This window comes from Primulina huaijiensis, chromosome 10 (assembly GCF_012295235.1).
Source record: "Primulina huaijiensis isolate GDHJ02 chromosome 10, ASM1229523v2, whole genome shotgun sequence".
NCBI lineage: Eukaryota > Viridiplantae > Streptophyta > Magnoliopsida > Lamiales > Gesneriaceae > Primulina > Primulina huaijiensis.
Window position 1 is genome coordinate 15,054,279 of NC_133315.1, and position 61,233 is coordinate 15,115,511.

The 61,233-nt window shown below is 35.5% G+C and overlaps 3 protein-coding genes and 1 long non-coding RNA gene across 5 annotated transcripts; 1 reads left to right on the plus strand and 3 right to left on the minus strand.

Annotated features, from left to right (window-relative positions):
* Window positions 1–4,815: 4,815 nt before the first annotated feature.
* On the minus strand, window positions 4,816–9,325 carry LOC140986385 (probable protein S-acyltransferase 7). The gene is made up of 5 exons (XM_073454606.1): window positions 8,971–9,325; window positions 7,929–8,111; window positions 6,836–7,126; window positions 5,661–5,894; window positions 4,816–5,547 (listed from the first exon to the last, which is right to left on the minus strand). The coding sequence occupies exons 1-5, from the start codon at window positions 9,067–9,069 to the stop codon at window positions 5,035–5,037; spliced, it is 1,320 nt and encodes a 439-aa protein (XP_073310707.1). The 5' UTR covers window positions 9,070–9,325; the 3' UTR covers window positions 4,816–5,034.
* Window positions 9,326–25,265: 15,940 nt separating this feature from the next.
* Window positions 25,266–29,080, minus strand: LOC140986880 (probable serine/threonine-protein kinase PBL7). The gene is made up of 5 exons (XM_073455270.1): window positions 28,965–29,080; window positions 28,181–28,371; window positions 27,658–27,847; window positions 26,096–26,487; window positions 25,266–25,954 (listed from the first exon to the last, which is right to left on the minus strand). Exons 1-5 carry the CDS (start codon window positions 29,053–29,055, stop codon window positions 25,565–25,567), a joined length of 1,254 nt encoding a protein of 417 aa, XP_073311371.1. The 5' UTR covers window positions 29,056–29,080; the 3' UTR covers window positions 25,266–25,564.
* Window positions 29,081–29,821: 741 nt separating this feature from the next.
* Window positions 29,822–32,634, plus strand: LOC140986063 (cation/H(+) antiporter 15-like). 2 transcript variants are annotated; one of them, XM_073454025.1, is made up of 4 exons: window positions 29,822–30,172; window positions 30,266–30,300; window positions 30,366–31,261; window positions 31,353–32,634. In XM_073454025.1, exons 1-4 carry the CDS (start codon window positions 29,961–29,963, stop codon window positions 32,544–32,546), a joined length of 2,337 nt encoding a protein of 778 aa, XP_073310126.1. In that variant the 5' UTR covers window positions 29,822–29,960; the 3' UTR covers window positions 32,547–32,634. The 2 variants fall into 2 exon arrangements, with proteins under 2 accessions (XP_073310126.1, XP_073310125.1); XM_073454024.1 differs by having other exon boundaries at window positions 29,823–30,172; window positions 30,266–31,261.
* A 3,161-nt stretch (window positions 32,635–35,795) lies between these two features.
* On the minus strand, window positions 35,796–47,057 carry LOC140985783 (uncharacterized). The gene is made up of 3 exons (XR_012176848.1): window positions 46,800–47,057; window positions 46,694–46,717; window positions 35,796–36,636 (listed from the first exon to the last, which is right to left on the minus strand). It is a non-coding gene; the product is annotated as an uncharacterized lncRNA (long non-coding RNA).
* Window positions 47,058–61,233: the final 14,176 nt, after the last annotated feature.

Consider the following 61,233-nt stretch of genomic DNA (forward strand, 5'->3'; position numbering starts at 1 on the left):
AATAACAAACAAATTCAGAGATCTCTTTAAGATTATATATAACTGGGTATAAATAATACATATATTGTAAAATTGTACTTACTTTCTCTTTCAAATGATCATGACTTCAATTTTTTTTTCTTTTAGAAGAATAGAGAAACATTGGGATTTGAGAGAACGAGGTTGTTGAGGGTTGGTAAGCCAATAATTTTTTTTAAAAAAAAATCAAAAATTATTAGCTAACTTAGTTAATGTTTTAATAAGTCAAATCCCTTTCACCAAATAAAAAAATTAAACTCCCATCATTTTAATTATATTTGAAAGGAATCATATATTTTTTATTGACCCGATTTGTTTCTGTTTCACAACACATTAGTTTTAAAAATTACATACATCTCTACTAGGATCGAGTTAGAGTTTAGAGGAGGTAAATAAACTCTTTAAAAAATATTTGAACTTTAAAACGTTCTTAAAAGTTTTTAAGATGTTAAGAATTATTCTTAAATGACCAAATTTACCGAACCACTTTAAAATATATTAAGTGTGAAAATGATCAGGTTTGGTTAGAGATAAATTAACAGTTGACAGTTTAACACAAAATTGTTGAAAAAACTGAATGTGGAGAAATGTGGAGTGTGAGTAAATGACACAATTTTTTTTAATGATGTTCGGAGATAAAATTCATATGTCACCTCTTATTTCACTTAAGAAGGTTTCTACTAAAAGACTTCGGCTTTACAATGTCATGTAATAGCCCGCTTATGTAATGCCTGGTTACTCTTACAAATGATTAATAATGCGTTTATGTCATTTATTATGTGGTTATTTGGCTCATTATGTTTCACTTGTTGATTGATGTATCGATAGTGAGATTGAATATGATGAATATATTGAATAGTGACAGTAAGATGTGTGAATGAAATGATGTCATGAACATTGATATTGAAATGCACGAAACGAGAATGAAAACTATGACACTTCTTACGGTTTTTAGTATAACTATTTGAATATGAATCATATTGATATGAGGCCAATTTCATTAGAAATCAAAAAAGTAGGACTACAACATTTATGTTTTGAGTTTTGTCCAAATCCATTGGAAAACAAGGCCAAAATCGTCCCGAAATGTGTAGTGTGTATCGTCGTTCTTGCACTGACACATGATGGGAGAATGAGCACAACTTTTTACTCAAACCTGTAAATGACATGAAACCAATGGGAGATGTAAGCCAATAATAAGGCTACAAATTTCATGTTTACCACTTTTTCAAATTATGAGGGGAAGAGACGTTTTTGGAGCGTTCTTTGATGAAACTGCGTGCAGGGACAGAATGTTCGGCGCCCGAACGGTAAAATATTACCGCCCGAGCGTCCATGTACCAAAAGTTCAGTATTTTTACAGAAAATTCCACGCCCGAGTGGTAGAATATTACCGCTTGAGCGCCACTGCACAACATTTTCAGTATTTTGGCAGAATGTTTCCCGCTCGAGCGGTAAGACATTACCGCCCGAGCGCCGGTGGGTATTTGAAAGGATAAGTTTCGAATTTTCTAGTCATCTACACCATTGCACCAACTCAATTCATAGCAAACACACGGGAGAAAACAAGAACTCTTCCTCCAAGTGATCTTTTTCTTCTTCTTCTTTCTCATCTTGAAGCTAGAATTGAATTCTCCATCACAAGAGCATCCCAAGGTTGTAAGTGTTCATCTCTTTAATGGTTGTTATATATATGTAGAGAACCATAAAGGGGTGACTTTCACCTAATATAGACATAGTGATTGAATTATTGATATATTTGACAGTATAAGAGCGAGAAACATCGTGTCAAACCAGTATTCTTATGCTAGGACTATAAGTTGGCATGTTCTTGAAGTAATACATGAGTAATATTATGAATTTCAAATGCTTTCCATTGATTATTGTTATATGTACATTGTTAGTATGTTTATTGATGAAAATATAGCACCATATTCCCTTCTTATGTATTAAATATGAAAGAAATTCATGAATATTGAAGTTAGGTGCTATGTCATGAACATAAACATGAAAGAAAAGGAAAATGACTGATTTTTATATGATATATGAGCTTGATGACATCATGGGTGGTTTTAAGTCTACCAAACCTATTGGCCAATATATGTTCATGGGGCGTGGAGTTGTCACAGGGCATCCTGACGTCCAACACAGTAGTAGATATATAATAAAGCAAGCACGGTAGTACAGGTCAACTAATGAGGCTCAAGTACAGAAATTAACATGAATATATGCTATGGTATGACATGGTTTAAAGATTTATTGTTGATCACGACTTGATATGTATAATCCTTCAATACATATTGATACATATAAGTGCCAACTTATTGAGTTTTATAAATTCAACTAACTCGTTTATTACAGGATCAGGTAACGAAGATGCATAGGATGCCGGTTCGCCAATGGATACTTGTGATGTGCCTTACCTCGACAAGAACCTGGACGTCTTATTGTATAGCTTCCACATATGTATTATAATGGATTTTATGTCAGGGTTTGAAACAAGTTTCACGACGTTCATGACTATATGTATAACGATACAGTGTATGTTTGTATACGAAAAAATGCTTATACGTATGTATAGATGTTGTTGCTTGAGTTTTTTGCTATTACAAAATGTAGGGACATAATGCCAAAATTTTTATAAACCGTCAAATTGATACACCTTGTTTGAATTACTTCATAATATATGTATATTATTCAAACCTTATTTTGATTATTAATATAGGTATATTAATCTTGTCAAGTATAGAAGAAGGGTGTTACAGCTTCTATTAGAACTTATCATCATACTATCTAAATTGAAACTTTAGTGATCATTTTACAAGGCCTGGATATTTAAGAACCATTAATTCGCCAGACAACACAACAAATAACAATAACCCAACAATCATCTTTTTAACTACTTGACTTAGCTGAGATAGCACAGGTTGATCTTTGAAGATCTGAATTGATCTAGTAAGCATGTGTTTTGGTTGGTGTTCTTCAATTTGAATGTTCTGCATATTTATAGTTGAAAAACCCCAAAGGTCATATTTTATTTTAAACGATCATATGTACTACTTTGTCGACAATATGGACAAGTTCTTTTCAATCATCGTACGTATCATTAAATTCTCTTTAATGTTCCTCTTCCTTTTGCAACTTTAAGTCCATGTTATTTGAAAAGTTGATAGGCCATAGACCAAATAGGTAATTTTCTGTCACTTCGGAGGTTGGTAGGGGACACGTGATCTTTCCATTTGCAACATTCATCTGAATGGCTTGATTTGCAGTATCCTTCTATAAATGTTCAAAACTGTCCATTAGTAATGCGGTTGGAATAAGACGATTTGAATCTTTGCACTACATTGGATTTTCAGACCGGTCAGTTTTGTTAGATGATCTTTACAGCTGAAGTTCAATAAATACAACGATTTTACTTCTTGACATAACAGTTTGGACTCCTAAACGACTTGAAATGATTGAGTTTGTCCAATGTTCTGAAATATCTGTTTTACATAAAAGAGAATAAATAGATCCTAAAACAACTCGATATTGTTTATTTTTCCAATCACCAAAGCTTTATGTTATATGTAGATCTCACAATTATTTCATTGAATATAGAGGAACTGTTGTAAGATACATAAAAACGTTAGATGATATGTATGCAATTTTTAAAATTTATGTGAATAAATGTAATATTGATATGGTATATGTAATTTTTAAATTTATTTGAGTTTTTTTTAAATGTAAACTAATAAACTTAATATGAGATTTACGTAATTAAAAATAAAAATTATTAATAACTTGTTTTTTTGTTTCTATATTGTGGCCGCTCTTTCTTTATTGTGTAACCCGCTGAATGTTCAAAACCACATTTAGATTTTCTTTTAAAGTCACAGTTAAAAACTATAGTAATTCCGTCTGAATTTAATGGAAATACAACATACCCCTAATTTCAAGTTTCTCTCTGGATAAAAACATTAGGAAAAAATAATCCAAAAATAAATGATCTTTGCTCTTTCGTCTGGAAAATTTCAATTTTGATCTATAATCTATGTTATTAAATTTCAATTTTGATCAACTATGTTTTTCTCCCTTCAAATTCAGTCATTTTCCACACCAATGTGCATAATACGTTGTGAAAAATTTACTAAAATTTGTAAAAAAAGATACTTGTCTAAGAGTAAATATTGACCAGAAGCAGAATCACAGAGTGACAAACATAAACAACCAAAATTGCAGCTTTTGCCTTTTTAAAAATTAAAACCTCTGCTTTTCAAACTTTCTGCAAATTTTAGTATTTCATATTAAAATACTTGAAATGGTTTGAAATTGCATTTAAAAATGATTTGTGTGCCCAAATTATAGATATCCAATCTCCAATATACTACAAATTAATAATGAATTGATTTGAAAATGTACAACACCCACCATTGAAGTTAACATCGTTAAATAATCATTTACAGGTTGAGGATCCAGATTTTGATACATCTATATTAGATTGTATTATTATATTATAATTTATAACAGTAACTCATTCTATACCAAACCAAACACACTTTTAAAACCAAATAGATTATCATGCTCCTTGAACAAAATCAATTATCCTGCAAACTATTGTCCAAAAAACACTAAGAGTTTACAAACAGGACAATAAACACAAGAGTTATACAAAAACTCAACGTCTGCAACGGCCGACTAATACAAAGGAAAAACTCATAAGTTCGTTCTCTTCCACCAGACTGTAAGTCACACCATTTTAAGTTCAGATGGAAACGGAATTTCTAGAAGTAATCGACAGTATGAGAAAGAGAGTAGTGGTGGTAGTACTAGACTACAAGTAGATTTGCTAAGGGATTCAACAATACGGAATTAGAGATAAGACACAAGCAAATAGCCAAAGCAACACCTTAAAAAACACACATCAAAACAACGTTCCATATAATACAAAAAACTAGTGAGTCCTTTCATAACATAGTAGTGAACGAAAAACCAGCAAATTAGTTCTCCCACATTCTGATGATGCTCAAAAACTCAGGTTTGCGTGGTGTTACTGCTACTGCTTCCACCAATTTGGTTGGGTTCACCCATTCTAGATGCCATAGCAAAAACTTCAGGCGACATTTCCCAGTTTCCACTTTTCCTACCCCAACTCGAACGCCTGGGATGTATTCCCACACGATCACGCTCGTCTACTGTATTCCTGGTGATCTCTGGGGACATTTCACCATGTCCCACGTCCTTTGTGTTTAGGCCGTCACTATCACTCAATTGACAGTCGTGATGATCTAAAACAGAGCCTACATCTCCCCAAACTGCTTTCCTTCCCATCTCAATGTCCTCAGCACCTTTCCCCATGTTTGGACTAACAAAACCACCACCCACAGATCGAGATGGTAAAGCATGTTCTTGTGGAACTTTTTTCCTAAAATCATTCTTTGATGGAGGCGTGGGACCACAAAATATCTCTTTAAAGTTCTGCACCAATCCTTTGTTGTAGGGATTGGCACGCCGATCATATCGATATCTAAAATTCTCATATGTTGTCTACAACAGCAAAGAAAGCATTTAGTTTTAACCATGGACAACAGGTTAAAAACGACAAAACACAAAGACCCTCATAAAATTTCAGATAGTAGCTTACCAAGAGAAATTCTTACCAGATTTGTACTGATCAGATAAAGATGGAATGCAGTAAGCCCACCCACAAACCAAACTGATATAAAAGTGTAGAGAATCAAAACAATGGAAGCAGGAGTCTTGATCATCGCTCTCCAGATAGATATCCCCTCAGCATCCATGATGTTTATAATATAAATCCAGCAGAAACTGAAAACATATATACAGAGTAGAGTTGTCGAGAAGACAAACACGAAGAAGAACCGATAGTTTCTCTGCGAAAAAAAATCATGATATAAGCAGGTCAGACATGCTTTTGAACAATGCAAAGAGAGTCAATTACCTAAGTTGGTGTCATTGTAGAAGTTGATTTCACCGAGAAAGAGAACAATATGTAAAATATCTAGATAGCACGAAACCTTCTTCGACTACCAACACAAAGCAAAGAGTACTACCAATCAATGTAACATGAATTTTCAGGGAGCTAAGAATACCAAAAGGCTATGAAGAAAGAAGCTTCAAAATGGTAAATCTTGATGGAGAAAATGTTCAATTCATAAAAACTTGATGTTGGTATTCTGGCAAGGCAAATGAGAAGCATAAATGGACAAATTGAAGCTGACATCTTTCTAATGCAGCAATCTACGAATGCAAGTAACCTGACTAAACTTACATGGTAAGACGAGATATTTATATCATATGAATTTTTTTTAGAAAAGACCTCTTTCAATTTTACATGTATTTTCCTTCAAATTATTAAACTACAAGGAACTAAATTTCAAATCAAAGGAATATTTTAACCATACTCTAAAAGGTATGAAAGGGGTACCACATCATTATTATGATGTAATGTATTAGCCTGCTCTCTGGGTCATAACATGGCGGTAAAGAATTTTTAAGCCAAAAGATCATGCTAATAATGACTTCTATATTTCACAGGAATTTAAAGTTTTGTTTCTGTCCATCATTGTCAAACACGATGCACACTTCACAATTAAAGAAATATTTCAAACATATGAACTGCAGAAAGAAATTTTCCATCACTTTTTACTTGCTATCAATTCTTTTTCAATTTTTGTCAACATCTTAACTCTTAAGGTCACAAAACATTGGCTGGATGATTTCAGAAAATTCTAGTCCTTTCCAATAGACAATTCACGTACTGGTATCCCTTTGCATACGCAAAAGAATGTGTCCCAGAAAAAGTGACTCTTACCAGTCCAATGCATTGACCAACCCAAGGACAGTGATGATCAAACCTCTCAACACAATTATTACATATTGAACAGTGAGAGCAACGGGGAGGTCTATAAAGCATGCAGGTGTCACAATACTTTATCTTCACCGTAACACCGTTAACTTCAACTTCCTTAACACGAGGCAAGCGTAGCTGCGGTGTTTGAGCCCCTTCTACGCTCCCATCATAGCCTTCAGGTTCTGGTGGGTGTGCATTTCGAGGAATAATACCTGGATCTCTTCCAGAAGTAAGCAGTAGAAGAATTAAATCCTGCCATATGAACCAAGGAAGCAGTTGAGAATCTGACTGAAAAAGTAATAATCAAGATATTGCTTCAAAAGATGCCATTAAATCCATTGAATGATCAACATACTTAAAAAGAACCATACCGATCTTCCATAGGAGATTAACTATATTTGAGTTCAAATACAGAACTACATCAGGCCACACACTTCAGGGATGCATAAACGGAGAAAAGGTTAAGATCAAATATGGCACAAACAAAGACTACATAATAAATTTTGATCACGAGTGTCTTCTCTTCAGCAACAAGACATCAAAACCGACCCATCAACAATAAATAATATGAAGATGATTAATAAATTATCCACAGCCTCTAAGTCAATCTTTACGTTTAGCTAAAACAATCAGCACCTCAATCCATGTCTTTGATTAATAGAGCTAAAGGTCTAATCTTACAGAACCATTCAACGACAACGTTCAAAAGCCCGACTAAATAGAATTTCCTTGGAGTTGATACGCAAAAACAATGAAATATTGTCACCGGAGATTGCATATACAAGAATCACCAAACAATGCAAAAGCCTACTGGAAGTTTTTGAAATTTAAGGAAATTGGTCAACGGCTCCATCCAGAATGGTCATTTACCTTCAAAACCTTGACCTAAAAATGACCATTATCTCAACACTTAGAAAATGCAAAACCATCACATCCAAGGTGACTGTTTTTCCAAGAAAATAGCTCCAAATACTCACTTCAAACCAGAAATCGTGCGTGCGTGAGGTTGTGTGGGTGCATGTGTGTGGAGAGAGAGACAGAGAGAGAGACATACATAAAATGTGAAGCCGGCGGCAATAACCATTATTGATACTCCCCAATGATCAGAAAAATCATTCATTAGCTTTCTAGCAACAAAAACACAAAATACAGCCACAGGAACCACAATCAGTAATATTGTGAGCGCCAATGATCTTACATCTGGTCCAAAAATAAACCTTCCTTGAAGACAAAATTTCTGCAACAAGAAAAGAAAGCTAACAATCATAAACATAACATAATATCCAGAAAGAGCCTCAAAATGTGAAAACCAAAATCAAAGTTCAGCATAACATCTAACTTCTCATACCTACAAAGTAGTACAATATATTAGAAAAACCATTACTAACATCTAACTTCCATTAACTGGAGAGACACAAAATTTAACCACATCCCAAGTTCCCAACCCCTAAAAATTAATTCTAATTAAGGTCAGGAAACGCATGACTAAAATCTCAAAAGGAATCAGATTAGATTAACAATTTCAAATGGACATACTAGCATTCGATGTTGAACAACTCAGAGATGTAAACAGCAGATTGAAGTATTTTTACACATGCGCAGGGGCGGACTGAAAAACTCATATTTTGGCTCAGCCCTTCCGCAAATGCACATGTGAATTTAAAGCAAAAATTTACACTCCTTTCCTCATCCCATTCACACATTCCACGGGCTAGTATGATTGCTTCAGAAAAAACCCACGTACATTGAACAAGATAAAAACTTTCTTAGGTATGAAAAACCCGGTGAATGCCAGACAGTAAAGAAACAGGTTACCCCAAATAAAAGTAAGAAAATATAGATCGAAACAAGCATCCAGACTCTATGCATTCAGACTTTATCAACTATTACACCATTTCCAATAGAAAAACCTTAGAAGATGGAATCGCCAGATACAAGCAGTACAACCTGATGTTCCAGTCGACATAATTTATAATAATGATCGCAAATCACTCGCGAAAAAAGAAAAAAGAACCCCGAGTATTCCCAATTTCAGCAAACACAAACTCCACACTCCAAGAAGCTAAGAAAAAAAGTAGACAAAAAGAAAGACTTACATTGCTGCCTTTCCAGGTCTGATAAACCAGCTTGGAATTCAACTCATTGGTAGATCCGGATAACGGATCGGATCTCTTCGGAGGAGGAACCACATACATCTTACTCTTTCCCTTCTCTCTGAGCGCCCCAAGTTCAAATCTTTACAGCAAATAACTGCAAAAAGAATTACCACCGGAGGTGGTTACAAAAGCTAAAAAGAGCTCATAAGCTACTGGATTCAGTGTCGGAGTCCCCTCCGGCAAGGCAATTAGAGTCGAATTGGTGGAATATTCCGGCGATGTAGAAGGGAGTGTTTGGGGGCAAACAGAGCGTGGGTACGAGTGTTTTTTTCTTTATTTTGTGCGACTGAGATTTGCGGGCTCCCTGCGGTTGTCTAATCGACGTGGCTGCCTTCCATTGCATGTCTTTTTTTTTTTTTTTTGAGAAAGTGTTTTCTTTCTTATTTCTCCTTGGACCTAATAATTTACTCTTGGATTTTTTTTAAGCAAAAACTTGTATGAAACGATTTCATGGATCGTATTTTGTGAGACTGATATCTTATTTGGGTCATTCATGAAAAAATATTACTTTTTATGCTAAAAATATTATTTTTTATCGTGAATATCGGTAGGGTTGACCCGTCTTATAGATAAAGATTCGTGAAACCGTTTCACAAGAGACCTACTATTTTTTTAAATGTTATTTTTAATAAAAAGAAAGAAATTATCAATTTATGATACAATATAAGATTTTTGTTAGTATTTTAATTATTTTGTTGGTAAAAATACAATGTCAATGGTTTATCGCATTTTTAAAGCTGATGTCACAGCACCAAAAAATATTGCTCTCATATTTCACGGCTTAATATATTATGAAGGTATCATGTTTTATGTAGGACAGACGTAGGTATAGAGATAGAAATGTTAAGATGAGTTGTAACTTTGTTAGTATGTAGTAAATATCTTTCTTCATAAAATTAGTCATGTCAATCTAGCCGAAAGTTTTTCAATTTGTCCATCTATAGTTAGGTTCATCGTGTATAATTAGAGTGCACATTTTTGCGTAAATAATGAAGAGAAATAGAATGAAAATTCTTTTAATGAAAATTCTTTGTCCGAGCCTTTTTTTCTTCATGGTATCAGAGATGTGATTCTCTTTATTTCTTTGCTGGACCTTTACGTATTCATATCAAGATGCAAGAACCTTTAAATCTCCATAGAGATGGATACATCAAAGGATAATGGGGAACGTCAACAGCATGGTAATTGATAATCACTCCACTTTGGTTGTCCTTGGATGAATGAGATCTTGGCACAAAACCTAACCAGTATTCCCCAACAACATATGATACTCCTGCGTGCTACACAGATTGGAATCAAACTTGATGAAACAAAAATTACGATTTATGATCCCAAGTTGCAGAAACAAGTTGGGATATATCAAAGGTGATCTCTGTCGGTAAAATGGTCAACAAAGTTTGGCTGGGAAAGGTAAACAAAGTTTGGCTGAGGAAGGTTGGCAGAAGTTGGTTTGAGGAAGGTAGGTAGAAGTGCACCTATTTCTTGCGTGAGGGAACTCTATAAATAGAGCTCCTCTCCCCTTATTTTATACATCCCATTCTCAAGCAACATCTTGAGTTGTCTCTCTTCTCTCCTATTAGTTCTATAACATTTGTGAGGTATTTGTTCTCCTGTATTAAGAGAGTGTGTCTTCTTTTTGGAAACACAGTGAGTGAATTGTATAAAATGAGGGGAGGGGAGCTCTATTTATAGAGCTCCCTCACGCAAGAAATAGGTGCTTCTACCTACCTTCCTCAAACCAACTTCTGCCAACCTTCTTCAGCCAAACTTTGTTGACCTTTCCCAGCCAAACTTTGTTGACCATTTTACCGACATTTCTCCCACTTGGAGATTTGATTGAGAATCAAACATATCTCCACACATCCTTTCAATCTTGTCATTCCCTGCTGCNATGTCTACTAATCACCATCCCAAAAATTGTTCCGATTCTTCTTCTTCTACCTGCTCTTCGGATTTATCTGGGAAAGGTTGTAAGGGGTGAGTATTTTGGGAATACTCAGTAAATGGGGGAAATATCGAACACCACATAAAAATTTCATATTTTCGAAAATAACATATATTTACAGCATGCTTTTCATAATTTTTAACACTGCAATTTTTCACCTTTCATGGTTTACTGACGTCAGTCCCTAAGTTTTAATCCTCTAAGGGGGCGAGGCCGTAAAACAGTTCTATCCCACTGTTAAGGGCCATATGTTGGAATTCCACCCATTTTCAGGGAATCCTCACAGTGTTNAATATCTTTCTTCATAAAATTAGTCATGTCAATCTAGCCGAAAGTTTTTCAATTTGTCCATCTATAGTTAGGTTCATCGTGTATAATTAGAGTGCACATTTTTGCGTAAATAATGAAGAGAAATAGAATGAAAATTCTTTTAATGAAAATTCTTTGTCCGAGCCTTTTTTTCTTCATGGTATCAGAGATGTGATTCTCTTTATTTCTTTGCTGGACCTTTACGTATTCATATCAAGATGCAAGAACCTTTAAATCTCCATAGAGATGGATACATCAAAGGATAATGGGGAACGTCAACAGCATGGTAATTGATAATCACTCCACTTTGGTTGTCCTTGGATGAATGAGATCTTGGCACAAAACCTAACCAGTATTCCCCAACAACATATGATACTCCTGCGTGCTACACAGATTGGAATCAAACTTGATGAAACAAAAATTACGATTTATGATCCCAAGTTGCAGAAACAAGTTGGGATATATCAAAGGTGATCTCTGTCGGTAAAATGGTCAACAAAGTTTGGCTGGGAAAGGTAAACAAAGTTTGGCTGAGGAAGGTTGGCAGAAGTTGGTTTGAGGAAGGTAGGTAGAAGTGCACCTATTTCTTGCGTGAGGGAACTCTATAAATAGAGCTCCTCTCCCCTTATTTTATACATCCCATTCTCAAGCAACATCTTGAGTTGTCTCTCTTCTCTCCTATTAGTTCTATAACATTTGTGAGGTATTTGTTCTCCTGTATTAAGAGAGTGTGTCTTCTTTTTGGAAACACAGTGAGTGAATTGTATAAAATGAGGGGAGGGGAGCTCTATTTATAGAGCTCCCTCACGCAAGAAATAGGTGCTTCTACCTACCTTCCTCAAACCAACTTCTGCCAACCTTCTTCAGCCAAACTTTGTTGACCTTTCCCAGCCAAACTTTGTTGACCATTTTACCGACATTTCTCCCACTTGGAGATTTGATTGAGAATCAAACATATCTCCACACATCCTTTCAATCTTGTCATTCCCTGCTGCTTACGTTTCTGCTAGACCACTTGAGGACCTACACCACTCAAACTTATCAGTGTTCACTGGCTTGGTCAGAAAATCAGCTATGTTATTCTTTGTATGGATCTTCTGCATATCCACGCTTCCTTCTTCTACTACTTCTTGCACAAAGTGAAATTAAACTCCAATGTGTTTAGTCCTGGAATGAAAAGCTGGATTCCTTGCGATGTGCAAGGCACTCTTACTCTCACAAAACAAAGGAACATTCTCTTATCAGGATCACCTGCATATTGGAGCTGATTCATTCGGATGTTTGGCAAGCACCGGTTGTATCCCTAGGAGGAGCGAGATATTTTGTCTCGTTCATTGATGATTTCTCTAGGAGATGTTGGGTGTANAAGTACGTCCAAAATTATATCAAATAAATTATGAACGGTGGAGATCNTGAACTTGATTCTGAGAAGAAAATCAAGTGTCTGAGGATTGAAAATGGAGGAGAATATACCAGTGATGAGTTTGATGCATATTGTCAACATGAGGGCATTAAAAGACAATTCACGACGGCTTACACACCTCAACAGAATGGAGTGACGGAGTGGATGAACATGACTTTGTTAGACAGAACAAGAGCTATGTTGAGGACTGCGGGTCTAGACAAGTCATTTTGGNTGACATAATTTTGCTGACTCGTGCAGAATTTTCGGAGAGAATTTCGAAATTAATGGGATAAATTTCGAAAATTTGATGTATAAATGAGGTGTAAATTCTGAATGAGAGCTTCTNATCTTCGAGGAAGATAAAGTGAAGGGAGACAAAGGCACACCGAATTCAGAAACTACTATATTTCAAGTGGAAAATAAGATGGACGAAGGTCAAGTTTCTTGTGAAGCAGTATCAGAGCACGAAGAACAAGAACATGTTGAGTCTGAAGTTTCCAATGTAAGGCAGTCAACTCGAGACAGAAGACCACCAGGTTGGCTTTCAGATTATGTCATTGAAAGCAACATTGCATATTGTCTATTATCGGATGATGGTGAGCCATCGAGTTTCCACGAGGCTACTCAAAGCTCGGATGTATCCTTATGGATGATAGCAATGCAAGAAGAGTTGGAGGCAATAGACAGAAATAAAACTTGAGATCTTGTTACACTACCACGAGGAAGGAAAGCCATTGGAAACAGATGAGTCGATAAGATCAAGCGTGATGGCAATAACCAAGGGGAGCGGTATCGTGCTAGAGTGGTGGTAAAAGGGTATGCTCAGAAAGAAGGCATTGACTTCAATGAGATATTTTCTCCTGTGGTTCGGCTTACAACAGTCAGAGTGGTGCTGGCATTGTGTGCGGTGTTTGACCTACATCTAGAACAGCTAGATGTGAAAACAGCGTTTTTTCATGGAGATCTTGAAGAAGAAATTTATATGCTCCAGCCAGAAGGTTTTGCGAAAAAAGGCAAAGAGAACTTGGTTTACAGGTTGAACAAATCTATGTATGGTCTCAAACAGGCGCCGAGGTGTTGGTACAAGAGATTTGATTTCTATATCATGATCATTGGATACAACAGACTGAGTGCAGACCCTTGTACATATTTCAAGAGGTCTGGTGATGATTATATCATTTTACTGTTGTATGTGGACAACATGTTGGTAGCAGGCCCCAACAAAGATCATGTCCAAGGATTGAAGGCACAGTTGGCTGGGGAATTTGATATGAAGGACTTGGGACAGCAAACAAGATTCTAGGGATGCAACTTCTCCGAGACAGAAGTAACAGAAAGATTTGGCTTTCCCAGAAAAATTATTTGAAGAAAATCTTGCAACGCTTCAACATGCAAGACAGCAAGCTAATATCTACCCCTCTTCCTGTTAACTTCAAGTTATCCTCAGAGATGTGTCCTAGCAGTGAAGCAGAAAGGATTGAGATGTCTCGAGTACCATATGCATCAGCAGTGGGATGTTTGATGTTCGTCATGATATGTACAAGACCGGACATTGCTCAAGCAGTGGGAGCAGTTAGTCGATATATGACGAATCCTGGACGAGAGCATTGGGGCACTGTTAAGAGGATTCTTAGATACATTAAGGGTACCTCGAATGCTGCATTATGTTATGGAGGATCAGATTTTACAAAATATTATAGTGGAAATTCTTTTCATCTTGCCCGTGGTTTTTACCCTAATAATTTTTAGGGGTTTTCCACGTAAATCTCGGTATCCAGTTTATTCTTTATTTTCGGGTTTTATTATCTCAAATTACCGCAAGTGGGACCAACAATCTCCCACTACCTGAACCAATTGATCCAAATTTCAGAAGATGGAGAACAAAGAATGCTATCATTGTCAAGGGATATGGCTAATTAATTATATGGATTCATCATTGATCGGTAATATTATCGCTTTCCCACTGCCAACCAAGTATGGGAGTCAATCCCCACGACTTATTTACGTGTCGCATGTTTACAGTTTAAAGAGACGGGTGACACGATTGAAACAAGCTGGAGGTTTCCACTGAATCTGACTACAACAATCTCCAAGCTGCTTGTAGAGGGAGACTGATTTCCGTCGCCCAAATCCCATGGAGTGTACAAATGATATACAAAAATATAATGCATTTCTCAATGGAACCTCCAGCTTGTTTATGGTCATGTTCGATGAGAAGACATTAGACATACAGTGATGCTATCAGAAATAGAGGCGACACCTGCTGCAGTTATATAAGGCTTCTAAAGGTTTAAGACCAAATTCTCAACGGACCCCTTCACTCAAAATAGCAAAATCTGGGTTCTTTTTCTCAAAATGGTGGAAAATCTAATTTTTCTTCTAAAGGAAAAGAACTTGCAGAAGGAGAAAGTTGTTCTCATTGTGGAAATCCAAAACATTCTCGTGATACTTTGCTTCAAACTATATGATGAACACAATGTTGCAGTACCGTTTTCTCGCACGTCATGTTAGAGTGTCGTTTTTTCGCACCGAAGTTCAAAATTTTTAGTTTTGACATTCAAAACATTCATTGGGCGCATTATTTAATACATTCATAGGGTGTTTAGATATTTTTATCTTTGCGTATTTAACGCTGGACACCAAATCAGTATGAGATTAGCGGAGTTGGTCCTTCTTATAAATCCATACGACGGATCTTCCTCCAGCTTCGATCGTCAAATAAATTCCACGATCAGATATTGGATTCCTCGTGTAGATCGCACTATAGATCTAAACAAAATTTATGTCAAGATTAGATCGCCAGAATTTCAGAAATCAAGCTGCGATGTGACTATGAAAGTGGCCAAAATTTTCTTTGTGAAAAATTGAAGTAGCCGAAATTTTTCTTGAAGGAAGAGAGGAGGAAGCCGATATTTTTGGTGCAAAATAGTCTCTTTTCATATAACCATTAATGAAATATAAATAAAATTTGATTTATCTTCACATGAAGAATCTCACTCTAATTAAGATTATTTTATTTTCATTAATTAAAATTTTTTATGTAATATATATCATGCAAAGTCAACTTTTGATTATACATATCTCCATATTATTATTTATTTTAATACATTCACACACACACAGATATATATGTAAAGACATAAATGTAAAATTAAATAATCATTATTTAATTTATTAATTAATTGTTAATTAATTAATCAATTCTAGACCTCTCCAGAATCTTCTATGAGAATCATGTACATTAAGTAGCCATCATTACTAACATTTTTTTTAATTAGTATATTTTAAATTTACTAAATAAATGATTGTGAACTCATTATAACCACGATCAATGATCAAACAGTGCAGATGTACCGAGGGTACAAATCTTATTCATATAATGAAAATTTTCACTTATCTATTTTTGGTAGCTTTCGGTTTTGTGAACTCTTTCACCAAAAAGACAGTTCAACTCTGCTCACTTAATTTGTTGTTTAGCTAACTTTCACATCTTCTATCATATAAAATTATCTTATAAACTCCTTTATAAGCAATATTTTTGACCTACATCAAACTTTAGTGTAACGTCTACCGTTTTAAAAGTGCGGAATATTTTTTTAAAAAAAAGCTCGCATTTATAAATTTATATTTAAAATAATCATATTTATTTGACCATAAAAATAGCGCAGTTTAAAATAACCAAACTCGTCCAAAATCGTACGTAAACATAAACGAATAAAAATCTTAAAATCATCTTCGTATAAAAACATTCATCTCATTTCAATTTCATAAATCGTAATGCGAAAAATATGTGGTCCTCGGGTCGTGTCGCCGCACCAAGCCTGCCTATTCAGAGTTCGGTACCTCCAATCTCCTCATCATGAAGCTCACCTGCATCACACACACCTAGTGAGTGTAAAGACGCCTCACACCTGTACCATGAATAACAAATACATATACATGCACATGGCAGTGAAAAATATCATACTCAACATATCTTTCATGAACTTAAAAACATGAACATAAACGTGTCGTGTACAATCATGTCGTGTCAAACCATGTCATCTCATATCATCATATACGTGTCAAAACAGCTCATCGTGTCATCATAAACTTAAACATTTTCTTTTAATTGAATTCAGTTCACTAGTTGTGACTTTCATATCAGCTCTATCGATGGATCCATCTATAAAACCGTGGTACCCGGCGGCGAGCGACATCAGCGACAGCATTACCCGCCCACTGAGCCGGGGCCTCAGCTCATCATATCTCATGTCATCATATACATATACATAGTAAGTCACAACCAATTCACATCCTTCAAAAATAATATCATTTTCATCACTTAATAAAAACGTTCATATGCGTAACTTTTCCTGTAAACCATTCATGCACCGTATTTATCATAATTGCGTAAAAATCATAAACATGGTGCATGAACATTTAAAATATCATGAATTTGTGCTCAGGGCGCTGTCATGATCAAAATCTCACCTCGGGTGCAAAATGACCATTTTGCCCGTGGAACCCAAAAATTATCATTTCGCCCCTAGACGTAAAATTTCATATTTTTTACATTTTCTTAATTCCATTGAATCTAACATGTCCCAAATAACTATTTAACCCTACATGAATTTTTTCATATTTTTATTTGGCTTAAATCGATGACTTTTAATTAATCTTTAAATATAACATATTAATGCGCTTTAAATCTCGAATTAAACCAAACCTTAGCATAAAATTCCCAAATTAAAAACTTAGACTTTTAATAATTATTTGAGTTTAAATATAATTTTTCATAATTTTATTAAGCTTAAATCTAGGCGTTTCAATTAATTCTTTAATTAACGTTTCGTGCAGTGACTAAATCCCGAATAAATTCAAAACTCATTATTTTAATCCAAAGCTTACCAAACTCTTAAAAATGTCCCAAAACATACATAAAATCATTCTTAGACGTAAACCCGAGCTCATTTCATAACTTAACCGATTTGTTTTAAAACTTGGACCTTAGTACCGGTTTTAACTCGAACCGACCGAAAACTCAACCAATTTTTCCCAACCTTAAACACCACTTAATAACACCAAGGTGGCCCTAAAACTCTCAAAATTCGACCCACCCAAGCCTCCTGACACTCCGCTGCACGCTGCTGAAATTCCAGCACCTATTCCTACCAAACCCATTTGCTCAACTCGGTCCTAACTTGCTAGCCACTCCAACCAGCCCCGAACCAACCTACTAGGGACCAAGACCAGACCCTAAGGGACCTACCAGACCCACACAACCAGCCCCATGCAGCCTACACAACAGAAACGAGCGCTAGAACCCGAAGGAACACTACCGCGACCGATTCTCATTAACCCACACTCGATCGCCTACGGGGCTTGTTCCAGCAGTGTTCGAGCCTTCTTAGGCCGTGGCTCAGACCCATCAAGGTCTGGTCCATGCCTTGGATTGGCCCTTGTGCCTCTGGTTCAAGCAGATCAGCCAAATCTCCTCACCAACGAGCCTATGCTTCAAGGAACGCGCTCAATTCCTTCTTGATTCGACATAGCCTAGTATCCAGCTTACATTCCCTCTATTTTATGGTGATGGCAGTCCCTCAACGCACAACACAGCAGCCTTCCTTGCATAAACTCAGAAAAAAACATGAGAAGAGAACAAAAGATGCATGTATTTAAGCCAAAAACCGAGGGATTTCCATGATATGCACCGGATCTAGAATTCCATCAACAAATAAACAGACATCAACAAATATACAGCGTAAATGATGCAGAAACGAAAGTACTTAGCATGCCTTAATGAGAGGAAGAACCAAAAATGAAGCAAATGGAGACCCGGGTGAAGATTTCTTGCAAAAACAAGCCAAACACCGAATGCTTCCAGCTGCTGGGTGTTGAAACCAAGGGGTGGGAGTCTGAAAGAGGTGGGTGTCGGCTGATATGGGATTAGGTTTAGGGCAAATGATGTTTAAGAGCCTAATTATATAGTTAATAAATTGATAATGCGCCACAATTTGCAATTTGAAAGTTTTAAAAGGGTTTTAAATCCAATAAACTTAAATGTGGGCCCATTACATCCAATCGCACTCTCGAAAAATATTTCGTGTTGAAAAGATTTTGAAAATATTAGCCGAACCATTAAAAAGTCCCCCGATTCGATAAAATTTGCGTACCGTTAAAAATTAAAATCATGCGGGTAAAATACCCAATAAAATCCCATTTTTGAAAAATACACTTAAAAACGCTTTAACGTAATTTATAAAAATAAATCGTGTAATGAAATAATTTCCTGAAAATTCTCCGGTCTCCGATCCTCGTTCGAACGTGAAATGCACCTAGAAACCCTAATGCATGAACTTTTAAAATTTCATAAATTAAATCCTATCATGCATGAATTATGCATAAAATAATTTAAATCCATAATTTAAATAAAAATCCTAGATTGTATGAACTTTAAATAAACAATGGATTAAAACACAATTAACGAAATAAACATGCGTTTAAAGCTTTAAAACAATTTATTAAAATACCAAAGAAATTTAATAACTTGCATGCATGTGGTTTACTTGAACCTTCAAATTTTCGGGACGTTACAATCTATCCCCTTTAAATTGAATTTCGTCCCCGAAATTCGCTTATTCTTGATAAACAAAAAGTTTAGATTTAGTTCTAGTATCCCAATAGTTCAAGCTTCTGCGGCGCCACTCTAATAAAACAATAAATCTTAAGATGTCCTTATGTCTCCTCGGTCCCGATTAACTCTACCTTCTAAATCCTGGTTTGCGAAACTCAACTTATAACGACTCATGGTGACCTAGTTTCATTTTTCTATAACCTCAAATTTCAACTTTTCTTAAACTTCCCAATATTAGAAATGGCAGTCCGAATTTTATTGCGTCTTACTTCCTTATTCTATACCCATAATGTTCATTGATATATTACATTTGTATTTATGAAGTTCACCCTAAGAAACCTTAGCACCAAAATTTACTGATCGATTCCTATCCTCGATAATACACTCAAAATTTAAACTTTATCTCAACCCCATAATAATATTAGCCTAAGATCCTTGAATCGAATCTTTATCTTACGGTACCAATCTTTCGTAACTTAATTATTTACAAGTACATTCCCAATATAAAATTGTTGCAAATCTTAATCCTCGAGTAACGTTAATCCATAAAACCCAAATATACAATATCGATCTTCTACCTATATTTTAAGGCCCTTCAAGTCCCAATTACATGCTTAAATTGTTTCCTTTCCAATTACAATATAGTTGAAGCCTAAGACTCTGGACTTTTCTCATTGGACAAATGTCGCATTCTTATGTATCCTTAATGCTTAATTAATTCTAGCATATAAACTTAATAAGTTAACCCATGGTAGTCTTAGACTAACTCTAATAAATCAACTACGCTTATAATTCATAGAGTTCTAGAATTCTCACATCAAGATTTTAGATTTTTTACTCGATAAAAATCTAACATTCGTCCATTAGTAACCTATGTTGAACACAACTAATTCCCTTTTGTTTTTATTTCACCCAAAATTTCCGTATTAACACATATCCCATAAATTTAAAATTCAAACTTACGCAACCCAAGTAGTTTTGGATAACACAATTCCAATACACATATCTACTTAATCCCAAGTTTTTAATGGCTTTCAAAATTCATCAAGACAAGGTGTCTACCTCATCTCTTACATGCATCTATCAATTAACCTCACCATCCATCATACTAACCCAACTTTCTAAAGAAAAAATTAAATTCCCACAAGATATAATCTTAACTGTTAAGATCATGACTAAAATTTATGACACATTAAACTTAAGTTCTCAAAAATTTGTTAACTCAATGTTTATTCTTATAACTTAACTCAAGATTGAGTCCCAATCTCAATCTCTTACTGTTCTCAATGAACGAGTTTCTCATCAGGCACCATATCTGGAGATGTTGAACAATGGAATTCTAAATTTCTTTGGACGCATTGATGATTTAATTGCTCGAGTTATGGTCGTGGATGCCAAAAAGGGGGAAGCAGAACCAGAAGGAAGACAAGCAGAAGAAAGAAGAACTGGAGACTTGGCAGAATCCTCTGTCAGAAGAGATCAAGATGCACAGAATGACGCAATTATTTTCAGGGACATTGGCACTGATGACTAAAACTTTTATCGTTTAATTATCTTAATATATAATTGTCATATGCTTTATATTGCCATTATTTATCTCTACTAACGTCTAGGTTTTGGCATCACCACAAAGGGGAAAATTGTTAGACTTAAATTGTGGCGATGAGAATCAAAACCAGCAGGTCTTTAGTTAAAATCAACATGCAATATAAAAACCAGAAGCAGAACTAATGAAACGTCTACTCGTTTTAAAATGCGGAATTTTTTTTTTTTTTATAAAGCTCTCATTTTGAAAATAACATTTAAATAAATTGTATGCATGCTATTCTATTTAAAAACACCATTTAAAAGTTATCATAATTAATTACCAATAAAATATACGGAGTAAAAGAAGTAAAAAATCCTACATCCAACAGTAAAATATAAACAGCGGATAACATCATCGTATCCTCTCCAAAACATAAAATCGTATAAGTGCGGAAAAATCATAGGTCCTCGATTCGTGTCGCCCATCAGGTCCGCTAACTCAGAATCCATCACCTCCAGTATCCTCGACATCGAACTCACCTGCATCACACACGCCTAGTGAGTCTAAAGACTCAACATACTTGTACCAAGAATAGCAAGTACATATACAGGCACACAGCAGTGAAAAATAGCATATTCAATATAACTTTCATGAACTTTAAAACATGAACATAATCGTCTCGTGTAAAATCATGTCGTGTCAAAGCATGTCATCTCATGTCATCATATACGTGTCAAAACAACTCATCGTATCAACATAAGCTTAAGCATTTTCTTTTAATTGAATTCAGTTCATTAGTTGTGACTTTCGTATCAGCTCTATCGTATCAGCTCTATCGATGGATCCATCTATAAAACCGTGATACACGGCGGCGGGGGACATCAGCGACAGCATTACCCGCCCACTGAGCCCGGGCCTCAGCTCATCATATCTCATGTCATCATATACATATACATCGTCAGTCACAACCAAATCACATCCTTCAAAAATATCGTCATTTTCATCACTTAATAAAAACATGCATATGCACAACTTTTCTTTTAAACCGAGCATGCAGCGTATTTATCATAATTGCATAAAAATCGTAAACATGATGCATAATCATTTAAAATATCCAAATTTGTGCTCAGGGTGCTGCTAGGACCAAAAGCTCACACCGGGTGCAAAATGACTATTTTGCCCCTTGAAACCCAAAACTTATCGTTTCACCCCTGGAACTCTAAAATTGACTTGAAGCTTATCAAACTCCTTAAAATATCCCAAAACATTTTTAAAGGCATTCCTAGACGTAAATTCGAGCCTAAAACCAAACTTAACCAACTCGTTTAAGAAATTGGACCGGGGTCCCGGTTTTAATCCGAAACGACTCGAAACTTACCCGAAAATTTCCCAACTTACTATTATATCTTAAAAACATTATGAAGCTCGTAATACCACAATATTAGGCTCAAAACCTTCGGATATTAATTCAGAACATGAAACAATCTCTCGGCCCTTCTTGTCACGCCACCTCATGCACTACCCTTATCCAAAACATCCCCACCTCTTCAATAATTCGGTCCACTCCTATCATCCCTCACGTGTCCAGACCTTAAGGGCCACCGATAAACCTTATAAATCTCCTAAACCATGCCTAACCGAAGCATGAATTTGCTGAGCAACCTGAACACCTACAAAGACCGAGCCTCTTCCAAGAAGAACTACTCGAGCCCTTCGATCTACCTAAGGAACAAGGCCAGCTGTGCTCAGCCTTTTCCTAGCCCTTCCACAGACCCAATAGGATTGGCTTCAAGGCTGGTGATGAGCCATGCACATCTAACACTCCAAAAGCTCCCGATCTAGTCCCCAAATACCTTCAAACGCTACAACTCGACCGGATCTGCTCCTCCTTAGGCTAGATCTCGACTCCTACTCGGCTCCAGCATTTAGATCTCGGCTCTCTCATCCTCACCAGCCCCTAAACGTCAAACGTTGGCAGCCCCTTGCACATCATAGAGCAAAACATGAGTAGCAATCAAAAGAATGCAAGAACATATGTAGGAACCGAAAACTCTTCGTGTACTAAGCTAGATTGGAATTCCCATGCATGAACATAAACATCAGCGTAATACAACATGTATGATGCGAGAAAAGATGATACAAAGCATGCCTTGATGATTGATGAACCAAACAAGAGGAGGGAGACACCGGGAGAGCTTCTAATGCAAAGAATGGAGTGGCCGATGGTTTGTTATGAGCTGCTGTTGAGAAAACCGAGAGTGACAATAGCTGGGGGAGGGTGTCAGCTGTTGGGAGAGATTAGGTTTAGGTTAAGATAAGTTTTAGGGTTAATTAGTATTATTTAAATAGCTAACAAATGACTAATGGGTCTTAATTGATAATTATTTAAACTAAATAAAAGATTTTAGGTCCAACAAGCTTAAAAGTAGGCCCATTAAATCCAAACGTACTCCCAAAAAATATTTCGTGTTGGAAAGATTTTTAAAATATTAGTCGAACCATTAAAAAGTCTCCCGATTTGATAAAATTAGCGTACCGTTAAAGATTAAAATCATGTGGGTAAAAATACCCCAAAAATTCTATTTTTGGAACTCTTAAAAACGCTTTAAATTAATTTATAAAAATAAATCGTGTAATAAAATAATTTTCCTGAAAATTTCCCCGTCTCCGTTCCTCGTTCGAACGGGAAATGCAACTTAAAAATCTTAATGCATGAACTTTTAAAATATCATGAAATAAATTCCTATCATGCAATAATTATGCATAAAATGCACAAAAATAATTAAACACAAATTAATGAAATAAATATGCATTTAAAGTTTTAAAACAATTAAATAAAATACCAAAGAAATTTAATAACTTGCATGCACGTAGTTCACGTGAACCTTCAAATTTTCGGGCGTTACAACTAAGCTTCAACGGGTTAGAAAACCAGAAGCAGAACTAAGCTTCAACGGGTTAGGAAACCAGAAGCAGAACTCAGTCTAAACTAGAGTAACTTAACATCTTTTGTGCAAAATGAACTAATCTTAAGTGTTACCGTTACTGTACCTAGTACTAGTATTAATTGCACCATTAATGTCATACGAAGTTATTTATTACGACTTACCAGTTTTAGTATGAAAACTAGACTGACTGTATCAAAGCTTTCTGCAGGACCCTTTTCAGGTATTAAAGCTGATTTTATCAGAAGTTTGAGAAGCCGTTTTGTTTATAGACGTTGGAATCAAGACTTCTATAAATACACAAGATCAACGACGTTTATACGTTACCCCATCTGAACTCAACAATGAACACATTCTCTATTATACAAACGTCGATTTGAGCACTCAGAACTACTTATCTTATTCAAGCTCAATATACAGAAAAGTAGCACACGCTTCATATCATATATCTGATCTGTTGAGATCATCTTGTGCTGCTGTTTCTCACACTCTTCAAAAGCTATTCACATTACTTATATCTTGTTGAGAGGAGTTTTTAATCTGGAAAAGAGTCTTTTCCATAAACTTGTTGCAATTATTTACATTGTGTTGAGAAGCTAAGAGTTTCAGTAGGCAAAGGGTAAGTCCTGCTGAAGTGAGGTGTACAAGTGTTGTACTATAAAATCCAAAATCTTTTAGTGATATCTTCTGGAAACAAAAGAAGGGGAGACGTAGAAGATTTTATCTTCGAACTTCCAGAAACAACCATTGTCTACTACCTACTGTTTTTATCATTTTCACCCCTCAAACCATCAGATCATTTCCGCACTATTTTGTGATTTGTTGGTTATATATTTGAACAAGATCAGCTACAATCTCTAACAGGATTTTAGCACCCTTTGAAAAAGAGATCAACGAAAGAGAGAGTTTATTCACTCCTCTCTAAACTCTATATCGATCCCCAACAAAATTTTACAAGATTTTCATTTTATGTAATGATAATTACATAAAATATTTATAATGAATGAAATATTCTATACAATAAATAATAACGATGATTGGTTTAAAGCATTCGAGATTTGTATTTGAACCTGCACAGCTCCGAATATATGGATTATATATGTGAACGAAATTTGATATTATAAAAAATCAAAGGAAAAATTCCAAAGCTTCTCATGTGAGTTAATTAGTTAAAACAAACTTTTGGTCAAAATATGATTTTCATCTAATAAATCAATCTTGTTTTTGTATTTTTTAGTCGGAGCGATGAAATTACGCCAGACATATCAACGATGTTTTGATGTTATATCAACAATGTTTCAAGTCATATTAGTACTTCGAAAAGAAAAGATAAAGATTAAAAGGGCAAAAAATAAAATTACGGCAGACATATCAACGATGTTTTGATGTTATATCAACAATGTTTGAAGTCATATTAGGACTTCGAAAAGAAAAGACAAAGATTAAAAGGGCAAAAAACATCAATTTATTATTGAAATTTTCCTAGCAAAAAAATTGAATGAGATGGCAGTTACTTGAGATGAGGCAAGAAAAGCCGTAAATGTGATGGGACGGGTAGATATTTCCTTAGACAGCCAAATTTGTTCTATCCTGGGAAAGTGAGTAAGAAAGAATAAGACAAATTGCCATGCTGCTAGTCTTACTTCTACAAATTCCTTCACAAATTATGCCTCAAACACTTATTTTTGTTCTTACTTTTATAATGGAAACAGATTTTGACTCCATTATGTTGTTAATATGTACGAAAATCAAGACTACGATAGCTGTCAGACGAGATGCAACTTGATCATCGGTTCGAATAATCCGGCCTAATATGTTCGCCTTTTTTCTCTCTACAAGTCTCACCCCACATCTTAGCCTCTGCAACGGCAAGCTCTCGGTCCTGATTTTCGATGTCCAACTGTTTGGACGTTTCCTGTTCCTTAAACTCACTTCTTTGTACACCTCCTTCGTCGGTTTTATGATCTGTATTCGAATCATACTCCAAAGATAGGGATGTCAAGTAATTCATGGCATGCGCTATGTCACTCATGCTAGGCCGAGATTGTGCATCTTCTTGGAGACACATTAGAGCCACTTCTACGGCCTTGCTTAAGATATGCTCTGAAAATCGGCCTTTTAGTAGTGGATCTGCCAGATTCACGAACTTCTTGCGCTCCTTCAACATAGGTCTTGCCTATAAAAAGATAAGTATCCGCAATCACAAACATGTATATAGCAAGAATAATGCATGACTCAAACTCTCCCCACCAATCCCCCTTCCAACGATATATATATATAGCAGTGTAAATACTACTAGTTATTTGGAAATATATACCCAATCTACAAGCATGTGCATTGTGCTTCCTTGAGTCACCTCCACCGCTCTACGTCCGGTGATCAACTCCAACAGAAAAACACCGAAATTGTATACATCAGACTTCACTGTAAGTTTTCCAGTTTGAGCATATTCTGGGGCGCAGTATCCTCGAGTACCCATTACCCTGGTGGAGACATGTGACTTATCATCATCTGGACCAAACTTGGCGAGACCGAAATCTGATAGTTTCGGGTGGAACTCTTCACTTAATAATATGTTAGATGCTTTCAGGTCCCTGTAGATTACTTGAGGCTTAGCTTGGTTATGCAGGAAATCCAATCCTTTGGCTGCACCAGCTGCTATTTGCATCCTTGTATTCCAATCTAATGGCTGCATATCAGGTGTAAGATCTGCGATGATATCTTTTTATTTATATTTGCATGATCTAAGGATCTATCTTGAATTCATGATACAACATGCAGGCAAGTACTGGGACATAAAGGAATGTAGAAGTTATATATATCTTTGATATATAGACGATTAGTGAATGGGTAATGGAAATTACGTAGGCTAGACTTTAAATTTTACTTGTTTCTTTAATCCATCTATCATATGATATTTCTGTAGGACATCATGAATAATAAGGAGAAAAATTACAGAAATGGGATAACAACACTTTGTCATATAACTTATATTTTTTTCATTTTTTATTATTTATTGGTCAATTCACGGTTTTAGTCCATTAACTTGTATTTTTTTCAATTTGGGTATTTTTTTCATCGGAATGCTGATGTGACACCAGGAAACAATGATGTGGCCCCGGACATTGTTGACGTGACTAATGTTATGTCAACATTCTGATGAAAAATTATTAAAATTGAAAAAAAAAAAGTAATTTAGTAGATTGAAATTGTGAATTGACCAGGATAAAAAATGAAAATATGTAAGTTATATATAATACAAAAAATGTTGTTTTCCCTTACCAAAATCATCATGTAAGTTGGCTTGTGTACGATTTAGTCATCAGACTATTTAAAACTAGGTATTAAAACAATAAATATTTTCTTCAACATTAGTCTTTTTTCACCAAACTACAGAATGACACTAGATATTATTAACATAAGGTTGTATATTGCTGACATGACATGCATATATTCTACTAGCAAAACAGAAACAAAAATAAGAAAAATTAACTTATTACTTGAAGACCAAATTTTGATTACTTAAAAAGACCAAACCTAATTACTTACAGTGCAATATTGGTCATTTCCCTGAATACAGATGTGGTTGTCACAAATTCATATAAACCTGTTTTCTGCTTCTACAAACTTTTACTGTTGTAGAATAATTCAATGTCAACCTACCATCACCACATGATCTTTTCACGTACTAAGTTACTCCATGAATTTTTCTTTGCTTACCAACTCTTCTAGTTATTGTTCTATTCTATTATTTTATGTTTGATGCTAGTATTGTCTAGAACATTATTCAAGAAATGGGCATCACAGTTTATCAGAAAATCGAAGAGTAATAATTATTTTACGCGATCACAGGAGAGTAATAATTAATCAAGTCCAAACCATGGAGGTGACATTCCAAAGATCCCAAAGGCATGAATTCATACACAAGAAGGCGTTGCTCCCCTTCGGCACAATATCCAATCAAGCTCACGAGGTTAGGGTGCTGCAGATTAGAAAGCATGAGAACTTCCACCAGAAACTCCTTGTCACCTTGCAAACCAGAATGATTTAACTGTTTAACAGCAACAATCTGCAAGTAAATTGAACACCCGCAAAATTACAAAATGACTTGAGTTAATACAAGAAAAACTACGTCTTTGTTCATGTAACTTGTACAGTTTTCGTTTTTATTCATGTTCACGGTCTTAGCCAACTAATTTACATTTTTTTTAATTTTTAATAATACATGACATCAATATTCAGTGTTATGTCATCATTTTCGGGTACCATATCAGCATTATGATGAAAAAACATAAAATTGAAAAAAACAATGCAAAACTTGTGGACTAAGAATGTGAATTGACTAATAACAAAGCCGAAATTGTAAAACGTGTATTTCATATAATAATGTGTGTGTAATAACCTGGCCAGTGGTTTCTATTTTGCCCTTGTATACTGGGCCAAAACCACCTTCCCCGAGAAGGGATTCTTGCCTAAAGTTGTTCGTTGCAGTAGCCAGCTCGCGGTAGCTAAATATGATCAAGCCATTACTTTTACCATGATCATTTGAGTCTGCAGTATCAAGCCTTTGCTCTATTTTCATACTCATACTCCCTGATATATATATACATATATAGTTCAGCTCGAGATTTAACGTCGATCGTCATAATATATGTGTATATATAATGTAACATATATAGATATCCGAATTCAGATCTTTATATAAACAAAAATTGCATAGCGTAGCAAGAAGCAGACAAGAAATTTGATTTACACGTGAAAAAGGAAACATCGTTAATATTGATTATACATGAATCGAAAGCATATATAGATCTACTAAATGAGGCAAAATGGTAGTCATTTAAATTAATTTGGAGACACCCTATCTGAAAACATCCATGCACATGCAAGAATCGATTCTAAATCTTAAAAAATAATCTATCTGGATTGAAGATTAATTTGAAATCGAAAAATTACAGGTTCGTGATCATCTGAATCCGTTATATTTATTTGGGTTCTCTCAATTTCCACAAATTTAATTCATTTTTCATCCTAATTTTTTCTATGGATCAATATAATAGATTTCAGATTCAGTCATTTGAAATTTATTCATCGGATCGAAACATAATCCATGCAAACGCAAACCCAAAGATGAGAAGAATAACAAGAGGACGAATTTACAAGAAAAACGGAACAATGAAACTGACCTATTGACTTTTCATTAAGATGTGGTTCGCTTTTCAACTTGATCTCCTTGTTTCTTCCAAAACATGAACAATGGCCTGGCCATTTCAACATGGAAAAAGAATTGTTTTCTTTTTTTTTTTTTTTTAAATACTTTTACCTAGCTCCAAATAATTATCAACCAAAAGTTGAGTACACAAGCTGTTTTTAGAGGTTAGTTATATTTTCTGTTTCGCAAGCTAAGTACGTGCATGGAAAAATTATATTTATAGTCATGTAATTTATATGTTTTTCATTTTTAATCTTATTGTTTGTCAATTTACAATTTTAGTCCACTAATTTACTAGTCATCATTTTCTATGACACGTCGGCACTATGATGATAATAGACTATAATTGAAAAAATTTAGAATTAGTGGAATAAGATATATTTGACAAAAAAATGCAATTTGTTATCAGTGCATGGGGTGATGGGCGGAGCTAAGCCACAACCATTTTTTTTTCACAAAGAATTTTCCACATATACATATATATGTAAATCAAGTTTTATTTAATCTTGATTTCACCCCATGCATGGAAACCGTTAGTTTGGCTACAATATATTTTTTAATTTTATGGTAAAAAAACTTCAAAAATAATAAATATATTATATTAAAAAAATTATTTAGTTCTTTTTATTTAATTTATTATAAAAAAAACGGAAGGTGTGAGGCTAGCCCGTCACCGTAACCCCAGCAGTGATTTATTTATTTTTATTTTTAAAATAAGATTACATTTTTTTTATATTTAACGTTTATTGAAAATCCTGACTATAATCTGGTTTTAATGGGCGAACTTTAGCCAATTAATGGGAGCACCTCAAATTCTTGAATTCCTCCCAACCTCACGTTGGAATTCAACTCTCTGCATGCATGCATGTGTTCATCTCTCCTTACCCCCTCCCGGACGGCCTGTTTCTTGCAGGCGTTTGATGTCTGAAAATGGGGTCTATTGCAATGGAACCCGATGACATAGTTTCATATGCACAGATATATCATCCGCAGGGGAATCTCTCATCAATCTGCATCCCGATCGGGAGGTTTTATTCGAGGGGCATCTTCGCCAATACCAATCCTCTTGATTATTCCGTTCCTCTCATTCTGGCACAGCTCTCCCTCTCCTCCGTCTTCATTCTCTTCACCTCTCGCCTGCTCAGCCCTCTCGGCCAACCCAGCATGGTTATCCACATACTGGTAATTGATTTTGTGTTGATTACGTACTCTAACTTGCCAGTGGGTCTATGGGATTGAAATGTTATATGGGTTGATGATGTTTTGTTCATGCAGGCTGGTTTGGCTTTGGGTCCATCGTTTTTGGGCAGGTTTGCTGGCTTTACAGAACTTGTGTATCCCTATGAGAGTCTGATCCTTCTTGATGCATTTGCAGTGTTTGGTTGCATGTTCTACTTCTTCCTTATTGGAGTGCAGATGGATCCCTGGATATTGAGAAAGATTGAGAGGAAAGAGATAATCATCGGGATTTCCACCGTCGTCCTGGCATTAATGTTAAGCATCTCTGCCTCATCCATCGTATCACGGCTCAGCTATAGTTTGACAACCCCCACTCTTGGTCTGGTGGCTATCACGTCGTCTGTGCTTAGTTTTCCAATCGTAGCTCGCTACCTCACGGAATTAAAAATGGCGAATACGGAGTTTGGGAGAGTGGCCTTGACATCATCCTTGGTCAGCAATGCATTTGGCTTCTGCATCATAACCATCACTATCTTGACGCATGAAAATGGTTCAAATTCCTGGATCGAGGTTATAAGAAGTATTGCAGTAGGGTCTGGCTTTGTGCTGTTGGTTGCTTTCGTGGTCCGACCCATTATTCTATGGGCATTGCAAAGAAGCCCGGAGGGAGAACCCTTGAAGCAAAGCTTCATTTACATGGTGTTTGTTGGTGTTGCGATGGCTGGATTTTGCAGTAAAGCTGTCGGGCTCAACATTTTCTTTGGCCCTCTGGTTTATGGGATGGTGATACCCGCAGGCCCTCCCTTGGGATCAGCCCTCACGCAGAAGCTAGACTTCATCACTTCTTGGATCTTTATGCCTCTCTACTTCGTGAAGAACGGGCTGGTCATCGACGTATTCAAGGTTACCATTGGAGACTATTTGACAGTGCAGTCAGTCATACTCATCGCCAGCGTCGGAAAGTTTCTTGGAGCAACGCTCTCTTCCATTTTTGGAGGAATACCACTTAGGGAATCAGTTCAGATTGGCCTTGTGATGAATGTACAAGGTGTTTTGGAACTAGGTCTGTACAAGATGTTTAAGAGAAACAAGGTTTGGAAAATTTTATACACTCTTGCTTTAACAAACACACATTGTTTTGAAACCCGTTGATGATCTTGTATTAGTTGATTTGATGGCACAGGCAATAGATGAAAATACATTCGTGGTTTTGTGCACATCAATGTTAGTTGTTACTGCTATCTGCACCAATTTGCTCAGGTATTTGTACGATCCTTTGCGGAGGCACACATTTTACAAGAGGAGAACAATGTTGGACTTGAGGCCAGACTCCGAACTCCGGGTCTTAGCTTGCGTGCACCACCAAGAAAACGTCCTCTCCATAATCGAACTTCTTGAAAGCTTCCATCCTACAAAGCGCAGCCCCGTTGATGTGTATTTGTTACACCTTGTCGAGCTTGCTGGTCGTGCTCATCCACTGCTCATTCCCCACAAATTGGAAAAAATAAACTCTGCCAAGACCCACACACCGATAAGTATCATCAATGCCTTCCAAATCTTGCAGCAAAAATACCATGGAGCCATCACCGTACATCCCTTTACTGGGATATCTCCTTATGCAAGTATGCACGATGAAGTGTGTCAGATGGCAGTGGACAGGAGGATTTCGCTCGTGATCATTCCATTTCACCGGAGATTTAACTCAACCGCTGAATCGTCATCGTTAGGTATCAAGATGATGAATGACAAAGTTCTCCAAATGGTGCCTTGTACCACAGCCATCGTGGTCGACAGAGCACCAACCATTATATCATCATCAGCCACAACAGGAGCACCGCCATCATCACACGGGGACCTATTCGGAGTGGCTGTTTTTTTCATCGGGGGCCCAGACGACCGAGAGGCACTTGCTATAGGATCAAGGATGGCGGCAGAAATCAACATCCACTTGACCATATATCGGCTGATCCTCAGGGACGAGGCAATCAGTATTGATATCGAGGATACAAACATGGAAAAGAAGTTGGACAACGAAGTTATGAGTGAGATATTGGCGAAATCACGATATGATAGTGATCAGAGGGTGAGTTATGTAGAAGAAGTGGTGAGAGATGGGACCGGGACAGTCGCGCTGATTCGATCCATAGAGAACGAGCACGAGACCATAATAGTTGGGAGACGACACGACACGAAATCCCCACTGTTGGGAGGCCTTTCAGATTGGAGTGAGGATTCGGAACTGGGAACAATAGGAGACATGTTTGCTTTGGTAGATTCAAAGGCTACTTCCACCATCCTTGTGATTAAAAACCACATCACCCATTCATTATCTAACAAGTTTACAATGGAAGAAATTGGAAGAACAGATACTATGTAACTTTATTCACTCGTTCTTTATAATACTGATATAGTTTTATACTGTAGAATACACGTTTTTGTCATTGTTTCGTTTAGATCCTCGGAAAAAAAACACACAAATTAAACGAGCGGATTTCAATGTTTTTTTTTGTCGATTTAGTTCAATTTATCTAAGCATGATCATCATTGTCAAAATATTTTTATGTAAAATAAAGAATAGACTCATATGCCTGGACCAATTTTAATAAGTTAATCTGATAATTATATACATATATATCTTGAGTTAAGAAAATGAGGTATTTAAATCTTGGAATAATAATTAATATAAGGTTCATCTATAGAACTTTTACAAAACATAAAAAGATTTAGCAAAGATATACCAAAGAAATTAAACAACAGGGGATTTTACCGAGGACCACCTCAAAAACATAAATTCATAAAAAAAATCACTCATAAACACCTTAAACGTCATCTCTCGGCTAAGCAGATGAATGGCTACAACATGAATTTATTATTTTCTGGTTCAACTCGAACCTTGTTTTTATCATTTCCTAGTTCATCTCTTATCTTATGTTTTAACCGAAAACCCTTATATTAAATAAAAATTCCAAAACTCAAATAAATCTTTTATCATCTCATTAAAATTCCAAGTTACAAATAAATATAGATAATGTCATAGTAAGGTAATGATTTAGTTTGTCATTCAGGCTAATCTATGAAATATAAAAAATAAAAACAGTAAAACGAAAATAAAAACAATAACAAGTTTGTATCAAGAGCTAATCAAGAGCTTGAAGCTTTTATTTATTTCTTAAGAAAGGTTGTCTACAGAGAGGAAATAGAGGGGAGCAAACTCGACCGTGTCCTCCTAAGAACACAATACATCCTATATATAGAAGGAAGAGTCGGGCATAATCTGGATTCCAACTAAAAATATAAATAATACAATGTTTTATAAAAGCAAATAGTGACAAGGTTATAAAATTCAAAAGTGCATAGTGATATTCCACTAACTTTGTCATTATTAAAGATATAATATATTGTGTTTAGGATGACACGGTCGAGTTTGCTCCCCTCTATTCCCTCTTTGTAAACAACCTTTCTTGATGATAAAGTTTCATAAATGAATTTTACTATTTAATGGATCATAAATCAAAAATAAATTTACGAAAAGATCTCGTTCTAGAGCGATGATCAATGCAGAATTTTATCAGCCTAAATGAGAATCTTTTAGAGAATGGTATTTTATAAGTTTATCTAAACAAAAATTTTATTATATTGTGAAAATCAAATAAATTAATACATTTTGTTCCTTGGTTTTTTACATCATTTATTATAGATTATATTTCTATTCTTGAAAAAAATTATAACTTTTTTTCTGAACAGATTCAAAAATCTGTTTATCCTCCACAATAATATTTTATAATAGAAAAAAATAATGAAGTTTTAAATTTTACTGCTTTTTCAAAATTATTTGATAATGATATGTTACAGATAATTGTTAAACATATAAATCAGATAATTGAAAACAAAATTATATAAATCTATATCTCACTATAATAGGAGAAGAAATTATTTCTTTAAAAGATCGCAAAGATAAAATTATTATGGCTATCAATCAGATTAAACTTGATGTTCATGTACAAACTAAAGAAGAAACTAATATTGTTTTTATTGCACCTTCTTCTATCCAATCCCCTCCTGAAATAAAATATTTTAAATTTAAGTCTTCTATTTCTGATATAGAAAAATTATTAGAACAAAAATTTAAAAATCATAATTTAAATACTCTTAATGAAGAGTTCGAAAATATTTAAAATTCTTCTGATAAAGAAATTAATAAAATAAAATGAGCAGATAAACCTACTCAAACTAAATAATATTATGATAGACCCATTCTCAGCTCATGGATGTTTTTTTTTTTTGAAGAACAAAAATATATTTTCTCTAATAGTTGCAATGAGAAAAGTATTTATGAATGAAATATTGATGGTTTTGTGATAAACAAATTTCTAATACTGCTCACAGAATGCTTATGTATAGTACTATGTATAAAACTTCAGGCAATAATGATAAAAATATTGCTATAATGATTACGACAGGTTTTACTGGTCAACTTAAAGGTTAGTGAGATAATTATTTAAATCGGTCCTATAAATATGAAATTCTTAACTCAATAAAAACTGAGAATAATATTCATACAGAAAATGCAGTCTATTTTTTAATAATGGTAATGATTAAACATTTTACTGGTGATGAACAAATTCGTACATTATTAAATAATTTAAAATATAAAACTCTGACTGATTTTAGATGGTATAAAGATATCTTTTTATCTCGTATTTATGATATACCAGATTATAATAATAGTCTTTGGAAAGCTAAATTTATAGATAGTTTACCTTTTTTTTTTGATGAAAGAATTAGAAAAATATTAAGAAAAGATTATATTTTTATTCCTTATGATAATTATACTTATGAAAAATTAATAAGTATTTGTATATAAGAGGGTTTAGCTCTTTGTAATGAATTAAAATTGAACAAACAAATTAAAAGACATAATTTACTTGAGAAAAAATAACTAGGTAAATTTTGTGATCAATTTGGTATGGATTTACCTAATAAAGGTAAAAAAATTTAAGATAAAGAAGAAAAATTTTATTAAAAAAAAGGCATTTGTTTGATAGACAAAAAGAAAAAAAAAAAAAAAAAAAANAGTCGTGAATCACGGAAAACAGAAAATTTAAAAATAATAATAATAAATTTATTATTTGCAAAAAAAATGTAAAAAGCCTGGACATTATGCAAATCAATGTTGGGCTAAAACAAAAATTAATAATTAAATATAGATGAGAATCTCAAAGAAACATTATTTAAAATAATAATGGATTCTAATAAAGATTGTGATTATAGTGGTGAATCTGAAAATATTTTAGAAAGATATGATTCAGAAGAAAATATTAAATTTATTTATAACAAATTTTCATTAGAAATTTGTATTGATGATAAATTATAAAATCCTAAATTATAGGAAAAGATTAAATTTATTTTGTGAGGGCCCGTTATCCTAATCACAATTTATTAACATGAAATCATTATTAATCAGTAAACAGCGAAAAATGAGTTAAAAATTTGCGTTTCAGCGTATAAAAATTTCGGCATGACCTTCCCATAAATAGGACATACCAGAAAATCAAATAATCAAAATAAACAAAATATGCCATCAATAAACACAACAACATAAACATGTGTCAGCCAGACACACAATCATGACATATACAAGCCAAAATATCATAGAACCGACAAGGCTCGATAATACCATAATACAATTCTCCAAATATATACATATAGTATCTGGGAGACAGCGACACCGCACAGTACCTAAATACAACTGAACCCACTCTCAAGGAGCTCTGGTACTTCCTGAGCCTTCCTCTCGAGCACCTGAGGTCGTACCACCTATACCACCTGTCATGTCCACACACAAAAGACACGACAGCCCCCTCTCGGGGTCAGAAACCCCAGTTCGAGACATCAAGAAACCACGATATATGACATAGAAATGCAATGATGCCATGCATGAATGCAATGCATGTATAGGTGCAAGATATCAGGAATCAAATGATCGATATCAACAATCATACATATATGCTCGAGCTGGTCCACGACTCAGCGGACCGTGCCTGGGATATGTCCCAGCCTCGAAGCCAGCAACTACATAAGCCGGACCGAATCAAGGTAGCCAAACATCTCAAGAACACCATATCATATCATATATATAACGGATCTCAACCGAAATATAACTGGATCTCAATAACAGATAGGCTCAATATGATATGTTCAGTGATATTGATGCGTCTAACTAAAATAAAATGTGTGTGAACAAAAAAAATATTTTGTTTTATTTTGCACATCAATTACCAACTGATAATATGCGAGTCAGCATATAATATCACATAAATCAACAAATAGCACATAAATCATACACAGGATCATCAGATGTCTCGGTCAGACATCGTGAAAATAACTGATCTCTACGTACCTCAACTAATTTACCAGTAACTTAAATCCTCAAGAAAGTCCTGGAAATGCCAACTCAGACAATTCACCTGAATATTAATTTAAATGGTCTTATTATCATATAAAAATTCCAGAACCATTTAAATTCACTAAAAATCCAATTCCAACAATTTATGCATTTTAAATTTCTAAAATTCCAATATTCAACTAAAATGCCTAAAATCAATTATTTCTATTTTAATTCGTCGCAAAGTATCGAACTAGCTGATACTCGATTTATAGCCTCACTAATTCGAAAATATCTAATTAAATATTCTGAAATTTTTCGATACCTCGTATCAACTCAAAGTTTGTACCTACACCCAAAAATATAACCAATATCAATATTAACAAAAAATGGAGCAATCCTTAACCAATTTCTGGAATCATAATTTATACCTCAATATATATATCAAAACGAAGCTTATGATTCAAAGAACAAAAGCTCTCAATCAATTTCCGAACTTCGGCGACGTACGGCGACAATTCAACGAACAAAGGGGCGGCGGTTTTCCGAAAAGTGTCGAGAAACACTTCAATATGGGTACCAGAACGTAGCTCTCGTCGACAGCTTTCCAACTATATATTTACTTTAATTTTTCGGCGACCGGTGCGACCACAATCGACGGTCAAAGGTTGCACGGTGGTTTGAAGCTTTCACAATGGAGTTTTCGGGTTTATATATATATATATATATATTATATGTGTGTGTGTTTATCTTTTCTTCTTTTGGGTTCGAAACTTGATCCGGTCTATTTTATTTCAACTCTCATGTGCTATAAAATTTACATATGCATTTTAATATCGTTTGTAAACCGATATTTTCTAATACATGTTTTAAACACACAATTTAATTATTTGGCTTAATTATTTTAAATTCTTCCATTTAAAATAATTAATCTTAATTATCGCCAAATAACATCTAATTAAATCGGGTCATTACATTTCTCCTCCTCTAACAAAATATTTCGTCCTCGAAATCAAAACACACAACACATCTTATATACAACCTAGTCACACATCTACCACTGATAGTACATAGGAAAGTCAGAGTACATGGAATAATTTGTGACTGTTTCAAACAAGTGAGGCCATTCTTGAGGCATTTTAGCCTCCAGTTCCCATATAGCTTCTTAAGTCCCATGTCTACTCCACTGTACCATAACCAGTGGAATCGTTTTATTTCGAAGTTGCTTATCCTTTCGATTAAGAATCTGTATAGGATACTCAATATAGCTAAGAGAACTGTCCAACTCCACATCCTCGGGCCTCAGAACATGAGATGGATCCGGCTCATACTTCCGCAGCATAGATACATGAAACACATCATGTATAGTAGACAAACTCTGTGGCAAGTCCAATCTATAATCCAATAAACCGATCCTCTCAACAATAGTATACGGTCCAATATAACGTGGAGCTAACTTCCCTTTTCGCCCAAATCTCATCGTGCCACGGAACGGTGACACTTTCAAGAAGACTTGATCGCCAACCTGAAATTCCAAGGGCCTACGTCTTTTATTTGCATAGCTAGCTTGACGATCCTGAGATGCTTTCATTCTTTTTCTAATCAAATTAATCTTTTCATTCATTTCTTCAACAAACCCAGGTTGTATTAATGGTTTTTCTCCAACCTCATTCCAACATACAGACGATCGACACCTTCTACCATACAAAGCTTCGAATGGTGCCATCCCAATAGTTGTTTGAAAACTATTATTGTAGGAAAATTCAACCAATGGTAAAGATTCTTGCCAGTTTCCACCAAAATCCATTACCACTGATCGTAACATATCCTCCAAAGTTTGTATAGTCCTCTCTGTCTGACCATCTGTTTGTGGATGATAAGCTGTACTCATTGCCAACTTAGTACCCAAAGCATTATGAAGATTACTCCAAAACTTGGAAGCAAATCTAGGATCTCGATCGGATACAATAGATACTGGAACTTCATGCAATCGAATAACATTATCCACATATAATCGTGCCATTTTATTATAAGCATAAGTACGATCGTATGTGTAACGCCCCGAAAATTTAAAGGTCCACGCGAACCATATGCATACAAATTATTAAATTCTTTGTATTTTAATTAAATTATTTTAATTGCATAAATTAATTATGCTGTGCATTTTTATATGTTTAAAGTATACCTTTCTGCATTGTTGCATTAAAATGTATTTTTAAAAGTTATTCGAGTTGCGATCGAGGAACGGAGACCGAGGGCTGAAAAAAATAGAAAATATTTTTAATAAATAATTGTTTTTAATTATTTAAAACATGGGTGATGATTTTTCTTATTTTTGAAAATGAAGGGTTTTGAGGTGATTTTATACGCCGAGACGTTATTTTTATCGGTGTTGGTTTTTAAACAAAAATACGAACGTTTTGGCAACCCGGTTAATAAAATCACAAAGTTTATTAATCAAAATTATTTTAAATATTTTTAATTAAACACTAATGGGCTATTTGGACTTAATTAACTTTGCTAATGGGCCTAAGCCATTGTTAGTGGGTTAATTGATTATTAAAAGCCTAAAACCACCCCATAACCCATACAAAACACACGCCCCTTCCCCAACAAATTCAGAATTCCTTTTTTCCGTAAACCTCACGGCACACACAAAGGTTTTGAAGAGGAAACTTTCGAAAATTCAAGGGAAAAAACAAGCCATCATCTCTTCGTCGTCGTTCTTCAAATCGTCAACGATAATTCGTGCGTTTTACACGCAAAGGCACGCCATATTCTTTCATTCAAACATCTATCACACCATAGTAATTGTTTAAGCATATTTTGAAGGAAAACATGGCACTCGAGATTGTTATTTTCGTAACTATATGTATACATGTTCTAAAATTGTGTTTTTTTATTCCAAATCCATGTTTTTATGAGTTTAAGAGAGCTGCCATGATTAGGACACAATCAAGTACTGTTTTACATGAGTTTAGGGACCTAAAACATCACCCAAAACGCTGCACACAAGAACAAACACAAGCTGGAAGCACTTTTCTGTCATGGATTTGATTGGCTCGGTTTTTGGGTTTGGTGGCTGGGCTTGGATTTGGTTGGGACCAGGGCTTGGTTAAGGTCATGAGGGGTCGAGTGGTTAAGGGTCAGGAAGGGTCCTAGCCCCTGGAGCACAGCTTTGGAGGAGTCCCATGCAGTAGGGACTCCTCGCACGTACAGGTAAGGGGCAGCCAAAGGGAGGGGCTCGCTGCAGCGGGGCTAAAGGCAAGCTAGGTGGTCCATCAGGGTCCTAGGATGAGGGGCATGGGTTGAGCTAGGGGCTGGAGTGGCTGGGCTGGCCATTGGCTCGAGAGATCTTGAAGGAAGCACTCGCGCGCAGCTCTGCATCTTCTTGCAGCGAGCTTGCAGCGCTTCAGGCGCGAGTTCAAGGGCTTGCGCTAGCCTGGGCTGCGTTTGGGAGTGGTCCAGGGATGGTCAGGGTTAGGTGGGCTTGGTGGTGGCTCGGCTTGGAGAGTCCTAGTTGGGTTAGGAGTCCTAAACATGCAAGGAAGCACACTCACACACACGTACAGAACATGGGTCAAGTTTCAGAATTGTTTTGGTCAGGCTAGGGCTTGTTTTACGGGCTTGGCTTTCACAGTAGGATCCCTAGGTGAGTTGGCTAAGTGTTGGTTCAAGGTGGCTCGGACATGGATCGAGTAAATTAAGAGATGACTCGATGTGTTCGATAAGGTGTCAAAAAACGAAAATAATAAAGCTAAAATTGAACCCAATGGTCCACAGGGGTGGCTCTTGACTTGGAAGGGTAGAATAAATCCTAAAAATGTTATGTTAAAAATTTGGGATCAAAATAACGAGTTTTGGGTTTAATCGGGATTTAATCGCCGTACGAAACGCTAATTAACGAGTTAATTAAAACGCATAGTTTTAAGCTTTATAATATTATGAAAAATTATATTTAATCTTAAAAAATTATTAGAAGTCTAATTTTTTAATTTGGAAATTTTATATTAAGGTTTGGTTTAATTTGGGATTAAAACGCAGTAATACATTATGTTTAAAGATTAATTTAGAAGTCATCGATTTAAACTAAATAAAAATATGAGAAAATTCATGTGGGCTTAGATAATTATTTGGGACATGTTAGAGTCAAAAAAATTAAGAAAAAGTCAAAATCGAGAAATTTTACGTCCAGGGGTAAAACGGTCTTTTTACACATAAAAATTAGTAAACGTCATGGCAGTGCCCTAAATGCTATTTTTATCATATTATGATTATTTTGAAATGTTTATGAAATGTTCATGATTAAATTATGATTTTTAAATGTCTAAGGAATTATTTATGATTTAAAGAAGACATTTAAAAGACATGTTGCATACTTGGTTTCAAAAACAAAATGTTATGTTATACATGATTTTTTTTATAAAGTGATGAGAATATAAATGTTGAAGGAAGTGAAGTAATTGTGACTAATTCGATAATGTTGGAGATGTCGTGAGGGTTATGGTCCCAGTGGGAGCCCGACGATCGTATTTTCATCATTTCGGATGTGTGGTAACGGTTTTGTGGTAACGGTAAGAATGGGAATATCGTGAGGGGAAAAGGCCCCAGAGGGAACCCATTTATGGGAAAAGGCCCCCGACGGAACCCCGACGATCGTATTTCTATTCGATCATGATAGGCCAAGGGCCCAGTTGACCGGTGAGAGTGTTACTGTTGTCCCCCGCCGCCCAGTACTGTGGTTATATGTAGATGGATCCATCGATCATGTCATGTCATGTCAGGAAAGTCACAATTAACGATCTGAATTCAACAAAGAAAAAGGAAATGGAAAAGAAAAATATTCATGATCATGTTAAAAGTTTTATGTCATGTCATGTTAAGAAAAAGGAAAAAGTTAAAGTTTATGTTTTCATGTCATGAAAAGTTATTTTACGTAAAAGTATTTTCAATGTTGCATGTGGTTTTATATGTATTATTTGTTATAAAGATTATGGTGTGTTGAGTCTTTAGACTCACTAGGTGTGATGGATGCAGGTGAGTTTGAGGGAGGTCTTGACGGATGAACTGACTGGACTGAAGGTGCACACAACCCGAGGACCTGCGCTTCTACTTATTTCCGCATTTATGACTTATGAATCATGATTTATGATTAAAGATTTTAAGACTATTTATTTATGCTTTTTGAGAGGTTTAGTATGAGCTATTCTTTTCAAATTAGCGCTTTTTAGGTTTGGTAAAACAAATTGACGATTTCATTTTTATGAATATTTCATTGATTTCTAAAAATGCTAGATGGTTGGTATTTTATTTTAAAAGGGTAAAATATTTTCATGGAGTTTAAGTGAGTGGTCGAAATTTAGGGAAAAAAAATTCTAGTACTTTTAAAGCAATAAAAATGGCAGGACGTTTCAGTATGGAATAAAGTGTGCTGATTTAGACAATCTGTCGACTATCACCCAAATTGCATCACAACCTCTGTTTGATCTAGGCAAGTGAGTCACGAAGTCCATCGCAATATGTTCTCAGTTCCATTGTGGTATTTCTAAACTATGTAACATACCTCCAGGTTTCATTCTCTCAGCTTTAACCTGCTGGCATGTCAAACATCTCACTACAAAGTCAGAAATATCTCTTTTCATAGCATCCCACCAGAAATATGGCTTCATTATGTGGTACATTCTATGGGTACCAGGATGAAAACTATGACGGCTACAATGCGCTTCTTGAAGTAATGTCTCTCTCAATCCTGTGACATTTGGTACCACTTACCTGTTATTCATGCGTAAACAACCATATGATGAGATATTGTATTTATCTAGGTTATCAGACAAAACCAAGTCTTTTGATTTCTGAACCTGTGGATCATTTTTTTGAGCTTTCTTGATCTTCGAAATAATCTTCGGCTCAAATTGCAAAGCAAAAACAATAAAATGATTGCCTTTCGGCTGAAAATTCCATCCAGAAGTACATAAATCATCATAATTCTGCCAGACAGGGATCGATGCTATCATAACATTCTGATACTTCTGGCTTAATGCATCTGCAACCTGATTCATTTTTCCTGCCCGATACTGTATTTCACAGTCGAAATTCTTCAGTAAATCTAACCATCGTCTCTGCCTCATATTCAGTTCTGATTGAGTAAACAGATATTTCAAACTCTTATGATCTGAGTAGAAAATAAACTGCACACCATATAAATAATGTCGCCAAACTTTTAAAGCAAAAACAATGCTGCTAGTTCAAGATCATGAGCAGGATATCGGGATTCATGTGTTTTCAATTGCCTTGAAGCATAGGCAATAACTTTTCCATGATGCAATTGAACACATCCCAAACCTCTCAATGATGCATCGGTACAAACCACAAATCCAACTGATCCAGATGGCAATGCCAACACTGGTGCTGTGGTCAGCTTCTCTTTCAATGTAAGAAAACTCTTTTAACATTGATCTGACCAAATAAATCTTGCATCTTTCTTGGTCAGTTGGGTAATAGGTCGGGCAATCTGTGAAAATCCTTCAATGAATCGTCTGTAATAGCCGGCCAATCCCATAAAACTTCGAATCTCCGGTATATTGGTTGGTCTAGCCCAATTCAAGACTGCTTCAACTTTACTCGGATATACAGATATACCTTGGGCTGATATCACGTGACCCAAGAATATCACGCTATCTATCCAAAATTCACACTTCGACAACTTAGCATATAATTGAGAATCCCGAAGTATTTGAAGAACCAATCGTAAATGCTCCTTATGTTCCCGCTTTGATCTCGAACACACCAGTATATCGTCAATAAAGACAATAACAAACTTATCCAGAAAATTTCTGAATACTCTATTCATCAGATCAATAAACACTGCTGGTGCATTTGTTAAACCGAATGGCATTACTAGAAATTCATAATGCCCATATCTAGTTCTAAAAGTTGTTTTAGGAACATCTTCTTCTCTAACCCGAAGTTGATGGTATCTTGAGCGAAGATCAATCTTCGAATAAACAGAATTTCCTTGAAGCTGATCAAACAAATCATTAATTCGAGGCAGAGGGTATTTATTTTTAACAGTGACTCGATTGAGCTGTCTATAATCAATGCACATTCTCATAGAACCATCTTTCTTCTTTACGAACAGTACAGGTGCTCCCCAGGGTGACATACTAGGGTGTATATAACCTTTTTCGAGTAAATCCTGTAACTGCTCTTTCAATTTTTTCAATTCTGCAGGAGCCATTCTGTACGGCGCTATAGAGATCGGTGCAGTACCCGGCATCAAGTCGATGCTAATGAATGAATGAGATGCTCCAGTATCAAATAACACTCGTGCAATATATGATCGTAAATAAGGCAAGTACCTGCGATCACCTCGCCTGGAGCCTCTCTAGCTTGATACTCGGTCAAAGCATATACTCGGGCTTGTTGGGGACCCAAAAAAGACTGTGGCACATTATCCCTGACCTGTGAGTAACTAGACTGCTGGTAGGATGGTGCAGGAGCAAATGGTCGTTGAGATGAGCCACCTGGAAAACTAACTCTGGCATAATGCAACTACTGTGGCTGCATTTGTCCCTGTGCACGGCTCGGACAAACTCTGGCATAATGCCCTGGATGCCCACAATTATGACATGAGCCCTGTACTCCGCTACACTGCGCAGTAGGGTGTCTACCCCCACATCTATCACAGAAAATCATGGGGTGCTGTCCACTTGTCGCACTTTGTGAACTGCTCGAACTAGAGGAACTGGACTGATATTTCTTTTTAAATTGTTTTCCTTTTGGTCTGAATTATTTTTGCTTTTGTTGTTGGTATGACTGTTGAGATGGAAAAGATGGTGTACCTGCTGAAAAATAGGAACCACCACTAGGCATTGGTGGAGCCTATGGTTGTTTTCCTCTTTTCAATCCAGCTTCAATTCCAATCGCCTTGTCTACAACTTCTGCATAAGTTGTAGGCGACCCAGCCATAATCATAGCATGTATTTGAAAGTCCAGTCCTTCCAAAAATTTTGAAATTTTCCCTTTTTCACTGACAGCCACATGTGGTACATAAGTGAGAAGAGCTGAAAGTTGTCGAACATATTCTTCAACAGACATATTGCCCTGAACTAGTCGATGAAATTCCGATTCTCTGGCTGAGTAGTAGGATGGTGGAGCATATTCTTGGAGAAATTTAGCACGAAACATCTCCCAAGTGATCTGAGTACCTGTTTGCTGCAGTACATTGGTAGTAGCCTCCCACCAACGCTATGCACGATCCCATAGTTGGAGAACTGCCATAGTTAACCTTCTATCATAATCATAATGTACTGTGTTAAACAGGAATTCCATGTGTTTCAGACATCCTTCTGCTCGATCACTTCCTTCATTCCCAAAGAATTTTGCAGGATGCATATTCTGAAATCGAGCTACAGCCAATTCCATTTCATCAACTCTGTGCACCAATTGTTCTACCTCTGCATCAGCTTTATTGGCTACCTCTGCAGCAGGACGACCGCGCTTACCTCGAGGAACTCTGTCATTTCCTCCGATATTCTGTGCCCCGGACTCCTGAGCCACTTCTTTTCCTTTCCCTTTATTTCCTCTAGTTGCCATTCTACAGAATTTAAGGTTAAATTCAGAAAATATTCAATAACCTCAATATAATCCAAAGCACCGAAATAAAACTGCAATGTATAGTCTACATGTCATATCCCTAAGATACTAACATATAATTCACACCAGGCAAGAACAAGTAATTTCAAATAATCAAACATATACGTACAAATTTCTTATGCCTAACCTCGAGTGTACTAACTCTAGTACGAGCGTATCCCAGTCTACGCTTTGATATCAACTGTGAGGGCCCGTTATCCTAATCACAATTTATTAACATGCAATCATGATTAATCAGTAAACAGCGGAAAATAAGTTAAAAATTTGCGTTTTTGCCTATAAAAATTTCGGCATGATCTTCCTATAAATAGGACATACCAGAAAATCAAATACTCAAAATAAACAACATATGCCCTCAATAAACACAACAACACAAACATGTGTTAGCCAGACACACAATCATGACATATACAAACCAAAATATCATACAACCGACAAGGCTCGATAATACCATAATAAAATCCTCCAAATATAGACATATAGTATATGGGAGACAGCAACACCGCGCAGTACCTAAATACAACTGAACCCACTCTCAAGGAGCTCTGGTACTTCCTGAGCCTTCCTCTCGAGCACCTGAGGTCGAACCACATGTACCACCTGTCATGTCCACACACAAAATACACGACATCCCCCTCTCGGGGTCAGAAACCCTAGTACGAGATATCAAGAAACCACGATATATTACATAGAAATGCAATGATGCCATGCATGAATGCAATGCATGTATAGGTGCAAGATATCAGGAATCAAATGATCGATATCAACAATCATACATATATGCTCGAGCTGGTCCACGACTCAGCGGACCGTACCTGGGATATGGCCCAGCCTCGAAGCCAGCAACTACCTAAGCCTGACCGAATCAAGGTAGCCAAACATCTCCAGAACACCATATCATATCATATATATAACGGATCTCAACCGAAATATAACTGGATCTCAACAACAGATAGGCTCAATATGATATGTTCAGTGATATTAATGCGTCTAACTAAAATAAAATGTGTGTGAACAAAAAAAATATTTTGTTTTATTTTGCACATCAATTACCAACTGATAATATGCGAGTCAGCATATAATATCACATAAATCAACAAATAGCACATAAATCATACACATGATCATCAGATGTCTCTGTCAGACGTCGTGAAAATAACTGATCTCTACGTACCTCAACTAATTTACCAGTAACTTAAATCCTCAAGAAAGTCCTGGAAATGCCAAGTCAGACAATTCACCTGAATATTAATTTAAATGGTCTTATTATCATATAAAAATTCTAGAACCATTTAAATTCACTAAAAATACAATTCCAACAATTTAGGCATTTTAAATTTCTAAAATTTCAATATTCAACTAAAATGCCTAAAATCAATTATTTCTATTTTAATTCGTCGCAAAGCATCGAACTAGCTGAAACTCGATTTATAGCCTCATTAATTCGAAAATATCTAATTAAATATTCTGAAATTTTTCGATACCTCGAATCAACTCAAAGTTTGTACCTACACCCAAAAATATAACCAATATCAATATTAACAAAAAATGGAGCAATCCTTAACCAATTTCTGGAATCATAATTTATACCTCAATATATATATCAAAACGAAGCTTATGATTCAAAGAACAAAAGCTCTCAATCAATTTCCGAACTCCGGCGACGTACGGCGACAATTCAACGAACAAAGGGGCGGCGATTTTCCGAAAAGTGTCGAGAAACACTTCAATATGGGTACCAAAACGTAGCTCTCGTCGGGAGCTTTCCAACCATATATTTACTTTAATTTTTCGGCGACCGGTGTGACAACAATCGACGGTCAAAGGTTGCACGGTGGTTTGAAGCTTTCACAATAGAGTTTTTGGGTCTCTAGAGAGAGATGGAACATTTCGGATGATGGTGATGTGTATTTTATTTAATATATATATATATATTTTATATGTGTGTGTTTATCTTTTCTTCTTTTGGGTTCGAAACTTGACCCGATCTATTTTATTTCAACTCTCATGTGCCATAAAATTTACATATGCATTTTAATATCGTCTATCAATCGATATTTTCTAATACATGTTTTAAACACACAATTTAATTATTTGGCTTAATTATTTTACATTCCTCTATTTAAAATAATTAATATTAATTATCGTCAAATAACATCTAATTAAATCGGGTCATTACATATTTATAACAAATTTTCATTAGAAATATGTAATGATCTTCTAAATACTTTTTAGAATCGTAAGAAACATATTATTTATCTTCCATATGAAGAGAATTTTGCGGAAAAAAATATTTTATCAAGGCTCGTCTTTGTCAAATGAATTCTGAATATTTAGAATTATGTAAAAATGAAATTCATTCTTTACTAAAAAAAAAGTTTAATAAAACCTTCTCAATCTCTTTGTTCATGTACAGTTTTCTATGTTAATAAATATTTTGAGCAGGAAAGAGGAGTTCCTCGATTAGTCATAAATTATAAACCTTTAAATAAGGTTTTAAAATGGATTAGGTATCCTATTCTTAATTAAAAAAAAAGATTTATTAGACAGACTTGTCAATGCAATTATATTTTCAAGATTTTTCCACATTCAAATAAAAGAATATGATTGATATAAAACTGTTTGTAATGTTTCAATAGGACATTATGAATGGATAGTTATGTCATTTGACTTAAAAAATACCCCTTCATAATTTCAACAAATTATGAATGATATTTTTTATTCTTATAGCAATTTTATAATTGTATATATTAATGATATTTTAGTCTTTTCTAATGACATTGAAACACATTTTAAATCTTTATATATGTTTAAAAATATTGTTATTCAAAATGGCCTAGTTTTATCAAAATTTAAAATGATTTTGTTTCAAACTAATATTAAATTTCTTGATCATATAATTGAAAAAAGAAAGATTATTCTTATTTGTTGCATATTTTTCACTCGCAAGAACACGGTTGTCAAGTTTTAATATATATGAGTAAAGTATCGTTTCCACGAGGAGTGTGTATGTAAAAATATATCAATGCTTGTAATTAAAATAGTCACGACTTTATCTAGAAAAATCAATAAAATTTTGGTTTGTTTTAAACAACTTAATTGAAAATAAATAATTAATCTAATCACCGAATGGAGAAATATCAACGAGAGAAAAATATCTAGATGAGTGATTTCACTAAGTTTCCACGATAATTATTACCAGTTGCATTTATAATCATGAATTCCAATTATTTAATGGCTAAGAACACTTAATTGTTTTATTCTCTTTTTCCCAAGTGACGAATAAATTGTACCATTCAAACTTCGATCCAAACATTCCTAATAAAAATCTAAGTTTAATTGATAGGTGCAAACGATGTTCTTACCTAAGCCTCGCTAAAGTTATACGCCCTCCGAACGATATAAACATTCAACGATGTGTCTCAAATGATCTATAATCCTAGTCCATCTCCCGAGATGTAGAATCAATCAAACAACAGACAATTTATGGCCGGTAAATTGCAGTCAAATAAACACAAAGAACACAATTAAACCAAACATAATTCACTCATATAAATAACCACGTCAATTCATCGTATCCACAAAGTTACATCATCCTCTAGAATGAAAAATTAGTTCATAACGGAATTTAAATAAAAACAACGCATGTTCGAAAGTTTAGACATCGCAACAAGAGAAAATTGAGATGAAGGAATTAGATAACAAATCAGAAGTGGCGTCTCTGTCCCCAGATTCGTCGTTCTTCGTCTTCGTGATCGATCCTTCCGCTCCAGATCGTCGTCTCCGTGTTGGTTCTTGCTTTCTCCTCTATTTTCTCCCTAGAACGGCTCATCCCCTTCTGAACCCTCGTTTCTTCTTTTATTTCCATGTCCGGGCCGTAAGTTGAAAGCCCAATTGCTTGTTTCGCCGCCATTTGCGTCGCGGCGTTGGGTGTGAAGCGCCTAGGCTCCCGTTCTTAGTGAGTGTAGGCGCCGCGACGCTTGTTCCTTAGCACCGCGGCGCTTGTTCTTCGGCGATGAGGCGCCGCAGAGCTGCTTGGGCAGCGCCTAGGCACTTGTCTTTCGAACAACTGAGCGTTGTGGCTCTCGTCTATCGCAGTTTCACGCTCAAAAATACCTCTGATTGCTCTAAATCATCCAATAGTTGTTTATCCCCTGCACGACACAAAAACAACAAAAACCAAGCGTAATTCTATTTGAAACTAACATTGATCAAATGGATTAACATATAAATTAAGTGCAATTCTTGCACTTATCAAACCCCTCAAACTTTAACTTTTGCTAGTCCCGAGCAAAATAAAAGTAAAAATCGGAATTCAATCAACAAGTAATGATAACGACTAAAAGTCATGGATATGCAACCATTGATCTTGGCCTCCGACTAATCCATTTTCATGTAATTCATAATCACTCAAGAGTCACGTGCGTATGTGATATGTCATTGTTCATTTACGCAATCAAATGCTCAAATAAATTTACAACACTCATTCGCCTTATGAACTCAAGAGATCCTCAGCTCAGATCAACTCACACTTCATTTAAAATACAAATTCCTTTACACAGGTCACATAGGACTTATTGGTGATTATTTGGCTCCTAAGATTTTCAACACAAGTATACCAAAACTGATGTCACACAATAAGATGCTTAAATGGAAATGATTTAAGTTCATACTTGCTAACCATGTTTCTCAGGTATCCATAGGCTTGACTTGAACAACTTTTCTCCACTAGTATATTGGATAAATGTGACAAGGTTAATTGGTCTTGTAGGCTTATAACGTTAGGCTATGGCTCATGGCTACTTTAAAAGTTATGGAAATCAAAATTTGAGAGAAATATTTGAATTTTCATTATTTTTACTCTCTTTTCATTTACCATCCCTTATTGTTTTCTTCACACTCATATCCTCCATTTTCCATATTTTTCTTTTTCACCACTTTTTGATTCATTCCTTCTTATTTTTTTCTTTTTTTTTCTTTCTCAACTCCTTTATACACATTGAATTTTTTTTTCCAATGAGTATTTGAATCATTTCAATACCAACGGAATTATTTCTCTCAAAATTAGGTAGGACAATAAGTATATAATCTTCATTAGGTAGTTGTTGTGAGACGTAGAATAGATACAAGTGGGGGCTAATTGTATGTCATTGACACACACCACTTGATTTTTTTTGTAGGCTCAATATGGGACACTAGGGATATTTCATGTTCATTTGGTAGGCTCAAAGACTCAAACGGTTCCAAAGATTGCCTAAATCATTCCTATGTCACATATTATCTGTATTTCGACTCGAAAGGTGTTCAAGCAAGTTCTAGATTTCCGTCAATCCATTAGTCATCTCATACAAACCAATCACATGCATTGTTCAATCAAAATGATATATGAGATAGGTGCGCAAAGAAAAGTTAAGCATCTCAATCAACTCGAAGCTCAATGGGCTAACAATTGGCAATAACAATGAAAACAGGACCAAAGATATTGAGACAAATTGCCTATATCATCTCTGTATTTGCAAAAATGTCAGTTAATGTCATGTGAGAATTACTAAAAATCAGATCTCTGTTGTCTAATTAGCATCACAGGTATGTAAATTGTCTCTAAGCATCAATAGTATCAATAAACATGACAGTGCAAAAATTTGTGACTCTAAAGTTATTATGAACCCATATATGCTTCAAAATCACAACTCCGTTCTCATCATCGGCCACAAAATGGTTTATCCATGACTCTTTTTAACGACTCTATCATGCAATAATAATTTTAAAAAAAAAAACCAAACTAGACTCAACTTTGCAGGAAATAACTAATCATGCAGTACTAGTCCAAACGAAAAAAAAAAAACAAAACAAAACAAAACTAACAACTCTCAAACTTAAGTACGTGCATTGTCCCCAATGTACAGTAATAAATCAAGAAAAACAGGGGATTACGTACCTCACACAGCGAGCATCAGGACTTACTGTCCTCGCCTTACAGCTCAACCTCCTCGTCGTCATCATACTCAACGTCATCCTCAATAGGTCTGAGTACAAATGCTGGCAGTGCGATCTCCGCCTGTCGTGTGTGTGATGGCTGCGGGATGGGCTGTGACTGTGATCCACTCCCTGAAGCCTCTCCCTGACCACTAGTAATCTGTCTCCCTCTTTTATCCCTCGAGAGGGGCTCAACCAGTGATATATCGCCTTTCGTCCGCAGTAATGCCTCACTATCATCCCAAGTAACCCCCGCTACATGACAGAGGTCAGTGATCGTCGACGAATAGGGCATGCTAACAGTAGATGTGCCCCGAGCAGCCTACGAAACAGACGTCATAATCACCCGGCCTGCGTCCACTATCCTGCCGGTGATGATACAATAAACCAATGCTGCCTTCGTCTTCGTCACATCAGACACAAGACCAGATGGCATCAACCACGATGCCACAAAGTGATACAAGTTGTATGCCTCCCTCTTCATGGACGTCGCAGGGAATGTGACCGGGGATCGTTGATTGTTGAGCTTCCAAACCGTGCCCGGCTCACAAAGTGTGGTTATGACTGTCTCATAGGGATAAGCCTATCACATTAACAACGTATACTCATCTGTGTCGTAATCAAGTATCGAGTACAGAGAATTGATTGTTTTGCTATCGAAGGCAACCATCCGTCCCCGAATCTTCACGTTATAACCTTCATGTTTAACTTTTAGATTAGCATAAATTTCCCTCACAAAGGACATCACAGCATAAGCCGGGGCTTCACAAATTTATCCCCATTTATCGCTCGAGCACGAGTCAATGTAGGACAACCCAGGTGGCTCTGATCCATGCCTCTTTCCCTTCGCATATTCTTTTCTATCAACTTAGTATAGTTCTCAGCTGCTACTGCATCCCAGAACCGTCGTCTATCAAAATTGGCAGTAGACGACTCACCATTCCCAAACTCACCACACTTACTTTTCTTTTTCGGAGGCATGATTCAATTCAATCCAAACTCGCTCAACAATTTTTTTTCACAACAACGCCTCACACAATGATATTCCAACAATACAGCACCCACAAAATCAACACAATAAATCAAACACTAATTCCCTTACAATATGCACTATTCCAAATCCATTATTCTTAATAACAACCTCACTCAAGCAATATATCGAACACCTTGTGTGCATCAACTCTAGAACCCACCCTATTCCTTCAAATTTTTAATATGATATTGAAGATTCAAAGCACCAAGAATGATTATCTTGTGATAGGTTACCTAAAATATGCTTGCAATTCGTCCAGTGTCGGCTCGTTGAAGAACTCTTGTTGAAATTTTTGAGCCAAAATGGTGTAGGAGTGAGATGTGAAGGTGAATATGGGTTATGAGTGATTTGAGATGTTTATTATAGAGTTTTGAAGGGGAGAATTTGTGGAAGAGTGGCGTTTTTTGGTGGTGGAAGGGAGAGGAAGCCGTGGTGCTGCTTAGGGTTGAGGTAGAATGAATTCCCTCGGCCCTTTTTTTCATATAATACGAACTAGCGCCGCGACGCTGAGTAAGTAGCGCCTCAGCGCTAATGCTTCAGCCATATGCGCGCCGCAATGCTTGGTTAGTGGCACCGCGGCGCTTAGGTTACGACATCTGCTGCGCCATGGCGCTGGAAGCGCTAAGTCTTCGCATGTTCTGACGTTACGACACTGTTTTTGTGGTGCTGCAGCGCTAACACTCCTGAGATTTTGTCCACTAAGCTTCGTTCCACGCCCGATTCAACTTTTACCTGCATGATAGAACACATATCAATGTCTAATCGTCACATACAGAGTTCAATAACATAAAAATTGCAAAAAAAAATAATAATTAAATTAAAATAAAAACAGATAAAGAAAACGAAGCAATAAAAGATACTGGTTGAGTTGCCTCCCAACAAGCGCTTGGTTTAACATCGTCAGCCCGACTGTTACTGGACTGTTCAAGGTGGGTCGTGAGAACTTTTGGATACCTTGATTTTGACCTTCAACCTCTATGGTCAACTTTCCTTGTTTAACGTCAAAGATGGCTCCAACAGTAGCCAATAATGGTCGCCCTAGAATGACGCGAACGTTCTGACTATTTTCTTTGTCAAGTATCACGAACTCTGCTAGCACCTTAAATTTATCGATTTGAAGTTCAACATCTTCCACAATACCCAATGGTTTCCTGACCGATTTATCTGCCATCTGCAAGCTTAGCTTTGTGGGTTTGATCATGCTCAGTCCAAGTTTCTCGTAAAGAGAACTTGGCATGATATTCACACTTACTCCTGAATTACAGATAGTTTTTTCCACTAATTGACCCCCTATTTCACATGGTGCAAAAAATTCCTCAGGATCTTGCAGCTTCTGAGGAAGATTTCTTCGTGTTCCTTCGGTAAATTCCACTTCCTCCTAATCTGCTGATTCAATATTAGTGTGTAGGTTCTTGAGATCTTCAAGACCTTTTTTCTTTTGAAATTCAGCCTTTAATTGTAAAAATCTCTAGGGGTAGGGAAGTAAAGAAATATCAATGCAATGATTTGAATCATACCTCTCACCTTTCTTACCTCGGACTCTTTTGGTTGGAGTTGGCTTTTCATGCCGGATATGAAACGTCTACCGTTTTAAAAGTGCGGAATATTTTTTTTTTTTTTTAATCTCTCAATTACAAAATGACATTTAAAATAATCATATTTATTTGCCAATAAAAGTAGTGCAGTTTAAAAATAACTAACGTCATCCAAAATCAACGTAAACGTAAACGTGTAAAAATCGTAAAATCATCAACTTATAAAAATGTGTAACTCCTCTCAAAACACATGAATCAATATGCGGAAAAATAATGGTCCTCGGGTCGTATCACCGCACATACCGCCTGCCTACTCAGTCTTCGGCACCTCTGGTTCCCTGATCAAAATGCTCACCTGCATCACACACGCCTAGTGAGTCTAAAGACTCAACACACCTGTACCAGTAATAGCAAGTACACATACGTGGCACACAACAGTGAAAAATAGCATAATAAACATACATTTCATGAGCTCAAAAACATGAACATGAACGTGTCGTGTAAAATCGTAACGTGTCAAAACATGTCTCATCATGTTATCATATCGTATGCGTAACCGTGACCTGTCAAAACATGGTAATAGCATGTATCATCGTATCAACATATACGTGTTAAAATCTTAATTTGAATTCCGTTCATTAGCTGTGACTTTCGTATCATCATGTCATCATGTCAGTCGATGGATCCATCTACGTGTAACCGCGGTACCCGGCGACGAGGATCATCAGCGACGGCATTACCCGCCCACTGAGTCCGGGCCTTACATGTCATCGTGTCATCGTGTTAGTCACAACTAAATCACTTCCTTCAAAACGTGTCATCATATTCATCACTTAATAAAAACATGCATATACATAATTTTTTCTTTAAACCAAGCATGCACCGTATTTATCATACTTGCGTAAAAACCGTAAACATGATGCATAATCATTTAAAATATCTTAATTTGTGCTCAGGGCGCTGCCATGACCAAAATCTCACCCCGGGTGAAAAATGAATATTTTGCCCTTGAAAACCCAAAAATTATCATTTCACCTCTGGACCTCTAAATTGACCCGAAGCTTACCAAACTCCTTAAAATGTCCCAAAATATTTTTTATAAGCGTTCCTAGACGTAAACTCGAGCCCATTTTACAACTTAACCGATTCGTTTTAAAACTTGGACCGGAGTCCCGGTTTTAACCCGAATTGACTCGAAACTTAACCAAATCTTTCCCACCTTTTTTGCCTACCTTAAATACACTATAAGACTCCTAATACTTTATTATCCTACCCAAAAACTCTCGACTACCAATCCAGAAGAAACACAAAGCTCTCGGTCCCCCCTTTTAGTGCAATCAACAACCCACACATGGCTCCCACCATTGAAATATTCGGTCACCCCTTTTTAGTGCAATCAACAACCCACACATGGCTCCCACCCTTGAAATATTCAGTCCACCTCCTATCACCCATTTCCAGCCTTTAAATCTCAAGACCATATGAGACCTTCTAAACTAAGCTAAACCAAAGCAAGCTGCTACACACGTAATCTGAAACCAAAAATCCTCACACACAAGCCAAGAATGATCGCCCTTTGCTACACCTCGACTCGATCGTGGTTCCAGCACTTACACACATTAGATTACATCATTTCCACCCTTAGATTATCTGGACTCGGCAGCCCTTGCACAAGGAATCAAGAATCGTGAGTTTACAATCAAAATATGATCAACTTTCATGCAAAAACCGTGCATCACATCTCGAATGTGTATGATTTGATTTTTAACAACTATGGTACACACATCAGCAGTATATGGCGTGCGAGATGCAGAAATGAAAGTACATAACGTGCCTTAGATGATACGAACGCGAGGAGATCGAAGAACGAGCGTCGGGAACAAACCAGGGAATTTTCTAACTAGCCAACGAAGGGGCCGAAGCTTCCTTGGTGAGATTCTACTGAAAACTGAGAAGAACTGATGGTGGAGATGAGGTGTCGGCTGTTACATGTTAATTAGATTTAGGGGAGGGTTAAACACATTATTTAAAAGGTTAACATTGCACTAATGGGCTCTAACTTTGATAATTAAAAGTTTAAAAAGGATTTTAAGTCCAACAAGCTTAAAAGTAGGCCCATTAAGTTCAAACGCACTCTCGAAAAATATTTCGTGTTGGAAAGATTTTGAAAATATTAGCTGAACCCTTAAAAAGTCCCCCGATTTGATAAAATTTGCGTACCGTTAAAAATTAAAATCATGCGGGTAAAAATATCCAAAAATTTCTATTTTTGAAAAATACCCTTAAATACATCTTAAAATAATTAATAAAAATTTAATCGTGTAATTAAAATAATTTTCTTAAAAATTTCCCCGTCTCCACTTCTCGTTCGTGCGCGAAATGTAACTTAAAAACCATAGTGCATGAACTTTTAAATTTCATGAATTAAATCCTATCATGCAATAATAATGCATAAAATACATAAAAATAATTAAACACAATTTAATAAAATAAACAAGCATTTAATGCTTTAAAATAATTTAGTAAAATACCAAAGAAATTTAATAATCTTGCATGCATGTGGTTCACGTGGACCTTTAAATTTTTGAGACGTTACAGGATAGGTGTGGGTTCAACCTTTTTCTCTTCTCTGCTTACCACACCAATCTCCTCGTGTTGTATAAAAACGTCATTCACTTCTCTCAGATTTGGGTATGCAGTCTTAGGTACTGGGCCTGACGGTTGAGACGTGAGTTACTTCGTTATCTGCCCCACTTGCGACTCAAGGACTTTCAAAGAAGCACCAATATTCGCCATGTGTGTCTCTAGGTTGTCAAGCCTAGGCTTAGTCCTAGCCATCCTCTTGCCAGATTCAGCAACAAATGTCCCAACTAAATCCTCAAATGATGGCTTCCCTTCCCCATTTGATGTATTGAACCCCGGTGGATGATTCAATACATTCTTATTATTTGTATAAGAAAAATTTTCATGGTTTCTCAACCCAGGATGATAAGTATTAGGGGGAGGGTTACCTCGATATCCTTCTTAGCCTCCAAAATTCTTGTTGTTGATGTATTGAACTTCTTCAGGAAATTTCGATTCTTCAACAACAACCGATGGTCCTTCAGTGTTTGATGTACTCACTTTATTCATGGTTGCTATCTGTGTAGTCAATGCTGATACTTGCGCAGTGAGTGATGTGATAGGATCCACAGCATAAACTCCAGTTGTCCTCTTTACTCCTGACCTCTCAGACGATCATTGATAGCTATTAATAGTCATCTGCTCAATCAAGTCATAGGCTTGAGCAGGAGACTTGGCAAAGATCGTGCAACCTGACGCTGCATCCACTGTTGTCCGTGTCTGACCATTTAACCCGTTATAGAAAAGCTCAATCTGTACCCAGTCTTCAAAACCATGATTCGGGCACCTCCGCAACAACTCCTTATACCTTTCCCACGCCTCATAAAGTTGCTCAAAGTCAGTATGCCTGAAAGTACTAATCTCAATCTTCAATTGTGCAGACTTTGCAGGGGGAAAAATATTCAGAAAGAAACTTTGTTGCCAACTCTTGCCACGTTGTGATGCTCCTCAATGGAAGCGATTGGAGCCATCCTCTTGCTTGGTCCCTGAGAGAAAATGGAAACAAACGCAATCTAATAATATCATCAGGAACATTATTAATTTTTACCTTATCAGTGATCTCCAGGAAAGTCCTTAAATGAACGTGAGGATCAGCAGTGGCAGTTCCCGCAAATTGGTTCTGTTGAACTATATTTATTAGTCCAGGCTTCAGCTCGAAATTATTGGCGTTGATGGTCCCTCGAGAAATACCAGAATAATGAGTGTTGATCACTGGTCGGAAGTGATCTCTGATAAGTATAGCTTCTGGCAGGTTATGTTTGTCATTCTCTCTGTTTTCGGCCATTGTTTGGATTTCTTCCCTTCTCGCTTTTCTTAGTCTTCTCGCAGTTCTTTCGATCTCCGGATAAAAAATAAGCAAGTCAAGGCTTTGCCATCATAGCATGCACTGTCAAACATATAGAACGAGAAAATCAGTAATTATTAAATAAAATAAAAAGCTCTAAATTAAAATCTAGACTAATTGGTAACAATACTGATATAAATTCAAATTTGACACTCCCCGACAACGACGCCAAAAACTTGTTACGTATTTTCCGCTCGTAAGCGCACGGTTGTCACATTTTAATATATATGAGTAAAGTATTGTTCCCACGAGGAGTGTGTATGTAAAAATATATCAGTGCTTGTAATTAAAATAGTCACGACTTTATCTAGAAAAATCAATAAAATTTTGGTTTGTTTTAAACAACTTAATTGCAAATAAATAATTAATCTAATTACCGAATTGAGAAATATCAACGAGAGAAAAATATCTAGAGGAGTAATTTCACTAAGTTTCTATGATAATTTTTACCGGTTGCATTTATAATCTTGAATTTCAATTATTTAATGGCTAAGAACACTTAATTGTTTTATTCTCCATTTCCCAATTGACGAATAAATTGTACCATTCAAATTTCGATACAAACATTCTTAATAAGAATCTAAGTTTAATTGATATGTGCAAACGATGTTCTTACCTAAGCCTCGCTAAAGTTATACGCCTTCTGAACGATATAAACATTCATCGATATGTCTCTAATGATCTATAATCATAGTCTCTCTGCCAAGTTGTAGAATCAACCAGACAACAGACAATTTATGACCGGTAAATTGCAGTCAAATAAACACAAAGAACACAATTAAACCAAACATAATTCACTCATATAAATAACCACGTCAATTCATCGTATCCACAAAGTTACATCATCCTCTAGAATGAAAAATTAGTTCATAACGGAATTTAAATAAAAACAACGCATGTTCGAAAGTTTAGACATCGCAACAAGAGAAAATTGAGATGAAGGAATTAGATAACAAATCAGAAGTGGCGTCTCTGTCCCCAGATTCGTCGTTCTTCGTCTTCGTGATCGATCCTTCCGCTCCAGATCGTCGTCTCCGTGTTGGTTCTTGCTTTCTCCTCTATTTTCTCCCTAGAACGGCTCATCCCCTTCTGAACCCTCGTTTCTTCTTTTATTTCCACGTCCGGGCCGTAAGTTGAAAGCCCAATTTCTTGTTTCGCCGCCATTAGCGCCGCGGCGCTCTGTTTGCAGCGCCTAGACGCCCGTTCTTCGTGAGTGTAGGCGCCGTGACGCTTGTTGCTTAGTGCCTAGGCGCTTGTTCTCCGGCGGTGAGGCGCCGCAGCGCTGCCCATAGGTGTTTGTCCTTCGAACAACTGAGCGTTGTGGCTCTCGTCTATTGCAGTTTCACGCTCAAAAATACCTCTGATTGTTCTAAACCATCCAATAGTTATTTATCCCCTGCACGACACAAAAACAACAAAAACCAAACGTAATTCTGTTCGAAACTAACATAGATCAAATGAATTAACATATAAATTAAGTGTAATTCTTGCACGTATCACTATTCAAAGAAGTATTGAATTTAGTTCAAAATTTTCTGATATTATAACTGATAAAACTCAGTTACAAAGATTTTTAAGAAGTTTAAATTATAAATATCCTTATATTAAAAATCTTAATGAAGATTCTGCTATCTTATATGAAAGATTAAAGAAAAATCATTTACATTGGTCAAATAAACATACCTAAGCTGTTAAAAATATTAAAGAGAAAGTTAAAAATCTTCCTTGTCTTATGCTTGCAAATCCTCAATGGGATAAAATTGTAAAAACTAATGCTTCTGATATAGGTTTTGGAAAAATTTTAAGACAAATAGATTCCAAAATAAAGCAAGAATTTCCTATCCGATTTTATTCTGGGAACCAGAATAATTCCCAGAAAAATTATTCTGCAGTAGCAAAAGAAATTTTAGCTATTGTCAGATGTATTTTAAAATTTCAAGATGATTTATATCATAAAAAGTTTATTATAAAAACTGATTGCAAATCTGCAAATTTATGTTTATGAAAGATTTTAAACATGATGTTTCTAAACAAATGTTTGTAAGATGGCAGGCTCATTTAACTCCATTTGATTTCGAAATCATTTATTAAAAAGGTGAAGATAATCATCTACCTGATTTTTTAACCCGAGAATATCTAACATGATTTCAGGTATGTACCAAAGAGGTAGATGTGATTCCTCTTATAGAGGAAGAGATAGTAGGGAAAACCCCATAATATTATTGTTCAGCATGGAAAACAGAGGCTTATAGCCCAAAACATTTCTAGTTCATCAGCCAGTAATACTGAGCAGAATGATCCATTACACAATGAATTTCAAGAATTCTTAAAACAGAAACAGCGAAATAATACATGTTCTCAGTCTCAAGCATCATATACCAATATCATTAAAGATGATGAAGGTGACTTAGCTCTATACATAGAGAATAAATATCGAGATTTAATTCTTCTTATAGAAGAAAAGATATCCAATGTGAAAAAACTCTATGAACAATCATGAAAATATATTTAACCAATACATCATATGTATATGGTTCTTATAAACAAAGAGCATTTTATTAAAATCTTATATTATCAACTAAAAGTGTTGAAATAACTCACTTTTACAGTAATACTAAACAAAAAAGAAGTTATAACTTCTCAAAATTTATTATAAAAAAGATTATATCTATTGAAGAATGTGGTATATCTCTATTAGTAGAAAAAGCGTTTTATTCTCAAAATCATCAAATGAATTTGAAGTTTAATTTTTAGGATTATATTGAGAGTTTTAATAAAACTTTATTCAATGAAAACGAAAAAAGAAAACATACATGAATTTTAAAAATCTGTGAAATTGTTTTCCACTACCCAGTTCCTAATTGAAATTCTGAAGGAACATTTTTTTAAGTCAAATGACATTACTGTCCATTCATAATGTCTTATTGGAACATTAAAAGCTGTTTTATATTTATCACATTCTTTTATTTGAATCTGCCAAAATCCTAATTTTAAATCAAATTTTGAAAATATAATTGCATTGACAAGTCTGTATAATAAATCTTTTTTATTAGGAATATGATGCCTAATCCATTTTAAAACCTTATGTAAAATGTTTATTAACATAGAAAGCTGTACATGACCAAAGAGATTGAGAAGGTTTTATTAAACTTTTTTTTAGTAAAGAATAAATTTCATTTTTACATAATTCTAAATATTTAGAATTCATTTGACAAGGAAGAGCCTTGGTAGAAATATTTTTTTCCTCAAAATTCTCTTCATATGGAAGAGAAATAATATGTTTCTTACGATTCTAAAAAGTATTTGGAAGATCATTGTATATTTCTAATGAAAATTTATTATAAATAAATATAATATTTTCCTATAATTTAGGATTTTATAATTTATCATCAATAGTCAGAAATTTTATTTCTTCTTATAAAGAATTAATCTAAAACGTTTTTCTATCAATCTTTTCTTGTAATTCATTTAAGATTCTATGAACATGTTTAGTTATAAACGGAAAAGAAATAG

What these genes read in the sequence shown, in the direction of transcription:
- LOC140986385 (XM_073454606.1), bottom strand. Translation starts at nt 9,069, where the DNA reads ATGTATGTGGTTCCTCCTCCGAAGAGATCCGATCCGTTATCCGGATCT. An exon ending in AGACCTGGAAAGGCAGCAAT is followed by an intron (nt 8,112 to 8,970) that starts GTAAGTCTTTCT and finishes TTCTTGTTGCAG; the next exon opens with AAATTTTGTCTTCAAGGAAG. An exon ending in ATCTGATCAGTACAAATCTG is followed by an intron (nt 5,548 to 5,660) that starts GTAAGAATTTCT and finishes TTGCTGTTGTAG; the next exon opens with ACAACATATGAGAATTTTAG.
- LOC140986880 (XM_073455270.1), bottom strand. Translation starts at nt 29,055, where the DNA reads ATGTTGAAATGGCCAGGCCATTGTTCATGTTTTGGAAGAAACAAGGAG. An exon ending in TCTTAATGAAAAGTCAATAG is followed by an intron (nt 28,372 to 28,964) that starts GTCAGTTTCATT and finishes TATATATATCAG; the next exon opens with GGAGTATGAGTATGAAAATA. An exon ending in TTTGGAATGTCACCTCCATG is followed by an intron (nt 26,488 to 27,657) that starts GTTTGGACTTGA and finishes ATATCATCGCAG; the next exon opens with ATCTTACACCTGATATGCAG.
- LOC140986063 (XM_073454024.1), top strand. Translation starts at nt 29,921, where the DNA reads ATGGGGTCTATTGCAATGGAACCCGATGACATAGTTTCATATGCACAG. An exon ending in GCATGGTTATCCACATACTG is followed by an intron (nt 30,173 to 30,265) that starts GTAATTGATTTT and finishes TTGTTCATGCAG; the next exon opens with GCTGGTTTGGCTTTGGGTCC. An exon ending in AGATGTTTAAGAGAAACAAG is followed by an intron (nt 31,262 to 31,352) that starts GTTTGGAAAATT and finishes TTGATGGCACAG; the next exon opens with GCAATAGATGAAAATACATT.